Raw genomic sequence first — 70,873 nt, 5'->3', positions numbered from 1 at the left:
CTGTGGCACTGTGGTATGCTGGGACTTGGAATGTGGACATTGGGGTGAAACTACTTGAATTCAAATCCCAGTACAACTAACTATTTGGTATGTGACTTTGCCCACATCCACTTAGCAATAGCGAATAGTGACAACAATAATAGTCCCTGCCACAAAATGTTACCACAATGCCGAGTATATAGGAAGCATTCAATAAATGTTGGTTATTAGAAATATTTCCACCATCAAGATGTAGCTATGTAGCTTTTAAAAATTGTGACATGAAGATATATAGCAATTAATCACTTATGTTTCTATTGTTGGTGAACCATCAATTTGATTTTGTCATCAGCTACGTGGTCCAATCCATAATTTCAAAGATATATTTCTTTGACACAGCCAGAAAATTTTTTCAGAAGGGAAAAACATGTATAAGAAACACAAGGAAGAATTGTGCCAAGAAAAATTATGAATGCTGTAGAAAATTTGATCTTATTCAGGCCAAAAAACAATTGTAAATTCTGAAATATGCTCACCATGTCAGATGGCTGAGGTTTCAAAAAACAAAATTAAACAGACCAAACATTCTGATTTCTGAAGAAAATAGACACACACACACAAAGTATGGATGTCACAGGGAGTTACTCCTGCTCAACATCTGGTTTGGATTTAGATAAAACAAACCATAAAGAGAGTGGTGATGAGATTAAACAAATGCTTTCTTACTGTTAATGGCCTTGATATTTGTTACGTAATGACTAGACTATGAAAATCTTCCCACATTATTTCTATTTAAGAGAATTTCAAAGCTAATAGGAAAGGGCAGAAAAATTGACGTCTAGACTGAAACTTAACAAGTATGTAGATTGTCTAAGCCTTGAAAAATAAATATATAAAAATATAAAAAGTTAATGTGATTTTAAAATATTAAAAGAAACAAAATTTAGCATTATAGTTAGGAGCTCAAGACACACCAGCCATTTATCTTATAAAGACACCGTGGAGACAGATGAGAGAACAACTTTGAAATGTGTAAAGTATATTTACTACATATAAAGTTGAAAAAGTTGGCTCTAGACTTACATGTCTAAATATTTGCCAAGTGTATCTAAACCTTTAGAAAGAAACATTATTAAAACATTTTTAAACACATGAAGGAGAAAAATTGCACAATCTGCTTTTAAAATGAATCCCACATCTAAAAGCTCTTTTAAAAAATCTCTATTAACTAAAGAGATTAAGCATATTATGTACTCTGCACAAAAATAGCCACACTAATGATTAAAGGATCGAAAACATAAACAGTGAAGATATTATAAGAGGAAATTGGATTGCTGTGAGTTAATAAAGAAGGGTAATAGGAGATGACTTATAGGATTCCTACAGATTCCTTTCTCTGGGTCTTAGTAAAGTGTATCATGAATTTGAGTGGCATGTGTTTACTATTTTAGACTTCTGACCTTTCAGAAGTTGTCAACCTTTATGGTAGCAATAGTGATGCATGTTTCTTTATGTGGAAATACACAATAGGAAAACTAGATGACAGAGATATTTAAACAGCTATTTAAATGAACTAATCTCATATCTCATTAATCCAAAGCAAATATGTTTCACTTTCAGGTATATAAATTTACAAATATTGTATCTTTATTTTTCTACATATAATGTCAAGGTACAAGTGTCTGAGTAAATTTCTCATTGAATTATTTTTCATTGATGTAAAAATCAGATTACTAACTCTGTCTGCAAGAAAATCATAAATCAGAGCTTAAAATGTCAATTTCGTTGAATTTCAAAGCTATGACTTTGTTATTTAATAAATTATGTTTAGAAAATTGTGAAAGGATCTTAATTATTTAGATGTAAAAGAAATAAAAAACTAGGGTTGATGCTTTCATTTTAATACTAATGAAAAACACAAGTCAGGAAGTTATGTTTTCAATATTAACATTCCCATAGTTCTTTGAACCATTGAAACAAATTATTAAATATTAATAAAAGTTGTCATCCTTTATGGTAGCAATAATGCTCATTTTTGTGTTTGGTATTCAGTAGAACACTGTCTGAAATAGAAAAGAATTGAGTTTGTTCTCAAACTGCAATCACGTTACCTAGAATCTATTGCAAACAACCTATTATCTTTAATAAATGTATTCAACAAATATTGTTGGAGGAGCTATAATGTTCAAAACACTTAACTACATCTTATGCTGTACATAGATTGAATATAGAAGGTATCACAATTAGTATAGATTCTATGAAATGTCTAGGTCTTAATTATTACAGATCCTGCTATAAAACTTTTATAGTCTAGGGGTAAGCAGACATGAACAAAAAAATCACATGCATTGAGAGGTAAATAAATTTTGAAATTTTTCTATTAAAAAAATCTCAAATTGTATTTTAGAATCAGGGAATACACCTACAAGTTTGTTACATGGGTATATTTTGTAATGCTGAGGTTTGAGGTATGATTGGATCCCATTGCCCAAGTAGTGAGCATAGTACCCAACAGTTTTCAACCCTTGCCCTCCTTCCTCCCTTCTCCTTCTAGTAATCCCTAGTATCTATTGTTTCCATCTTTATGTCCATGAGTATCCAATGTTTAGGTCCCACTTATAAGTGAGAATATGCAATATTTGGTTTTCTGTTCTTGCCTTAATTTGCTTAGGATAATGTCTTCCAGCTGCAACCATGTTGCTGCAAAGGACATGATGTCATGCTTCTTTACGGCTGCATAGTATTCCATGGTGCATATATGCCACATTTTCTTTTTTCTTTTTCTTTTTTTTTTTTTTTTTTTACAAACTGAAGCTCTCATCTCTTTATTCAATAAGATGTGTCTTTACAAGTTTAAAAAGACTGGACACCATTATTCTTTATGAATAATGCACATAACCATTTTAAAAAACATTTTACTTGGCCGGGCACGGTGGCTTACACCTGTAATCCCAGCACTTTGGGAGGCCAAGGCGGGGGCGGATCACGAAGTCTGGAGTTCAAGACCAGCATGACGTGACCAATATGGTGAAACCCCGTCTCTACTAAAAATACAGAAATTAGCCAGGCGTGGTGGCACGTGCCTGTAATCCCAGCTACTTGGGAAGCTGAGGCAGAAGAATTGCTTGAACCCAGGAGGCAGAGGATGCAGTGAGCTGAGATTACACCACTGCACTCCAGCCTGGGTGACAGAGCAAGACTCCATCTCAAAGAAACAAACAAAACCACTTTACTTACTGTATTGTGACATGTTTATTAAGCATGAACCCCTATCAGTACTCCTAAACTGTAAACAGTAAGGAACTAAGGTGTCAAAAGAAACACATTAGGGATCATATTAATCGACAAAAACCTTTACATTTTCTTATTGCATTTATACAATCAACACACAATAAGCAAAACTGAATCCTTTCTAAGCAAACATTTTTGCATATACTGCCTTCTCTATATCTTTCTGTGCCTTTATCTTTTGTTTGACTTTCAGCAATTCTGCCTGGATAGCTTTATCTTCTGGTGCTATCTCCTGAGCTTTCTTAAGATCAGCCAATGCTTGATCATATTCTTTTAATCCTTGCCATCCTTGAGCTCTGCGGTACAATGCTTTGGTATTTGATGGGTCTATTTCAAGAGCCTCTAAACAACTGTCAATTGCTCCCTGCCAATTTGACATCTTCAGTTTACAAGCACCAATATTCAGTACACAGCTTAAAGCTATAGGTTGCAGCTTGGCTCTATCTGCTGTCTCAATAACAGCCTTTGACCTGTCCACGTATCTTAAAACTTTTGCATATTTTTTAATGGCCATCTCCCAGTTCTGGGATTTGAAAAAAGTATTTCCAATGTTTTTTAAGTCTTCTGTTATTAATAAAATTTTATCTACATCTTTTAAATCTATAGCCGCATCCTCAGGGAAATCTGGATGACTGTCGCCAGAGCCATCTTTTGGGAATATTCCCCAATCATCTCCTTCCTTCAATTCTCCACATTCTGCAATAACACACAATTTAGCAGGTTTTTCACCTTTCACTTCCGCATTTTCCAATATCCTTGCCACTCCTATTCCTTTACTTACTTGGCCAAACAGCACAAGTTTCCCATCCAAATGAGGAGTTGGAACTGTTGTGATAAAAAACTGAGAACCATTTGTGTTGCGGCCTGCGTTTCCCATGCTCAGTAAACCCTCCCGATCATGCTTAATACTTTCTCCACCTGTCCCATTCTGATTTGAGAAGTCTCCACCCTGAATCATAAATTTCTTAATAATTCGATGAAAAGGGCATCCTTTGAAATGGAGAGGTTTCCCAGTCGTGTGTCCAATGCCTTTTTCTCCTGTACACAGTGCACAAAAATTTTCTGCAGTTTTGGGTACGATATTTGCAAACAATTCTAAGAATTCGACCAACTCGCTCCCCTCCGATGTCCACGTCAAAGAAGACTCGAGGGTTACTGGGGTTGGAGGGCTTGGCTTGGGGGGACGGCTGCGACATCTCGACTTGCAGACATGTTTAGGACGGAAGATCAGAGTCCACATTTTCTTTATCCAGTCAACTGTTGATGAACACCCAGGTTGTTTCCATGTCTTTGCTATTGTGAATAGTATGGTGATGAACATATGAGTGTATGTGACACTTCTTAAAAGAAGACATTCGTTTGGCCAATAAACATATGAAAAAAAGTTCATCACTGATAGTTAGAGAAGTGCAAAACAAAACCACAATGAGATACCATCTAATGCCAGTCAGAATGGCGATTATTAAAAAAATCCAGAAACAACAGATGCTGGAGAGGTTGCAGAGAAAAAGGAACATTTTCACACTGTTGGTGGGAGTGTAAATTAGTTCAATCATTATGGAAGACAGTGTGGCAATTTCTAAAAGATCTAGAGGCAGAAATACCATCTGACCCAGCAATTTGGGTCAAATGGTATCTCTTTGGGTATATAATCATTGCTGGGTATGTACCTAAAGGAATATAAATCATTCTATTATAAAAATACATGCACATGTATGTTCACTGTAGCACTATTCATAATTGCAAAGACATGGAATCAACCTAAACGGCCATCAATGATAGACTAGATAAAGACAATGTGGTACATATACACCATGGAATACTATGCAGCCATAAAAAGAAACTAGATTATGGCCTTTGCAGGGACATGATGGAGCCGGAAGCTGCTATCCTCAGCAAACTAAATGGGGAACACAAAACCAAGCACCAAATGTTCTCACTTACAAGAAGGAGCTGAATGATGAGAACACATAGACACATAGTGGGGAACAACATACATTGGGGCCTGTTGGAGAGAGGCAGCAGAAGAAGAACTAATGGATGTTGGGCTTAATACCTAGATGATGGGTTGGTCTGTGCTGCAAACCACCAGGACACACCTATGTAACAAACCTGCACTTCCTGCACGTGTACCCCAGAACTTAAATTAAAAGTTGAAGAAAAATAATTTGGAAATTTTTAAATGAAATGCATGTGTAAAGTAAAATGTTAAGATGCTAAAACAACATCTTCTTTCCCTTCCTGAGCAAATTTGTTCATCATACTCTTCAGATTATCCTACACTTTTGGAACCACTCCTTTCACACAAATCCTACGTCACTTACTTAGAAAAGCAAGATAATCTCCCTAACCTGCACCTTCATATTTACTCAGCACCCAACAATGTGCACTTATTTATCCTTTTCCTTGAGCCCTAATATAAATATTTACAAAAACTGTAGCTATGTGTCAACCACGCTGTCAATCTGATGAATCTCACGGGTGCTCTTTTGATGTCAACATAACCAAATAACAAGACCACAGGGCCAGTGAAGGTATCACAAGCATCTCAGCTGTCGGCATGATGTCTGCTCTGCCTCACCATCACAGTTTTCCTTGTGTTTCGGGATGCTCATCTAGCAGAAAAAGCACTCCGTCTACATCAACTATGGCTGAAACTCATTCAAACCACTGACTCCGATCATAGAGGCAGATGTAGAGCTCTTAATTTCATCTTTCAAGAATCTGCTTTCAAATATCTAAATTGGATGTTAAATATGTTAAGTATCTTTTTACTAAATATCTTGGCCAAATCAATGTTATCTGCCTTAGTTAAGAAATTCCTAAAGATCAGGGATTTGTCAAAATAACCTTAGATGATTCATTTGGAAAATAAAAATTTAGAATTTTAATTTCATTTGTTTATTAATATAGACTATGAGGGAGGGAGGTATATTCTCTATATTAATTTTTTTATTTTTTTCTTTGAACTGCTAAAAATAAGTTTTTCAACATCAACAAAAATGCCACTACTTTTTGTAACAACGTCTGTAAACTTTAACACAGTATTTGCCACAACACTATAATTAAACTAGTACTCTCTAAATGATATAATATTAAAATGGAATTACACAGGAAGGGAGGTAATCTAAAAATGAGGATTCTGGAGGTCAGTAATATTTCTATACCTAAGCTGACTTTGGGGAGGGAAAGATTAGTATGAAGTTTTTCTTTAGGCAAATATCAAAATGACTTTTTTAAAAGTGAGATAATTTATGTGACTCTGTGGCATAAAATATTTTATAAAGGTAAGAAATTATGGTTATTGTTAAATAGTATAGCTCAACATATTAGATAAAGTTGAGTAATACTATAATATATGAGATGAAATTGAAACTTACCAAGCGCAGGTAACAAATACAAAGGAAAAATACTAATTTTAAAACTAGATACGCCCTTGCCAAAGAAATTAAGCCTTCTTATCCTTGGAAGAAGACAAAATATCAAGTCAAACTCTACCATTCAAATAAAGCAGAAAAAAGGATAAAACCTAAAGCAAACCAATAAATATTGAATAAAAGCCAAAAGAAACAAAAGAAGCTCTGGTTTAATTTAGTCAAAGGAAGACATTTACTTCCTCTTCCTCTCATACTTTATTATTATGGAAGTAAAGAAATAATTATGTTTTAAACTCACAAATACAGAAATAAGGAATGCACTAACAGCAAAGAGAAAATTGTAACAGGTTTCATAAAGACAGCATGCGGAACAGTGGTGCCCAGTCAAGCAGGTAGAGAAAGCCCAGAATGCTCATGGAATGGGTTGCAGCCAAGGAGGGGTGAGTGTTCAACACGCAGGATGCAGGGGCAGGGGAGGGAAGGGCAGGGTTAGCACCTCATTCACCAAGTATACTCGCAAGCTATGACCCATAGTAGGCAAGCCAGAAAATAAAGGTGTAAGTAAGCATTTTATTGAAAGCAACTGAAGCAACTCATATACCCTAGAAGAAGTCAACATATGATAATCAAACATGCAAAGGTAAGAAGGGGATCTAAGAAGGTAAGTGTTTTTCTTTGCATCCATCCAAAAGCAATCAACAAATCATGGCTAAAATAGATATACCAAGGAATAGCAATAAAAACATCTATTTAATAATACGAAGATATAACAAAATGATCCCGAAACAGAAAGCTACAGTTTGTTGCCTATTGGGTTAGGATAAGGTAAGTCAGGGGAATTGTTGCTTTCCATGACAAGCCCTTTAATGCTATTCCATTTTTTGAAGTGCATGGCTTATATGAAATTAATAAAAATAAAAAATAAAAATTATGGACCCATATACACTTTTTTAAAGAAATAAAATTTGTTCCCTAAATTTCAAGATGTATCAACAGTTAATGCCTGAGCCAAACTTCCACTCAATAAGTATTCATTGTTTTGTGATAATAAAAACACTATATATATAAGAAGTACCCATACAGTGGCAGAACTATTATAAATTTATTCTTATTTTAATTTAATCTTAGCAGACATCTGTGGTTCATCCATAAAGACAGTGACTTTTGATCTTGTCAAGTTTCTTCAGTAAATAAAATTAACTCTCCTTCTTTCCTTCCCTGCTAGGCTGAGATGTGAGCATAGAGAAGAGAAATATACTTTGAATGAGCCATCAATAAATGATACTATTTCACTCATAGCCAAAATACATGGGTCTAGGAATAAAAGGGTGAAAGTCAGAGTGGTCACTCTATTATAATTAGTGCCCCATCAGCAGAATTTGTGCATTGTAATCCCATAATCAGGGGCTCTGCTGGTTTAGGAGTTCTTAATCCCTATGGGAGAAATGCCACCACCAGAAGACACAGAGCTTTTAATTAATTGCAAGTTGAGACTATCATTTTGCTATTTTGTCTTCCTCCTGTGTTACTAAACCAATAGTCACAGTTAACATGTGTTATTATACTAGATGGGTTGGTTGATCCTGGTTATCAAGAAATAACTGAGTTGCTGCTACACAGTGAAGTCAGGAAAGACTATTTCTGTAACCAGGAGTTTCACAGGAACACCTCTGCTTACATCCATGTTCAAAAGTAAAAGGTAACGAAAGACTAAAACAATTCAATAAAGCCAGGAACACTGAGAAATCTTCAAGAATAAAAGTTGAGTTATCCAACCAAGCAAAAATTCTTATTCTCTGAGACACTGAAAGCATGAAATCGGTTATGAAAGAAGAAAGTGATAGTTATCAATATGACTTTTAACCAATTATAAAAACCAAGGCACTATTAAAAACAAGGCTCATATTAGAGTTATGAATATACATACATATTTTAACCAATTATTTATTTTTCCCTTTGACGTTCTTCTATTTTATATCACTCTATTTTAAGATTTAGTTTATAAGTCACTAATCCTGAGTAACCACATTCAGATCTGCTAAACCATCTAGAGAGAGAGACGCTGAACTTCGAGATGTATGTGGTGACTGATAGGGTGCTGGACCTCTCCTGTTTTGTAGTGGAAGAAAGAGAGTATTTTCAATTGTACAATTGACAGTTGCCTCTTACAATTGTTGATGTAATTAAACATCAACATGTAATTGTTGATATAATTAAACATCAACATGTAATTGTTGATATAAAGCAATTAAATATGGACAGAAATATGAGAATGGAAGCTTAGTTACAATACGGTTGGGTCACACTAGTCCTTTACTGCCCTGATCTCAGATCTCATACTTGCATTTCCACCCTGCAAGCAACATTTCCTAGGCTTCCTTACAAGCTGGCTTCTAGGTAGGTGTAGCCAATGAGAGACTCTGAGAGGGTTTTGGAGTGCTACAGCATGTGAGAAGCCAGCATGTATATAAAGGTATATAGTTCTATTTTTCTCATTTTCTAGGGGGCATCTAGGTAGTGGCTGCCTTCTCCATGGTTCCAGTTCCTATAACATTGGCTTTATCTTGGCATTCCTTCCTGATTTCCACCTGGCAGCACGCAATATGAGCCCAGGTTCCTCAGAAGGGCCCTTGGCTCCGCCATTGCTATCTCTTCTCTTTGTTCTGCCAGTTCTAGTGTTAGAGAGAAATGAAAGTATTAGGAATATAGAGATCCTCGTCTCTGCGAACCACTTTTGTTCTGGGTCTCACGGCTTTTAATTTTAAAATCAGCCAACAAGTGAGTACCTTGTGTTTGACACTGTGAGGATAGAAAACAATAATCCAGTCTCTGTTAAAAGTCTGGCTAAAGGAGTGTCACCCCTTTCTAAAATTTATCAAAGACACTTTCATTTACATAAAGTTTTTTGAGGTCATGTAAGCACCAAAAAATGAGGAGAAACACGGGTATGGAGGATACCAGCATTTCAGACAAAGTTAGCTCAGATTATGTTGTTAGCACAGCCATTCATCACAGGAAATGTGTAAAAAAGAAATGAATAGCTACTTAGAATACATTAACATATATTTGTATTTCAAGAATGCAAAAACTAGCTTGCTACCACAAAGAGGCTATTCTACTACATTTCCAATATACATTAAATATTTAGGTTGAGGAGAAGTAATTACAAGTTCTCAGTTTATCAGACTGTATTGATGCTTTTCATTTGATTATCAAAGAAATAATAAATGTTCTGAACATATCATAGAAAATGTAAAGTCCTGATTTATGCCATAGAAATCATTACTAACATTATACCACTAACATAAGCTAGAATACAGCTCATGAGGGTAGGAGCATTGTTTGTTTTGTTCAAAGCCGTATCTTCAGCAACTAGAAGAAGGTGTAGCCTGTAGTAGAAACATAAACATGCCTGCATGAATAAATGTCTGAATGCAAGAGCTAATGATAAGTAAATGAATGAAAAAGTTGAATATGCAAGAAAAGCATCACTAACTTACATCTAAAACACTATTCTGAGACAAAGTTTTAAGAGTTTATGCCTTAGGCAAATGACCTGAATAGCCATTTCTCAAGAGAAGACATTCAAATAGCCAACAGGCACATAAAGAAATCTTCAACATAACTAATAATCTGAGAAATCAAAGTTAAACCACAATGAACTATCACCCCACACCTGTTAAAATGGCTGCTATAAAAAAATATAAAAGATGAATGTTGGCTGTCATAAAGGATGTGGAGAAAGGAAAGCATTGTGGATTGCTAGTGGGAATGTAAATTAGTATGGTCATTATGTAAAACTGTATGGAAGTTCCTCAGAAAATCAAATATAGAACTACCATATGACCCAGCAATCTCACTCCTGGTATATATCCCAAAAATATGAAATTGGTATGTCAAGGAGATATCTACACTCTTATGTTCTTTGCAGCACTGTTTATAATAGCCAAGATATGGAATCAACACAAATATCCAGTAATGGATTCATGAATAAAGGCAAATATTGTATATATACACAATGGAATACTACTTAGCCTTTAAAAATAAGGAAATCCTGTCATTTGCAACAACATGAATGAACCCAGAGGACATTATGTTAAGTGAAATAAGCCAGGCACAATAACACAAACACTGCATAATCCATGTGGAGTATGAAAAAGACAGCCTCATAGAAACAAGGAGTAAATTGGTAGTTACCAGAAGCTAGAGGTTGAGGATTGAAGAAATATTTGGTCAGAGGACACAAAATTTCAGTTAGATAAGAAGAATAAGTTCAAGATATCTATTGTAATCATGATGACTATAGTTAATAACAATATCTGGCCAGGCGCAGAGGTGGCTCACAGCTGTAATCCTGGCACTTTGGGAGGCCAAGACGGATGGATTACTTGATGTCAGAAGTTCAAGACCAGCCTGGCCAACATGGTGAAACTCCATCTCTATTAAAAATACAAAAATTAGCCAGGTGTGGTGGCATGCATCTGTAGTCCCAGCTACTCAGGAAGCTGAGGCAGGAGAATCGCTTAACCTGGGAAGCGGAGGTTGCAATGAGCCCAGATCGCGCCACCACACTCCATCATTGGGGACTGAGTGAAACTCTGTCACAAAAAAAATAAAATAAAATCACAATATCTTGCATGCTTGACAATTGCTAACAGAGTAGACTTTAAGTGTTCTTACTATGAAAAAAAATAAGTATTTTAGGTAATGTATATTTTAAATATCTTTAAATATCAAAACATCATGATGTGCACCATAAATTTATACAATTTTTACTTCTCAGTTAAAAAAGATGAGTAAATAAATCATTTTAAATGTCCATCACAGGAAACACCTTTAGAGTAACTCTGTGCTTTTGCTTTATTCACAGAGCTTTTTGTTAGAACTATGGAAAGGAATTACAACATAGAGTGCTAGAAGCACAAGTGGCCTAATAATAATTTTTATTTTTACCGTAAGTATTGGCATATCTGACACATCTGTCCTATTGTTGAGTATGACACCTTAGGAATAAATGTGACTGGAAGTCATTCATTTTGAGGTGACTCTTAAGAGTCTTAGGGTCCTGAAATCAAGAACCAGGCTTATCTATCTACTCTGACACTAAAAAACAGATCCTAAAATAAATTTCATGAAAAAAATTAGATACCAAAGATTTCTAGTTGGGGAAGTTTTGAGGTTGTCATCAATATGTCCATATTCAAATGGAGATCAATGAAGACCAAATAAAAGAATTGTGGGCTATCTTGAAGATAAATCATGACTCGAGCTTTTGAGGAACTAAGGTGACCTTCACAGTCAGTGGAAAGGATCACAATATGAAAAGTTATTTCAATAGAAGTATACTGACTTTGGGCTGGGCACAGTGGCTGACACCTGTAATCCCAACACTTTGGGAGGCCGAGGTGGGCGGATCACCTGAGTTTGAGACCAGCCTGGCCAACATGGCGAAACCCCATCTCTACTAAAAAAATAAAAATAAAAATTAGCCGGGCGTGGTGATGCCTGGCTGAGGCACGAGAATCGCTTGAACCTGGGAGGTGGGGATTGCAGTGACCCGAGGTTGCACCACTGTATTCCAGCCTTGGCAAGAAGGTAAGACTCTGTCTCAAAACAAACAAACAACAACAACAACAATATATACACATATATATACGTGTATATATATGTGTATATATATACTCATATATATGTGTATATATATACGTATATATGTGTATATATATACGTATATATGTGTATATATACGTATATATGTGTATATATATACGTATATATGTGTATATATATACGTATATATGTGTGTATATATACGTATATATGTGTATATATACGTATATATGTGTTTATATATATGTGTGTGTATATATATACACGTATATATATACACATATATACACATATACACATATACACATATATATATATATACTGATTGAATAACCTTGTCTAATGTTACTGCTATGGTTTGAATATGGTTTGTCCTCACAACTCACATTGAGGCTTGGCCCCCAATGTGGCAAATGTTGGGAGGTGGTGCCTTTAAGAAGTGATTAAGTCTTTAAGAGGAATTAATACCTTTTTCTGGAGACTGGCTTAATTTAGCAGGAATAGATTAGTTCCCCAAAAATAGGTTGTTATGAAGTGAGGTTGCATCTTGTGTGTTTTGCCCTTTTGTGAAAGTGCCTAGCTCCCCTTCTGTTACTCCGCTGTGTTTTGTTTGACTCAGCATGAGGCCCTTACTAGAAGCTACCAGATGCAGCTGCCCAAGCTTAAACTTCCCAGCCTATAGTAGGAACTCACTATAAGATCTCACTATAAGATAGTGGGCCAAATACACCTCTTTTGTTTATAAATTATCCAGTCTCAAGTCTTCTGTTATAGCAACACAAATGAACTAAAACAGGTACACATAATTTTTATTAAAAATTTAAAGCCCTTTACATTGTTTGTATAGTGGAAAGTCAGCATGTATTTTTACCTCAATGTTTTGCTAGTGTTTTCTGTATTTCTTAGGGAATAAAGCTAAGTTTAGCAGTGGGAAAAAAAAGATTTTATTCCTTTCCTAAATTCTCACAATGGAAAAAATTAATGCTAAATAACTGTGTGTTTTTAGTTCCAATTATCTGGAAAAATGGTTTTCATTTTCTGCCTCACCTTGATACATTATAAATACTATTTAAGATCAGATCTATTGAGCAGCCAGACCAATATTATTTTTTATGATGTTATCAAAGGGCTTTTTGAGTAAATGTACAGTTCTAATTTGATAAATTAGAAAGCATTAAAGTACTCTTAAACATATTAACTTTTCTTATTAACCTTTATAAATTAATTATCCATAAATTTCCTTAAAAGTAAGATTTCTCTTTTTTTTAATTTCTTTTTTCTTTTTGATACGTACTCTAACTCTGTCACCCAGGTTGGAGTGCAGTGGCGCGATCTCGGCTCGCTGCAACCTCCACCTCCCAGGTTTAAGCAATTCTCCTGCCTCAGCCTCTGGAGTAGCTGGGACTACAGGCCCTGCCACCACGCCCGGCTAATTTTTCTATTTTTAGTAGAGACAGGGTTTTGCCATGTTGGCCGGGCTGGTCACCAACTCCTGACCTCAGGTGAGCCAGCAGCCTCGGCCTCCCAAAGTGCTGGAATTACAGACCTGAGCCACCATGCCTGGCCTAAAAGTAAGATTTCAATATGTGCTGTATCATAGAATAAAAGCTATTAATATTTAAAAGTTAACAACACATTATGTAACACAAAGTTTCCTTTTATTCCCCCCAAATGCATTGTTTTGAAGATTTAAGTGTTACCACTGGTGCAATATTCTGAAACCTAATAAACAAGGCCCAGCCACTTCTACCTACACACTTCACAATTTCTTGATCTTCAATAACATTTTCTCAGAAATTTTCCTCTCCCAGTTATGACGAATTTTAAAAATCCAGAAAGACCTCAAAAATGATATCTTTTGAATAATAGTGTATGTATATCACTGTTTAGCAAGTAGCAAAACAATGTAAAGTAAAGTTATAGGATAATTGTGGATTCCCCATCAAGGATTATGCAGCAAAACAGTTACCAAAATGGGAGATGAATTGATCCAAATTAGCTACATTGAAAAACTATTTTTTCCGTTTCTTATTTTTTTCCCAATGCAAAAAAAAATGCATTGCTGCAGATTGAATGTTTATGTCTCCCCAATATTCATTTGTTGAAGCCCTAATCCCCAAACTGATGGACTTAAAGGAGGACTTAGGGAAATAATTAGGGTTAGATTAGGTCATGAGAGTGGGTCCCTCATGATGGGATTAATGTCCTTATAAAAAGAGGAAGAAATAAGACATCAATCTATCGTCCCCATGTTAGGATACAGCAAGAAGGCAGCCTTCTGCAAACCAGGAAGAAGGCCCTCACTACAGACTAAACATGTCAGCACCTTGTTCTTGGACTGCCCTGCTTCCAAAACTGTGAGAAATAAACATTTGTTGTTTTAAGTCACCCAGTCAATGATACTTTGTTATAGCAGGCCAAATAGTCTAAGGCATGCATTTTTATTGGAAAGAATTGAAACGTACAAATACAGATTAGAAATTATAGCTTTAAAAAAAAGCTCTCACCCTCAGGAGATAAAAATGGTTAAAATTAGCTGGTAAATTCTTCAGTGTCCCTTTTATGCATAAATATGTGCATGCTTATTATATAAAGGGGATCATATTATACATGTGATTTTAAATGTAAGTACTGTCATTTAATTTACATTTAATTTATCATTACAAAATGATAGAATGTTAATAACATTTCTCTGTCACTTATTTAAGCCCTCTTCGGTTATTGAAAAATTACATCTTTGTTTTTCATAATTTTACATAAATATACGTGTTTATAAATATTTATTCACAGTTGATTTTTCCCCTTACAATTTCTTGAAACAGAATTGCTGGATGAGATGATGCCAATATGTGTAAGCCATTTGATACATAGGCAAAACTGTCTTACAAAAATGTCTTGCGTCTTTACATCCTAATCAGCAGTGTTGGAGAACTTATTTCTCCCTCTACTTTCTTTAGCGCTGAGTATATTATTTAAATGTTGACATCAAAATCAAGTGGCATTTATCCTAGGAATGCAAAGTTGGTTCATTCATAAACCAATCAATGTAATTCATCATATTAACAAATTTTAAAAACATATGATCACCTCAGATACAGAGAAAGCATTTGAAAAAATCCCAAATCTATTCATAATAAAAACTCTAAGCAAACTAAGAATCTCATAAAAGGCTCATATGAGACCATATATATGACATTGCAGCTAGAGATTAAAAACTAAATGATTTCCCCTTAAAATCAAAAGTCAGACAAAAATGTCAACTCTAAACACTTCTATTCAACATTTAGTTGATGTTCTAAATAGTTCAAAATAACAAGAAAAATTAATAAATGCCATTCAGAGTAGACAGCAAATGCAAAACTGTATTTACATACAATATGATTGTCTACATAGAAAATCCTATAGAGTCTAAAAAGGAGACATTAAAACTAATTAGAAACTTTAGCAATTTTGTAGGATCAACATAAACCCATTAGTCATATTTCTATACACTAGTAATGAACACTGGAAATTGAAATAAAAGTAATTGTACCATTTGCAATAGCCTAAAAAAAAAAAAAAAAAAAAGAGAAACACTTGTGGATAAACGTAACAAAAGATGTGCCAGACCTGCGGACTGAAAACTTCAAAACATTGCTAAGAAAGAATGATGAAAACCCTAATAAATGGAGAAGCATTTATAGATTGAAAGACCCAATATTGGCCGGGCACGGTGGCTCACGCCTGTAATCCCAGCACTTTGGGAGGCCGAGGTGGGCGGATCACGAGATCAGGAGATCGAGACCATCCTGGCTAACACGGTGAAGCCCTGTCTCTACTAAAAATACAAAAAATTAGCCGGGCGTGGCAGCGGGTGCCTGTAGTCCCAGCTACTCGGGAGGCTGAGGCAGGAGAATGGCGCGAACCCGGGAGGCGGAGTTTGCAGTGAGCCGAGATCGCGCCACTGCACTCCAGCCTGGGCGATAGAGTGAGACTCCGTCTCAAAAAAAAGAAAAAATAAAACAAAAGACCCAATATTATTAAGAGATCAATTCTCCCCCAAGCAATGAAATAATCAAATGTAAAAGCAAATGAACTTCAATCCTTAATTCACATTGTATATAACACATAATTTGAAAGGGATTCTTGACATAAATATTATAGTTTAAAGAAGAAAAGTTTCCCGAATAAGATATAGGAGAAATAACCAACAAGGAGAAACCCTGTCTCTACTAAAAATACGAAATTAGCTGGGCGTGGTGGCACATGCCTGTAATCCCAGCTACTCAGGAAGGCTGAGGCAGAAAAATCGCTTGAACCCGGGAGGCGGAGATTGCGGTGAGCCGAGATCGCGCCACTGCACTTCAGCCTGGGCAACAAGAGAGAAACTCGGTCTCAAAAAAAAGATTTTAAAAAAAAAAAGATATAGGAGAAATATTTATGACCATTGGTATGGTAAAAATTCTTAATCAAGATATGAAGAACACAACACATACACAAAGTGAAAAGGCAAGTCACAAACCTAGAGAAATGGTTTTTTAAACATATATTTAATGTATATAAAAACCTTTCAATAATCAATAAAAACCTCATTAAAAAAATCAAATAGGCACTCTCAAAAAGACGTACAGGTAGCAAAAAAGCAAAGTGAGTAAGGAAGGGAGAGCAGGAGGGAAGCTGATCAGAGAGGTCACTGGGAACCAAGTACCACAGGACTTATTATGCCATCCTAAGGCTTTCAAGTTTATTCTGAGAAATAGAAAAACTTTGGGGCCAGGCTTGGGGTGGTTCATGCCTGTAATCCCAGCACTTTGGGAGGCCAAGGTGGGTGCATCACAAGGTCAGGAGTTCGAGACCAGCCTGACCAACATGGTGAAACCCTGTCTCTACTAAAAATACAAAAACTAGCCAGGCATGGTGGCAGGCACCTGTAATCCCAGCTACTCAGGAGGCTGAGGCAGGAAAATCGCTTGAACCCAGGAGGCAGAGGTTGTGGTGGGCCGAGATCATACCACTGCACTCCAGCCTGGATGACAAAGTGAGATTCTGTCAAAAAAAAAAAAGAAAAGAAAAGAAGAAAAGAAAGAAAAGAAGGAAGGAAGGAACGAATTGACTTTGAATTATTGTAGTAGAGGGTGATGGACCTGACACAGATTTCCGCTTTGTTAGGAAAGGAAGAAAGGAAGGAAGGAAGGAAGGAAGGAAGGAAATGACTTTGAATCATTGTAGCAGAGGGTGACGGACCTGAAACAGATTTCCGCTTTGTTAGGAACAGATTATGCAGGGCAGGGGGAGGAGCAGAGAAGCAAGGGTGGAAGTAGGGAGAGCAGTTGGAATTAATGATGGAATCTCAGCAAAAAATTCAGAAATCCCAGAAGGAGATGATAGTGTACCACACCGGGGTGAAAGATGGCTGCATTTTGAATGTATTTAGATCTGTGCAGATGGGCTGAATGCACATTAATGTGGAATGTGGATAAGGTGAAAAGTCAAGACTGAAGACAAGATTTTGAGTCTGGGGAACAGAAAGCTGGAATTAGCATAAAAATGTGTTAATGACTGAGATCAAGGGTTTAGGAGAGAAGATCAGTTTTGTTTTGAACATCTGAAGTTTCAGATATTTATAGACATTGAGCTGAATATGCCAAGTAAGCAGTTGGATATACAAGCCTGAAATTTGTGAAAGACTGAGTTCATAAAATAAATATGTTAATCAATATCATATTGATGTATTTAAAGGCGTAAGTCTGAATGATATCCCCAAGATTGCAAAGAGTACGTCAGTGGTTTTCAGCTGAAGGCAATTGTTTTTCCCCAGGGGACAGATGGCAATGTCTGAAGACATTTTTGGGTGTCACAGCTGGGGAATGAATTACTAGTGGCATCTAATAGGTAGAGGCTATTAGAGACCAGGGATACTGCTGAACATCCTACAATGCACAGGATAGCCCCACATATAAAGAATTGTCTGATGTCAATTCTTTATATGTCAGCAGAGCCATGGTTTAGAAAGCCTGCTTCAAAGGGTTTCTAAGAGAAGAGAACAGAACCAGAGCCTGGGCCCTCAGGTGCACCAATATTAAAGATGGCGGAGAGAAGGGAAGAAATTAACAATGGAGGTTAGGAAAGATGACCAGTGAGAAAGAATCACAACCAAGAGAATGTGGAATCCGTGCAGCCATGAGAAGAAATGTACCAAACAACAGGGAGAAATAAAAAGTGTCAAATGCTGCTGCTAGGCCAAATAAAAAGATACTCAAGTAACCACCACTGGGCTTAGCAATGCAGAGGTCACTGGTGACATGAAACAAAGAAGTTTCGGTAGAGCAGTGTGATGTGAAAGCAACTTCTGAATGTTCGGCAACATATGATACATTTTCTGATCTGGTTATTGCCAACCTTTGAATTCAAAATTAAACTAAAAATCATATATGGCTATAACCGTAGCATAGTGAATCAACTACTCTCTGACATCCTAATCAAATAGGTAATTTTAAGTGGGATGACTTTTTCCTGCTTTATTCCTCCCACTCCCCAGTTTACAACTTGTTAAACCAACTGGAATAAAATTAATATCTACCCAGAGACACAGGACCTTTTACTCAGATGAAGAATATTTTTCAAATAATTCTTTTGATACCAATTTTTTTAATCTTCAAACTTAAAAAAAGACAATCTCAAACAAAATTATACTATATTTTGAATAGATGAACACTAAACTATTTTTTATATATACTTTAAGTTCTAGGGTACATGTGCACAACGTGCAGGTTTGTTACATATGTATACATGTGCCATGTTGGTTAGCCGCACCCATTAACTCGTCGTTTACATTAGTTATTTCTCCTAATGCTATCCCTCCCCCATCCCCTCACACCACGACAGGCTCCGGTGGATGAACACTAAACTTTTTAACTATCAGGATTGTCCATTTTATATCCTTACTTTTAGTGGCTTAAATAAACCTCATTTTCTTTTATGGCAGTACATGTTTCTCACCTCTGTTCACAGAGTTTCTAATCTGTCTCTGATTTAATATGTCTCATAGTTTCTAATATGTCTCTGCTTTAAAGTACTTTCTAAAAATTTTATCCACACTACAGACTACAACTTGTCCATCTGGGAAGACATTATCTAAATACATTTATGATTATAAATACTCTTTTAGGACCTTTATACTAACCCCACACCCCGTCATTGGTAAGAAATCATATTTGAGAAAAATGTGGGAAAGCTAGCATTTGATTTGATGGCATTAATCACTGATATACAGATGTGCTAATTATTGACTTCAGCAGAACTTTTAACACAAATACTTTAATGATTTTTTTAAGGGGAAAATGTTGGTTATATACTTTCTGACAAAAAATAGTCAAGCACGGTAGCTCACACCTATAATCCCAGCACTTTGTGAGGCCGTGGCAGGTGGATCACTTGAGGTCAGGAGTTCGAGACCAATCTCGCCAATATGCTGAAACCCCATCTCTACTAAAAGAAAAAAAATACAAAAATTAGCCGGCTGTGGTGGCATGTGCCTATGACTCAGGAGGCTGAGGCATGAGAATCACTTGAACCCAGGAGAAGGAAGTTGCAGTGAGCCAAGATCGCACCACTGCACTTCGGCCTGAGCCACAGAGTGAGACTCCATCTCAAAATGAATAAATAAAGAAATAAAATAAAAATAAAAACTTTTTTTTTAAATTTAGGCAGAATTGTCTTTTGTCAGTATATAGATATATGTGTATCTTCATTGGACTCAGTGGGGACAAAAGTTTTACTTCAAGTGCATATAATTTCATATTATCTTTAAATTTTGTCTTCAAATTGTATTATGTTTATAATTCAAGTTTATTTTTTTCAAAATCAATGTCACAAACAGAATAAATGTTAGGAAAAAAGCTTTCATTTTTCTTGATGAAAGAAACATAAAACATATTACCTTTTATTTATTTTATCTGTGTGATGCTTTCCTTAAGAAAGGCATCTGTTAATTAATTTTAACCCATAACCCTGAAACTTAATAATTATAGAAACTAGAGTAGATTCTTTTACTTATCTGTGCTGCAGTTTTCTCACATAAAATGAGGAAAACACACTTATTTCATAGGGTTGGCAAAAGGGAAAATACTGAACTAATTTTAGGCTAAAAGTTTCATAAATTAGGTACACAAAATTAATACCTACTGATTTGGTTTGGCTCTGTGTCCCTGTCCAAATCTCATCTCTAATTGTAATCCCCACGTGTCACAGGAGGGACCTGATGGGAGGTGATTGGATCATGGGGGCTCTCCTGATAGTGTTCCCTCATGCTGTTCTCGCGATAGTGGGTGAGTTCTCATGGGATCTGATTGTTTTATAAGTGGCAGTCTCCCCTGCTCTTCCCGCTCATTCCTGATGCCATGCAAAGAAGGTCCTTGCTTCCCTTTTCCCTTCTCCCATGATTGTAAGTTTCTTAAAGGCTCCCTAGCCATGCAGAACTGTGAGTCAATTAAACCTCTTTCCTTTATAAATGGCCCAGTCTCAGGTATTTCTTTATAGCAGTGTGAAGATGGACTAATACACGTATTGTTCACTTTTGAATGAGAAAACACAGTCAGCTTGGAAAGTAGAGGGTTTCTCTTTTGTTACTCAACTGTAGTATATGGCTGCTGCCACTGGATGGCAACCAAAGACACAGAAAGACCAGGAATGCCTGAGAAACAGCCTACAGAGCTTCAGTATTTCCAAAGAAATTCTAACACATCAGACTAAAAACGAAATGCATTCAGTAGGTAAAAAAATATATACTTACAGTCTGTGAATTAAGTGGCAATTGTTTAACTAAAATATATTATCCTTCAACAAGTCATATTTTAATATATTTTGAGAAAAAATATCTAAAGTAGTGATGGTCTCGTTCTTATTCATCAGGACTAGCTCAGGGTATAATAAATTTTTAAATGTTCAGCTTCCAAGGTGTTTCTTTGATGGAAACTTCACTTAAAGAAAGAAGAGGTGAAGAACAGTGGAAGCTTATTGTTTATAGTAGATTATTGAGGTGAGGCTGCCGAGATTAAAAGTCACAAGTTTTGGAAACAGGTAGAATTAATTTTAACCTACAGACTTTAAACTTAAGAATGCACTCATGCCGGGTGCCGTGGCTCACGCCTGTAATCCCAGCACTTTGGGAGGCTGAGGCAGGTGGATCACGCGGTCAGGAGATCGAGACCATCCTGGCTAACACAGTGAAACCCTGTCTCTATTAAAAATACAAAAAATCAGCCGGGCGTGGTGGCGGGCGCCTGTAGTCCCAGTTACTCAAGAGGCAGGAGAATGGCGTGAACCCAGGAGGCGGAGCTTGCAGTGAGCCGAGATCACACCACTGCACTCCAGCCTGGGCGACAGAGCGAGATTCCATCTCAAAAAGAAAATTAAAATTAAAAAAAAAAGAATGCACTCAGGTAGATTCTTCTACTTGTCAGTGCTGCAGTTTTCTCATACATAAAATGAGGAAGATATGCCTATTTCACGGGGTTGGTAAAAGGGAGAAAATGAACTAATTTAGGCAAAGGTGCCCATTGTTAGGCTTGGCATATAGAAGACACAAAGCAAATGGTAGCTATTACTTATTCTGTGATAAAAATGGTTAAGTTTGGTTTATATTCGACTGGATCAAAAGTGAAATGATCCATATATGATCTTTTACTTATTACATCTGTTGATGCTGTCCTGAAGAATATCTTATAAATAAAAGGTTAGATTTGTTAGTCAGTATTGAACTAAATCAGTACATCTTTTCTGTAAAATGTGACAGCACCTAACCATTCTCAGTACAGCATATGCACTGTCATAAGTATGGCATTTGTTTTGTTAACTTTTTAGGTACAGTTCTTTTAAACTGAAAGCCAGTGTTGGACAAGCAAATGCAGCTTCAAAATGGCAACAGGATAAGGATACATTCTTTTTTTTTTTTATCCTTTAAGTTCTAGGGTACATGTGTACAACATTCAGGTTTGTTACATATGTACACATGTGCCATGTTGGTGTGCTGTACCCATTACCTTGCAGGGTTGTTACATATGTATACATGTGCCATGTTGGTGTGCTGCACCCATTAACCCGTCATTTACATTAGGTATATCTCCTAATGTTATCCCTCCCCCCTCCCCCCACCCCATGACAGGCCCCGGTGTGTGATGTTCCCCACCCTATGTCCAAGCGTTCTCATTGTTCAATTCCTATCTATGAGTGAGAACATGCGGTGTTTGGTTTTCCGTCCTTGTGATAGTTTGCTCAGAATGATGGTTTCCAGCTTCATCCATGTCCCTACAAAGGACATGAACTTATCCTTTTTTATTGCTGCCTAGTATTCCATGGTATATATGTGCCACATTTTCTTAATCCAGTCTATCAATGATGGACATTTGGGTTGGTTCCAAGTCTTTGCTATTGTGAATAGTGCCGCAATAAACATACGTGTGCATGTGTCTTTATAGCAGCATGATTTATAATGCTTTGGGTATATACTCAGTAATGAGATCGCTGGGTCAAATGGTATTTCTAGTTCTAGATCCCTGAGGAATCACCACACTGTCTTCCACAATGGTTGAACTAGTTTACAGTCCCAGCAACAGTGTACAAGCGTTCCTATTTCTCCACATCCTCTCCAGCACCTGTTGTTTCCTGACTTTTTAATGATCGCCGTTCTAACTGGTGTGAGACGGTATGTCATTTGTGGTTTTGAGTTGCATTTCTCTGATGACCAGTGATGATGAGCATTTTTTCATGTGTCTGTTGGCTGCATAAATATCTTCTTTTGAGAAGTGTCTGTTCATATCCTTCGCCCGCTTTTTGTTGGGGTTTTTTTCTTGTAAATTTATTTAAGTTATTTGTAGATTCTGGATATTAGCCTTTTGTCAGATGGGTAGATTGCAAAAATTTTCTCCCATTCTGTAGGTTACCTGTTCACTCTGACGGTAGTTTCTTTTGCTGTGCAGAAGCTCTTTAGTTTAATTAGATCCCATTTGCTTATTTTGGCTTTTGTTGCCATTGCTTTTGGTGTTTTAGTCATGAAGTCCTTGCCCATGTCTATGTCCTGAATGGTATTGTCTAGGTTTTCTTCTAGGCTTTTTATGGTTTTAGGTCTAACATTTAAGTCTTTAATCCATCCTGAATTAATTTTTATACAAGGTATAAGGAAGGGATCCAGTTTCAGCTTTGTACATATGGCTAGCTAGTTTTCCCAGCACCATTTATTAAATAGGCGTCCTCTCCTTTCGTATCTAAAGGAGTTTTATGGACAGGCTGATGGCAGTTATGTGTATGTGGGGAGAGCTTAGAGTGGGAGCCAGTCATTACACTGGTGGACCTTTAAATGCCACAGTAGGGAGGCTTCCTCCAAAGGACCGACAACTACACTAGCAGCACCCACTCTCACCAGGCAGTGTACACAACTCTCTTTGGAGAGAATCTCTGATTTTTTTCTTTGGGGTAAGTGACTGGCTGCATCCATGATTTGGGGGAAGGGGCATTAATTGTCCATACTGGATCTTCATTTATTCTACCTGTTCCAGTCCCATTTCCACTTTGCCCTCTGTGATGCCTGCACTGCACTGGAGCCTGGCGGCTCCCTGAGGTTCTCATAGGCGGACGGGTCAGCCACCCCCACCCCCCAGACCCTCTTCGTATTTTCTGGGCTTGTGCCCTCGAATCTATCCCACAGATCTCTAAATCCTCTTCATCTTCCAGATGAAATCATTCATCTGCTGACGACTTCCTTCTGCCCTCTTTGTTATGTGGCTTAGACTTTTAAAAACACTGATCCATTTGTTGAATGGAAGAAGAGGATATAAATGTGATTTATCAGACCCCATCTTGAATCCCATTCATTTCACAGCTGCTGTCCTAACTCAGGCTCAGGGTGTGCAGAGGCCAAGTCTACACTGTATCTAACCCTAGTGCAGCTCAGGATTTGGTTTTCCCCAGCCCGTTCTCCTCAGGGTCTCAGCTCAGGCCCTCGGGGCAGCAGGAAGATGGGCTCTCCTCACCCTCCAGGCCCATTGTCCTTCTGTGACCCCCGCCCCCCCACCGTCTTCAGAACTTCCCATGCCACAGCTTCGCCTAGTCCAGCCACAAGGAGAAAAGAAAACGAGGGCAAATCACCAGGATTTGGGGGAGGGAGGCAGCTGAGGTCCCGCTCTGCACAGACGAGGCACCCTGTGCCTCTCCCACGGCTTACCACATCTGCCTGGGACTCAATGAAAGGGCTAGAGGGCCGAAGGTGACAGCGGAGTCTCCAGCACGACCTTCGCCGAGGGCCTCCAGGGGATTTCGATTTCTCGCGCTGTGGGGGCGGAAGACTGGCTCCCCTGGGGATGTGTGTGAGTGTCTGGGAGTGTGTGCTCCCCAGGGCCCCTCGGAGGTCAGGGTCCTCTCCATTCAGGACAGCCAGGAGAGAAAGGCTTGGAGTGAGGCCCTGGGGCTGGGGGCTAAAGTAGCAGAGTATCAGAAATGGGGTGCTAGGGTGGTTACTGGGGACCGGCAGGGAAGACTTGGAGTCCAGCATGGGCCTAGGGGTGCTGCGGTGGGGAGGCAGCAGGGGGCCTCCTCTGCCCGATGGGGCTTTCGGAGGCCGCCATCCCCAAGGGTTCCTCGCTCTAAGGTCCCCGCTTACAGCTGCGCGGGGCCGAGCGAGCAGGGCGCAGCGCCGCGGCCGGGGCAGGGTGCGGAGCCTCGCGTTCACCGGCTTTACCCGCGAGACCAGACCCCTGCAACTCCCCAGCCAGCAAGGCCGGGACGTGCCTCGGGCATCTGTGTGCTCCCCAGGGCCCAGGACGTTCGGGGCGCTGAGCCGTCCAGCGTCTGGGTTTCAGCCCCGGTCCCGGAGATCCTCCCGGCTGGACCCGGTTCCTGGGTGCACCCGCCCGCCCTGCCGATGTCCCAGTGCCGGGGCCAGGGGGCGCAGGGCCTCGCGAACGCCCGGCACGGACACATCTTTTTCTTCCCTCTCTTCCCCGCGCGCGATGTCGCCGGGAAGCGTTTCCCGGCCCCAGTGATCCAAGAGCGGGTGAGGCAAAGCGGCAGGGACCTGGGCCCGGGCTCGGCAGCCGCAGCTCAGTGCGCGTGCGCCAGGTAGCGGCGGCCCTGCTTGCTTTCCATACTCCGTTTGCGGTACGTACCCGCCGCTATTCAGCTTCCGGGCTAATTAGCAGTCGTGGTGTGTCGCTAGGTGCGGGTTCTCAAGGAGCTCAGCCTCCCGGACGGAGCCGGCGGCGGCAGGGCGAGGACGGCGGCGCGGCGAGGACGGCGGCGGACCGGGGAAGCCCCGCGTCCTGGCCAGGTAAGCTGGGGAACCTTGGCTGCCTGACTCGCTGGCGGCGGCAACCTGGGGCCGCCCGCGGCGCCGCGGGGACCCGGACGCGTGGGGGGCGGCGCGGAAGCTGCAGGCCAAGAGCTCCCGAGCCCTGCCCCCCGGACTCGGCGGGGCTGCGGGGAGGCCGCCGCTGGGATCTAGGGGTGCAGCCCGGCGGCCCTACGCCTCTCGGACCGGCCCATTCTCCTCCCACGACGGGCGGGCGGGTGCGGCAGGGACCAGGCGATGCTTTCGCATCCCGGGAGGGGCTCACCGCGGCGAGGGGCCACTCTCGGCGTGGGCAAGTGGCGGTGTCTGACGGGGCCGCCCGCTCGGATCTCGCCGGGCTGGCGGGGCCGCTGGTGCGTTCCGCTGCCCCGCTTGGCGCCGGCATCAAGTCCCCGTGCCGGGCAGCCAACTACTGAGTTTGGGGTCGCCTCTGGGTTCGCTTCCCGGGGAGAACCCGAGCCCGGATCTTCTCCCCTTCCCTCTCCCTGTATAATAAGGCCCAGAGGGAAAAAATTCTCAATTAAAAACCCCACACTTTGTTGCCCCTGGGCTGCAGGCGCCGGGTTGGAGGCACGGCGCGGACCTGCCCCTCGGCAGGGCCCCTTCTCCACGCCAGGCACTCCCTGGCAAGGCTGCTGGAGGGAGATCTGGCCGCAGATGGTGGAGAACATTGAGGCCCCCAGTCCCCAAGCAGGGCTCCATGGGTCGGGCGGCGGGCCTTGGTAGTCCCAGGCGAGGGGCGAACTTCCTTTCCCCGGGGCCGACGCGGAGGGAGGGTGCGGGGAACGCCCGCTGAGGGGCCTGTCCGGCCATACCCCAGTGGAGACCAGAGCCTTAGAGGGGCCTGCTAGTCTTAGTATTTACTGGCAGAAGGAAGGCTTATTTTTTCAGATCTCTTCAGATACGACGTGGCAGGCACCAGAGGTAAATCTGTGGTTGAGTGCAGTCAGCTCCTAAACGGGCATGCGGTGGATGAAGCGCCCCAAACTTGGCATCTTGCGTCTGGCACTTTGTTTTTGGGCTAAACTGCCTCTGGCGTCTTCAACCTCCTGTGCCTCTTTCTGTTTTTGTTTTTGCTTTTTCTCTATTTTCTTCCTCTTTGAGAAAGGACAGTGGTTTTAGAAATAATGACCTGAGAGCTTTGCAGGTTGAAGTGGGACAAGTTTTCCTCAGGTGCAGGTTGGCAGTTGCCAGGAGCCTACAGGTGGCTTTTTCTCAGGCCTCTGGGTCAGGGTCCCTCCAGTGAGGTGAGGCAGGGGTTTCTCCCCTCCCAGAGGTGTGGCCACTACGCAGGGGGACAGGAACTGGGTTTCCCAGTCCGGGGAGTCCAGGATGCCCTGCCCTCTGTGCTGATTCCTGGGTGACCGTGGGGGCTGCCTTCCCCGGCAGCCTGGGCTGGAGAGGGTCTCCTGAGCTTAGGATCTGCGGGGCAGGAGGGCTGGGGTGATAAGGACACGTGGAACCTGCTGGGGCTCCGTGCAATGTCCAGGGCATGAGTAGATAAAGCTGGAGCTTGCAGCTGTGTGCCGGCAGCCCTCGGTGGGCTCTAGCAGTACTGGCAGGGGGGCCCTTGGAGTGGGCTCCCTGGCTGGGCTGGGACTGGGTGATGGCAGTAGCAATGGGGCACCAAGTCTTCCCTCTCATTTGTTAGGAAGTGCGGTCTGTGCCCGTCCCCACTGTGTGGCTCTTGGGCTGGGAGAAGCTGCAGGCTGAGTCCCACGGGGTGTGAGTGTGTGTGAGCAGGAGTGTGTGCTGGAAGGAGGTAAAGCTGGTGACCATCAGCTCCTCATTCTCTTCCACCTTGCATGTTTTCTCTGATACCCCAGACCCAAGGTGTGGCCTGCTAGTTGTTTACATAACCTTCTTAAGTAGCTCTAACCTTTAAAAAAAAAAAATCAAAATGTTAGTTTCACAGGAATAATTGGTGGGGATGGATTGTGAAATGGAGCTGCGTAAATATCCAGTTTGCCAACGGAGCTAACAAATGCTGGATAAAAGTAAAAGGTAATTGTAAAAGACACTGATCACACCCCTGGAAGCTTAGAGATGGGATAAGACACCTTGATTTTTCCCAGACAAAACTGAGGAAGTCAGAGGAAAAACAGTTGATGGTAAGGTTGGCATCAGGCTGGGCTTTGTTTGGATTGGGCCGTGGTGGCTAAGGTGAGGGCTGTTGGAGTGGGGAGAGTGGAGATTGAGCCTGGCTGAAGAGGCCCCCCTCCAGGCCTCAGCTCCTCGCCGGCACTGCTTGCTGTCCTCTGCCACGCATACCTGCCCCGGTGACTTAACAGGTGTGGGCCTCAGTTGACACCATGGTCTGAAGTCTTGGAGAAACCTTTACTGTCCAGGGGAGGAGAGGACTGGCGGTCAGTGGGGATCGAGACCCTGCACACATCACTGGGTGGCTTGAATGTCTTTGGCAGAGATCACATGCCCTGCCTTGCAGCCTGGTCCTTAGAGAAATGGAGAGAGCTCTGGGCCTGGGCGGCGGCCCTGGCTGTACCACTCACAGGCTGTGTGCCCTCCGTGCAGTCTCAGTTCCTCACCCTTGCCAGGTGGCCGTGAGGACTGGGAATGTGGAGGCACAGGTAGGGTGTAAGGTAGTCACGGATGACCAGACAGGCCTCTGCAGTGTAGGTCAAGTTTGAGATGGTTGCTCACCAGGAGGCAGCCTGTGTGCTCAGCAGGGGCTGGAGGTGCTCATTGTTCCCTTGGATGGTGGTTGGCCTGAGTGCCTACTGGGAGGTTTCTCTGGCTCCTTCCTTTCCCAGAGTTCCTCCCCACCCCCCTGCCGCCCACCGCCTGGGTTGGGTCCAGCTCGTGTCTCAGAGCAGCCTGCTGGCACAGGCTGAGTCAGCTGTCGTGGGCACTGTCTTTTCTCGCCTCTTCTGAAGCCAATCCTCTCCTCTCTCCCTGTCCAGACACACAAGGGAGGCCCGGGAGTTAGGTGACCTCAAGGTCATGCAGCCAGGCTCTCTCTGTGGAATCCTACGTACTGGTAGGGTGCCATTGCTGTGTGCATTATGATTTCTGTGCCGGCTGTGAGGTTTCCCAGGTTGGGCTGTGGGGTACCCCTGAGTCTGCAAGTTGGCCCAGGCCAGGTGTGTCACCACTGCCCAGGCCTTCAGTGGCTTTCCATTGCTCCCTCCACATCCATATTTCTCGGCCTGATTTTTCTCAAGTTCCGCCGCTCGCTCCCAAGAATGGCCCTTCCAGGCTGTCCTGGCTCCAGGCAGACAGGCTCATTGCCCAGATCTGCCCTGGGTTGTCCCCACCCCATCCCCACCTGTCATCTTGGCCCATGTCCATCCCGGAGATCCTAACTGAATGTGGGCTCTTTCCCTCTTATCCCTTGGTCCTCAGATTTGCCAGGCCACTCTTGCCTCCAGGCCTTTGCACATGCTATTCCCACCCCCTTGGCATCAGCCACCCCCAGATGCCCACCTGGCCGGCCCCTCACTTATTGCCGGCTCCCTGACAGCCCTACATAAATTAGCGTTACTTCCCCTTCTCTTGTTAACCTTGCTTTGTGTTTCTCCTCAGTACTCAACATTCGGTGTGTTATTTCTATACTTGTTTGTTTATTGTCAGTCTCTTACCACTCAAATGTAAAAGACTTTGTTCACCTCTGGATCCCCAGTAGCTAGAAAAGTGCCTGGCACACGGTAGAGCCTTAGCGCTGTTGTTGGATGAGCGAGTGAATGAAGCACGGGAGCATTAGTGTCCTTGCAGCACATGTCCTGCTCCCTGTGCCTCCTTTTCCCGAGTCCCAGAGCTGGAACCAGCTGTGTTCACCTTTGGATCCTCCTAGAATGTAGCACAGACCGTCACTCAGTGGGCAGTCAGGAAAGAGCTGCGGAGTTGTACAGTGCAATGTCAGTTTCACATAGGCTAGAGGAGAATGTGTTTGGGAAGGTAACCAGCCCAAAGAACGAGCTTTCTTATTCTGCACTGAGATTCCTTTTTGGATTTTCAGTTATTTGGGTTCTCTGTATCCAGGTGGTCCCTGTTGCCAAAGTCAGCGCTGCGTCTCCCTGCAGTCACCTCGGATGTGGATGCACTTTGGAAGGAGGCACCCCCACACCCAGATTCCCTTCTCGCTCCATCTGGATCTTTCCAAACTTGTCTTGTACCTAATGTCAGACTCTGTCCCAGGGCTCTCAGCCACTCTGCTTTCCCTTCCAGAAGCCTCCTCCTGCCTGACTGTCTCCTGCCTGTGTCCTGGTTGGAGAAGATGCTTTGGTTTTGTGAGAAAGGGACTGGGAGGTCGGAAAAGAGGATGGGATTTGGAGTAACAAGAGCTCAGTTCCAGCCTGGCCCTGCCACTAATCCCTGGGGCCCAGGACCGGTCATCTGGCTCGAGAGTCTTTCTCAGCATCTGCAATACGCGCATGAGGCCTCTTGCCTGTGGTTGTTTTGGGGCACAGATGAGATGTGATATTGAACTGATGGGAGATATTTTATGACAGCAAGGGCTCCATGGTGCGGCTTCTCTTATTGTCCTGGGAGTTTTAAGGATCAGGTTTGTGAGTTACAGCTACGGCCTAGCGAGAGAATGCAGAGGAGGCATGTCATAAAGTCTAAAGGGCTGTTTTAATGTAAGGTGATGCATCTGTTGTTTTGTGTTTCAAGGATCAAAATTAAGAGAAAAAATACGTGGTTGAGATACCTGCGTTGAGTGACTGTGAAAATATTTTCATCTCTAGTTTTCTGGAAACGGAAACATTCCAACATTTAAAGATGGTTTTGATGGCGAAACCACTGGAATGAAACACACATCATTGGGCAGTTCTGTGTTGAGTTCCATCCCTCCTTGTTTGTCATTTTAAATAATTTCCCGACAAATCCAGAAGGCAGGTCTTGTCTTAACTTCGCAACGAGGAGGCTGGGGACAGGTAGCTGAGCTGTGGGTTGCCTAGGAGCACTCTGCTGTGACAGGGCAGTGCTGGCCTTTGAGCCTGAGCTGGAGAGAGTGTGAGGCTCGTGTTTTCTCCCTGTCTCCTGCTGGGGCCCATTTTGTATCAGATTTGTTTTTAACGGGGTGGGCATGACTAGGACTTATGACTGCTGGTGGGCATGTACAGGGGCTAATTTTCAACACGTGCTGAGAGACTGATGGCTAGCATCGGAGAGTCATGGAAATGCCACAGATGACGTGAGCCCTTGACAGCGATGGGGAAAGGGTGTGGGAGCTTGCCCTCCAGGAAGATGGCTGACATGGTTGGTGGGACACTAAGGTGTTTTCCATTTTGCACTTGAAGCCAACATGGATTCTTAGCACTTCTTGTCCCTAGAATCAACTGTGCAGAGAGACGCTTGGTTCTGAAACTCTCAGGCAAAGACAGTTCTGAGGAAACTCTTATTAGTAAATAGTGAGTCGGAGAACACTATTGACATTTAGGATTTTCAGTTGAGATATATATGTACTGTCATGCGTCACATGACATTGTTTTGGTTAATGATAGCGTATATGACAGAGGTCCCATAAAAATATCATGGGGCTCAAAAATTCCTATTGCCTAGTGACATTGTTGTAAAGTTGTAGTGCAGTTACTTTATTTAAAAAAAAAATGTAGCCTAAGTGTACAATGTTTATGAAGTCTGCACTAGTGTACAGACTGACTCACCCGAGCAACTTCCATTCATGGAAGGTCCATTCATGGAAAGTGCCCTAGACAGGGGCACCATGTTTTATCTTTTATAGCATATTTTTACTTTGTGCCTTTTCTATGTTTAGATACACACATTCAGCACAGTAACATGCTACCTAGGTTTGCAGCCTAGGAGCAATAGGCTATACCCTATAACCTAGGTGTGTTGTAGTAGGTTTGTATAATGTATGCTCTATGATGTTCTCACAATGATGAAATTGCCTAATGATAAATTTATCAGAATACATCCCTGTCGTTAAGTGACGCATGAGTGTGTATGTGTGAGATATATAATTTTTTTCATTTGGTTGGTTTGGCATTCCTGGAATTGATTCTCCAGCAAGGCAGCTCTAAATATGAATTCCTCTGAACTGTTGTATGCATTGTTAATTTAATAAACAAGTATCGCTTATGGTTTCCCGCAGTTGGTTTGATTATCAACTGTCTTGGAAAAATCCATTGTTTCAAAGATAGTAAAGCCACTAGTTGAGTAACCGCATGCATTTAGGGATGATGGATTTCTCAGATCTCTCTGGAAGCAAGTGTGTGCATTGTGCAAATAAAACACAGTTTCTGTTTCTCAGTCTTTTGGTGTAATAAGTGAGCCACGTGCTCTAGCATCTGTCTGGATTATCCAGAGCTGGTGGCAGCTGTCACTGGTGTGGTGCAGTGGGGCCAGGCATGTGTTAGGAACTGGAAGCTCTGGGAAGCCAGGCTCTGCCTCCATGCGTGAGCCAGCTGTATAGCATCACTGCTCAGAGTTTGTCTTGACTCATCCCAAGAAGGGCATGTGGAGATCTGTGTCCCATTCCTCACCAGCCACTGAGTTACTGTGGATGGAGGAGATGAGATGTGTGCAACTGTTCTGCTACAGTAAAGCACTCAGTCAGTGCAGTCACCAGGGTTAGGGTGTGTGAGTGTTTTACCAACTTGCCTGCTGGGTTTCAGACACCTGGCACTACCTCCAGCCTCTAACTGATTCTGGCTAGTACGCGTGAAAGCTGTCAGCTGAGTGATGAATAGGCCGATTTTGGCCACAGGTCCCTGCATTTCTCACCTGGCCTGACTGCTAGATTCTGAGCCCCTGAGGCAGGACTGAGTGGGTCACATTGATGGCTGATTGTCTTGGGAATGGCATTGGGTGAAGTCAAGGTTTTCCTGACCCACAGCTCCTACTAGAAGTGCCTTTCTTTTGTGCATGTATTGTGAAGATTCTGCCTGTGAACTTTCTCTACCCTTTGAGTCCTAAGGTTCAGGCACCTGGAGAGGAGCGTGTCATCGTTTTGCAGGTTGGATATGCGGTTGTTGGGGAAGACGTCTTTGTGCTGTCTTGGGTTGGAAGCTTTGAGAGCAGAAGCCCCTCCAGACCAAGAACTCCTGATTGTGTCTTTCCCTTGGGCTTTCGCAGTTTTCAGCTTCTAAATTAATTGCATTTTATTAAGTAATGGTTTTCTTCTTGATCACAGGCGTGCCTGTGCTTAATCAGCACTGAGGACTGGTGCTACTTCAGATGATTTGATACACCCAGAGGCAGCCTCACCTCCAACTTGTCTTGACTTCGTTTGGGGAGCTGCCGTGGGGGACCCGTGGACTCACTTTGGCAACCCCGGCCTAACTCCTTGTATGTGTTGCTCCTTTTATCCGTCACATAGGGTGGCTTAATCTAATAGTGGAAACAAAGGAGTGCGGGACATAACATGGTAGGTCTCACCTTGCCCGTCATTCACCTCTCAGTCCTTTGACACTCAGGGACTCTGCAATGGTAGAACCGGGAGCAGGTACCCTTCACTTTTCTTACCCCTGAGTCCCTTTGCCTGGAGCTGTGTCCATCTATCCCCCCGTGTACTCAGTAGGTATTTTCTGAGCAGCTACTATATTCCAGCTTTCTTATTCCCAGTTTAGAGCTGGGTGGGATCAGGAGGGAGGGCATGGAGGGGGTTGCTGGAGAATGTGCAATGGCATCAGAGCCCCATTCTGGCTCTGGGTGCAAGGCCATCCTAGAGAGGCACAGTCTGGAAGATGTGAGAGCCCCACGGTAGGTTGGGGTGGATCATGGACCCCATCCTAGAAGAGTGGGTGGGTTTGCCCCTTCAGAGCCCAGGCCAAAAGAGTACTCTAGGCAGAAGGGCCAGCCTGGAGTGGGGCACCCTGGGCATAGGGAGGGCCAAGTTTTTGGCAGCAGGATTATGTAGTTTGTGTAGGTCAGAGCTGGAGATGGGGGTTGGGGGGCAGTTTCTGACCATTAGGGGCTTGGTAGCCCTGGAGAGCCCTTGCTGTGGGTTGGGAGCAAAGTAGGTGGGCCAATAACAACACATATTTTACCAACTGAATTCTAGGAGAGTGATTTCTGCAGCTGGCTTCCCTAGTGGACAGTTCAGAGCATGGGAGGAAGACGCGGTCAGGGGCGTGTTGAGGGGTGCATCCAGAGGCGAGGGGAGGGCGTGGGGAGGTATGAGCAGAAGATGTGACATGGGGTGGGGAGGGGTGCAGTGAGGATGCAGGAGGGTGGCGGGGGCAGGTGTCCGGCCGACGCACCGCCAGCGTCATGGGGAGGCTCTGGAGCCCACTCCCCACTGGATTCTATAGGAGGTGGCAGCTGATGCCAAGTCCCAGCCTTGCTAGTGCGGACATTTTATTTTACCCTTTTTATTTTTTACAAGGATTTGTAGGATTTCTAGATTAAATTGCCCCTGTTCTCCAAGAAGGAGCGGAAACAGCAGCGATGCAGGGTGATGGGCTGCAGAGGCCTCTGCAGCAGGGTGGGGTCTGGGGAGACATTCGGGTGCCTCCTGTCCATGGCCTCGATAGGCCAGGGCGCCTGCAGCTTGAGCCGTCCTCCCCTTTCAGGTGGAGGGAGCTGTTCATCCTCTGGGGGCTGCTGGGCAAGAAACATTTCTTACCTGATAATGTGAAGCATCAGAGGTCCCTGTTTCATGGGTAAGTTGCTGTATGTTTTGGAGCTGCAGTCAATCTGTTTTTCTCACTAGCATGGTGTGGAGGTCGGGGACAGTATTCCCTCCCGTGAGGCCCATGTCCGCTTCATTATCTCTGTCTGCTGGGACTGTGCTGGATGCTGGCTGAGGCTGCCTTTGTTACTTCCATGTGCCGTAACTGGAAAGGCCTGCTGCTTGTTAGGCTCCTTAGAAATCTGATTTGAAGGCTGGGCACGGTGGTTCATGCTGTAATCCCAGCACTTTGTGAGGCTGAGGACGGAGGATTGCTTAAGCCCAGGAGTTTGAGATCAGCCTGGGCAACACAGGGAGACCTCACCTCTACAAAAAAAAATAGAAAAATTAGCCAGATATTGTGGCTTACGGGTGTGGTCCTAGCTACTTAGGAGGCTGAGGTGGGAGGATCGCTTAAGCCCGGGAGGTTGAGGCTGCAGTGAGTTGTGAGGGTGCCACTGCCCTCCCCTGGGTGACAGAGCGAGAACTTCTCAAAAAAAAAAAGTCTGATTTGAAGGAGAGAAAGCTCTATTTGATGTGGGGGTTGGGGATGGAGAGCACCTCTGCGATTAGACCTTTGTATCATCTTGATGATTTTAATCAGACATCCAATATTATGCTGTAGTTCATGTCAACTGATTTCCCAAACCTGAATTTCAGAGACTTCCCATGACACACCAGGCAGTGGGAGTGGGGATGGTGAGAGACTGTTAGTTATTCCAGGAAGAGAGGCCTTTTCTGATTGTCCTGCTCACCAGCACACTAAGGGGCTGGGCCGCTGACCTGATGGGCTGGGGAGTAGAGCCCTGGCTTATTTATGTGCAGTTGTTTCTTTTGAACATGTCTTGTTTTGCTGGTGATTTGGCAAATAGGTTGAAACCAAGCCCTCCCCGAGTTCCTCAACCACCTAGGACTCCACAGGTGCCTGGGAGTCCGATGGCTGGCAGGCTGCCTTTTGAAGCTTGGCCTAGTGTCCTGCAGCTGTTGGTTGTCCTAGGAATCCAAGGAAAAGCTGCTGAATTCTGCAGCCCCAGGAGGATCTTTGTCCTCCTTTTGCAGAGCAGTAGGTGGATTTGCTCTGTTGAGCCGGAAGGAAGAATTTTTAGATTTCCTCTGGCTGAAGAAGTTAAAATGGAACCATCTACATCAGTTCCCCACAATTGGACTTTAAAGCAAGTTTTCAGAAAAACGGACTCGATTATTTTCTATGTGTGGAAGCAAATTCCTCGGGAACTTCTGGTGAATTTTTTTTTTTTTTTTTTTTTTGAGACGGAGTCTCACTCTGTCACCCAGGCTGGATTGCACTGGCACAATCTCGGCTTACTGTAAGCTCCACCTCCTGGGTTCACGCCATTCTCCTTCCTCAGCCTCCCGAGTAGCTGGGACTACAGGCGCCCACCACCACTCCTGGCTAACTTTTGTATTTTTAGTAGAGACGGGGTTTCACCGTGTTAGCCCGGATGGTCTTGATCTAATGATCTCATGATCCACCTGCTTCAGCCTCCCAAAGTGCTGCGATTACAGGCGTGAGCCACCGTGCCCGGCCTAACTTCTGGTGAATTTCAAAGTGCTTGTCTATTTTGTTTTATTCTCCAATACTGAGAAGTCTTTAACAACTAGAGGCTGCCTGGGTAGGTCAAGGTCTGAGGGGCAGCACTCCCCACCAGAGCTAATCATTAAATAGATCTGCCATCTGTAGTTTTTGTTTTGCGTTTTGAGCTGGAGGTGTTGCTATGTTGTCTGTAGGCTGGACTTGAACTCCTGGGCTCAGGCAATCCTCCCGCCTCAGTCTCCTGAGTAGCTGGGACTACAGGTATATGCCACTGCACTTGGCTTGATATCTCTGTTTTAAAAAATTTTGCCTTCTCGCAATTATCTCGTATCTCTGGAGAAGAAAGGTGCCATTTTTCTGGCAGTGGAATTTGGAGTTGAGAAGGACCCTGGCTCCATCAACGGGGCTGGCGCCTAACATATGATAGATCTTGAGATCCTTTAAATATTTTTTTCTGATTATGAAATTCAAATGTACTAATTATAAAGATTAGAACTTTACAGAAATGCATCATGTAGAATAGAAAATGAAAGCTCCCCCCTAACTTCACCACTGCCCTATTCAGTGCCCACAAAGATAATCATTGTTCACAGTTTGGTGGCAATTCCTCCCATTTTCTTTTCTGTTTGTGGACATATTTTACTTGTCTTTTAAATACATACATATTTAGAAAGTATTTTTCAACAAAGTGGGATCCTATTGTAAATAAGATTTGCAGTTCGATCCCCTCACCAGCTGTGTGTCTTAGAGATGGTCCCTTGTCCTTTGCGCAAGCAGTGTTATTCTGACGCTTGCATAATATGTGACTGTTTACTTACTGAACTTTTGGGTTGTTCCGTTTTTCGCACTCATGGAGAATGCTGACATGTGGAGTCTCGTACATTAAACCCTTGCATCTGCGTGGGGTTGTTTTCGTAGCATAGATTCCTAGAAGTGGACTTGCGGGGCTGAATGGTTTGGGCATTCAGAGTGTCAACAGATATTGCCAAATTGCTCTCTTGACAGGTGGTGACCATTTTAAATGATGCTAGTGTGTGGGGCAGCGGTGTCCCCACTGACACTCTCTGGACATCGACACTCTCTGGACATCGACACTCTCTGGATATGATCAGTCTTTATGTTTCATTCAGTCATGTGGGTGTAAAGTGATAGCTTATTTCATTTTGTATTTGTAAAAATTGTGAATGACAACAAGCTGCTTCTCCTGTGCTTAATACTAATTTGAATTTCTCTTTCTAATTCTCTTTTTCATCCTTGCCTGTTTTTCTCTTGATTTGTGAAGCTTTTCCTTGTTGATTTATACGTGTTCTTGGTACACAGGTTTATTCCTCATTTTCTATATATATTGCAGATATTTTCTCTCAGATGCCACTTGTCCTTTGAATTTGTTTAAAGACATCTCTGGCAATGTAAAAATTTGGAATTTTTACATTGTTGAAACTATCAAGCTTGCTTTAATTACTCCTGAATTTTGTATCTTACTTAGAGAATGGGTTTATGTACCCTAATGTATATAACCACCCTCCTGCATATTCTGCTAATACTTGGTAGTCTCGAGTTTTTTACATTTACATCTCTTCTTTGATCTAAAATGTATTTTAGATATGGTGTGATTTGGGGATGTAGTTGTTTTTTTTTTTATAGGATTCCAACCTAATTTCCTAGTCAGCCACTTTGACCTCTCTGTTTTGGCAGGTTTGTCATGGGTTAAGTTGCTGCTGTGTTCTGAGTGTTTCTCCTGTGTTTCTGGATTCTCCATTCTAATTTACTGCTTTATTCTTGTGCCACTATCTACCGTGTAAATTACTGTGGCTTTTGGTAAGACTTAGTTATCTTAAAGGGCCATTACCTCTTCATTCCTCTTCTTTTTTCATTTTCCGCCAACCTTTCTCCTATATTCCTTTGAATAGATAAGCTTTATTTAATTTAATTTATTTATTTTTTGAGACTGTCTTACTTTGTCACCCAGGCTGGATTGCAGCAGTGCAAACACGGCTCATTGCAGCCTTGACTTCCTGGTCTCAAGTGATCCTCCCACCTCAGCCTCCCAAGTAGCGGGGTCCACCACGCCTGGCTAATTTTTGTGTTTTTTTGTAGAGGTGGGGTTTTTCCAAGTTTCCCAGGCTGGTCTTGAACTCCTGAGCTTAAATGATCCTCTTGCCTTGGCCTCCCAAAGTTCTGGGATTACAGGCATGAGCCACCCTACCCAGCCGCTAGATAAACTTTAGAATAAACTAAATTCATCCCATATTCTGATTGGGATTTTGATTAAGGTTGCTCTGTGGGTTTTATGGTGGGGGTTGGGGGTGGGGAGAGGAGACAGCTTTTGTATTTTCTTCTCATCCCGATTTTGGTTTATTTAAAAAGTCCTTTGCCTCCATCACTGGAGCTTCATTGCTTTATTCATGCATGTTTGTGGGTCTCTCACTTCTGCTGCTGTTGTCACTGGGATCATCCCCTCCTCTTGCCTTGTTTTCTAGCTGATCATGGCTGGTCTGTAGAAAAGTTGTTGCCTTTTTAATTTGTGGACTGCCTGCCCAGCTTGCTTTAGTCTCTCTGTTGATGTAAATGGTTTGTTATTCTTCCTCTTGTATTTTTTTATTGGAGAATCATTTGCCATTGTGAACCTTTCTTTTTTGTTATTTATGCCTTTTGTTATGGGGTCCATTGGGGGGGGGTGTTTGATATTAGTCCACTCTGCGATCCCTGGGACCCTCCTCAGGAGGGCCTTTCTGCTTCATGGTCAGTAGGTTGGCTCTTTGACTGGTGGTCCCTGTAGCTCAGCAGTCCCCAGGGCAGCCGCTGTGTCACAGAGTGGAAGCAGGCCAGTGGACAGTTTAAGTGAGTTTTTTTCCCTGTGTGGCTGGGCAAGCTGGAGGAGAGGGGTCTTGGGGAGTGGTTTCTCCAGGCAAGGGCAGTGGTCTGGCGGGGGCTGTCACATGGGTGCTCACCCATGGGGGCCTTAGAGGATGTGGCTTTCTCTGCTGCTTGGCCTCAGGCAGGAGGCTCAGAGGGTCTCCTCAGGTGCTATCGGTGGCTGTGGTGGTGGCAATGTCTGGGACCCATGGCAGCCACTGGTAGCCTCTGCTCCTTCCTCCAAACTGGTGAGGACCCCCAGGCAGTGGTGGTGGCCCCCTGGGTGCACAGGCAGATGAGGGGGTAGGGAGAAGAGAGTAGGGTACAGCCCTGGTTCTCAAAGCAGGTGGCGGGGCCAGCATGTGTGACTAAATGGCCAAAGGGTCCATGGAGGTGGACCAAACTGGTTGAGGGAAGCCCCCCCCCAACTGTGCCAGGAGATGCTGCCCGTGCCACCAAATTTCCACTGGGACCCATGGCCCCAGGGGAGGCCCTGGAATCTGTGAAGCTCAGGGTCATCCTCAATTGTTCCCTGTCATTTATGTTCTAGCCTTGACCTTGGAGTGTCCACCCTGCAGGAGCTGCCGGTTGCTGTGAGTTCCTTGTGCTTCCTTGTGACAAGTGGTAGGGAGTGGCTACTGCTAGGTTAGATTCTATTATTTTGCACATCATAGACTTTTTACACTATTTTCCATCATTTTCATCTAGAGGCTTTGTTTAGGGAGTTAACAGCTATCGATACCAGCTAACAATGTGTTTGTGGTGATGGGCATCATTTTCTCATCTTACGAGATAAACCAGCCAACCTAGTGCCTTTTGCATGAAGGTACTGATGCTTGGGGACTTGGGACTGATGGGTGGGTGTTGCCAGGAATTCAGCCTCTTCCAACAGGAGCTGTAGGGTGGCGTGATGTGGCCCCATGTTGCCCTGTGGTGGTAGGGCGGGGGGGTGGCGCCCAGAGGCATGGGGGGTGGTCAGCTTTCCAGGAAGGTGGTCCAGGCCCAGGAAGGTCCGAAGTGTGATGGAGGGGAGAGGGAGAGGAGAGGGAGCCTACCGGGAGGTGTGGGTTCAAGGCCTGGGTGTTTGTTAGTTTGTCGTCATCCCATCTGCTAGGCATCCATTCTCTGTTGCGGTCCCAAAATGCCCCATTTCTGGCTTCATTCAGGCACAGTTCCTCTGCTCAGTGGAAGTGGAAAAGGTGGAACAGTTGTCTGTGCTGTCTTCAGAGCCGGTGGAGGTGGAGCTCGGCCAGCATGTCACAGCCTAGTGGAAGAGCAACTAGCAAGAGAACCTGCTCTTCCCTGTGGCTCCTAGACACCTTGGTTGGAGGGTTGGCCAGGAGCAGGAGCAGGAAGAGCACTGGACAGAGCTGGCTCCTGGGACATGGGAAGCCTGTAGAATGCCTGCAGAATCAGCATGAGAGAGCGAGAGCGAGAGTGAGAGAGAGAGAGCGCGCGTGAGCGAGAGAGAGAGAGAGCGCGTGAGCGAGAGAGAGAGAGCGCGCGTGAGCGAGAGAGAGAGAGAGTGCGAGAGCGAGAGAGAGAGAGAGAGAGCGAGAGCGAGAGAGAGCGCGTGAGCGAGAGAGAGCGAGAGAGAGAGCGAGAGCGAGAGAGAGAGAGAGCGCGTGAGCGAGAGAGAGAGCGCATGAGCGAGAGAGAGCGTGAGCGAGAGACAGCGTGAGCGAGAGAGAGAGCGCGTGAGCGAGAGAGAGAGCGCGTGAGCGAGAGAGAGAGAGAGCGCGTGAGCGAGAGAGAGAGAGAGCGCGTGAGCGAGAGAGAGAGAGAGCGCGTGAGCGAGAGAGAGAGCGCGTGAGCGAGAGAGAGAGAGCGCGTGAGCGAGAGAGAGAGAGCGCGCGTGAGCGAGAGAGAGAGCGCGCGTGAGCGAGAGAGAGAGAGCGCGCGTGCGAGAGAGAGAGCGCGCGCGAGCGAGAGAGAGAGCGCGCGAGCGAGAGAGAGAGAGCGCGCGAGCGAGCGAGAGAGAGCGCGCGAGCGAGCGAGAGAGAGCGCGCGAGCGAGAGAGAGAGCGAGAGCGCGCGAGCGAGAGAGAGAGCGCGTGAGCGAGAGAGAGAGCGCGCGTGAGCGAGAGAGAGAGCGCGCGAGCGAGAGAGAGAGCGCGCGAGCGAGAGAGAGAGCGCGCGAGCGAGAGAGAGAGAGCGCGCGAGCGAGAGAGAGAGAGCGCGCGAGCGAGACAGAGAGAGAGAGCGCGCGAGCGAGACAGAGAGAGAGAGCGCGCGCGAGAGAGAGAGAGAGAGCGCGCGAGCGAGAGAGAGAGAGCGCGCGTGAGCGAGAGAGCGTACAGAAGGCCAAGTAGTAGGCGTGGCAGAGGGGAGATTCCAACGCCCTTCTGACTCCAGGGCCTATGAACTTAACCTTCCAGTGGCAGGGCCTCTCAGCTGGAAATCAGTCACATGCTTCCCAGAAGGTATTTTTATGAGTCAATATACTTGACTTTGGGAATTGGCTATAAAGAGAAAATTTACTACGGGATTCAAGAAGTGTGTACTGGATTAATTGGGCAACCTCTTTTCTTTTTGAGACAGGATCTCGCTATGTTGCTCAGACTGGAGTGCGGTGGTGTGATCTTGGCTCACTGCAGCCTTGAACACTTGAGCTCAAGTGATCCTCCCACCTCAGCCTCCAGAGTAGCTGGGATCACAGGCACGTGCCTCCATATCTAGCTGACTTATAAATTTTTCCTAGAGATGGGGTTTCACCATGTTGCCCAGGCTGATCTCGAACTCCTCTGCCTCCCGAAGTTGGCAACCTCTGAATGTGCTGCTCAGAGCTGCCTGTTTGCAAATGAACCATGAATATTTTTTATACCTGAGGTTAATTTCATGTAGATAGAACACCGCTACAGGAGGCGGGGTGGGGTGATGTCACAGAGCACTGGGCAGCTAATCAAGACGTCCCCTCGTCACAGTCAAGCTGACCTCTTTTGGGGCTGTCGCCAGCTCAGTGGTGTCCACCTGCTGTCTGCAGTCTGAGGATCGGGGTGTCCTAAGCTCTCTCCAGCTCTGAAATCTTTAACTGTCTACTGGGTGTATTTGTCTGGAACCTTGCCTCCTGTCCCTGTGGTTCTGCATGTTGCCGGGTGTTTCTCAGGGACACCTGACTTTCCTGAGGGTCCCCAGCCCTGGTGGGAGAAGAGGTTGTGTGACGTCTGATACCCAGGAATTGGTGGGTCTGTATTATCTGAGGAGGATATACTTTCCAGGTTAGCTGGGCATGAGTTCAGTTTCTGTTGTATCCTTCCTTCCAGTTTGGGATGGGTTCTGAAATTTGTATTGCAAGTGATGAAAAGGGGTAAGTGGCTTTTCATCTCAGTGGGGTTAGCTTTGTCATGGACCCCTGAGCTGAGTGATGGCATTGTTAGAAGTCCAGTGCCTCAACCCATGCAGCCTTATTGAGGACTTACTTGTATCATTGTGTATTGCTTGAAAACGAGCAATCTGTACGGTAACTTTTAGGATTCTTGGTGTGGGTGGGTTTAATATTTGCCCGTGTGCCTCATTTCCTGGGTATCACTGAGGAATGGCTCTTTGATTTTCAATTGTAAACCCTTATCTTGCCACAGTCAGTCTTTTATACAGAGCAGAGTGCTGGAGACGGGCTGCAATGACAATGTTCCTAATGGGATGGGTTTTATTTCGAATGAGTGGACTGTGACAACTTTTAGGTACCTTCATGTGACTCTTCTCACAATAGCCGATTTTCTTCTCGTTTAATGGAAAATTAGTAGCTGAAGCCTGCTTCACGTCTCTGCCCCCGTGGTGGCCTGGGCGGACCCTGGCTCATCTCCCAGGGCAAATGTCAGACAGGCCAGCCACAGCCCAAGGAAGTGGGGGCAAAGGGGGCACCCCAGTCCGATCTCGAGGGCCCATGTGGCTTTTGTATTGAGGGCAGAGTTGTTGTGCTGTTGGCTTTCAGCAGGAGCCAGGCAGAGCAGCTGTCCATGGGCTGCCCTGTTGGCCAGGGATGTTGACCAGGATGAGGAAGGAATCAGGCGGGAGCCCCCGGCGGGATGGTCATTGTGGTGTCTCTGCACCTAAGTGATTTGTTTTCACAGACATCAATGCTCAGGATTGATCAACCTCAGGATCATCAATGCTTGGAAAGGGTAGAGTTTGTGTCCCATCAGAGATATGACTCCGAATCTGTGGGTGCTCTCCCCAGGCTGACTTTTAAAATGAATGGGCACCTGAGCCACTCCGTGTGATGCTGCAAACCGGGAGCGCTCGGGTGACGCTTTCAGCCATAAAGTCTGCCTTTCCTCAGGGGAGTGGCCACCGATGGTGTGTTTTCTATTTGAAGCAACTCTAAAGGGGCCCACCCAAGTTTCAGAAAGAAACTCAGGTTCTTGACGTATGCAGGGGGAATCCTTTCATTTCTAAAATCTGTTAAAAATTTTACTATTGGTGAAAATATCCTCTTACACATTTGCAGTGACCCCTCCATCCTCACTGCAGTGCCCCGTGAGTGCAGGCCTGTGCCCGTGACCTGGCTGGACCCTGGGGTTTTCCTGCGCCGCTGGCCCTGAGCTGCTTGTGCTGTCAACAGGGCAGCCTTCCGGGTCTGGATAAGAGGTTCTGCATGCTCCTTACAGTTCAAAGCAGGCTTCCCTGCCATCTTCCCCAGGCCATCTTCCCTGCCTCCTGCCTTGTCCTCCAGTAGTAAGTCATGCCCCTATCACTCCCTGATGAAGCCACTCCACTGAGATTGTCGATGTTACACTGAGGCTTCTCTTTGGGATACCCCAGGCTCGTGGTTACCCGATGGAGGAAAAATTCTGGGAGAATCGGCTGGTGAGATGCCTGACACCGCTCTCCTGGCATCTGACATCAAGAATATCTTAATTTTCTTAGTTTTTAAAAATTGTGGTAAATACACATAAGATGAAATTTACCATCTGAAATACTTGTAAGTGTATGATTCTGTGGCATTAAATACACTCACAGTGTTGTGTATCAACACTGTGGTGATGGATGTACCATCACCACCATCCATCTCCAGAACTTTCTTCATCTTGCAATCTGAAACTCTGTGTCCACTAACTCCCCTTTCCGCCTCCCCCAGCCCCTGGCAGCCACCATTCTACTTTCTGTCTCTGAATTTGACGACTCCAGGTGCCACATGTGAGTGAAATCATACAATCATTTGTCTTTTTCCAACTGGCTTCTTTCACTTCGCGTGACGTCCTCAAGGCCTACCTGTGTTGTAGTGCGCATCAGAACTTCCTTCCTTCTTAGGGCTAACTACTGTCCCCATTGTATGGATAGGCCACACTTTGTTTGCCGTTCATCCCTCAGACATCGAGAATATCTCACATAGTAGAAAGGGTCAAAGAATCCGATGAGGGCTTCATCTTGGCCACTCATGCTCTCTGCAGCTCCACCCTCTGCAAGGGTTGGGTGGACAGGCTGAAGCTACCTGCTTATCCTGCATTGAGCAGACGGGCCTGGTGCTGGGCACAGAGGATGCAAACTGGAGCAGGAGCCAGTTCCTGCCCTCGAAGTGCAGCAGCAACATGCAGTGTTAGTACCAGCCTATCCGGGGCTTTATAAAGTTAAGAAAAGAGCCCGTATCCATGCTGAAGGCTGTGTGACCACAGGGCTTTTAAAGGATGCTTCTGTGTTCCCAGAGTTAGGTGGGAGCTCTTGGAAGGATCTCTTTTATCCCAGTGCTCCTGCTAAGAATGGAAAGCCCCACTGCATGACTGCAGTAGCTGGTGCGATCCTCTGTTCACTTGCATCAGAGCCTGGGAGGTTGTGGTCTGCAAAGCTCACCTCTCATAATGGGATGCTAATAAATAGTATCCAAAGTTGATATACCCAGAAAGAGAGTTCAAAAATTATTTAGAGAGGTGGAAAATAATCACCAGTAGAATTAAAATCAGAAACGACAAGGTTGGCCAGCGGAGTGGGGAAGTCCAGATTGGGGAATGTGATGTTTCATTATAAGGTCTTTCAGCATTTGCTTACTTCGGTCTGAGTGAAAGAATTGTCTCATTTTTTTGAGGGCCATGTACAGCAAAGGACTCACCGTCTGTCAGACACACTGGTCAGTTCTGGCAAGGCAGAGTTGGAGGTTTCTGTCCTCAGGTGGGTGGGCAGAGACGGCAGCTTGCCGTAAGGTATCCAACAGCACCAGGGGCAGGAAATGAAAAGTGCTCAGTGATTGGTGGGATAGTGGTGTATAGCACAATGATTCCTGCCAAAATCTTAGTGGTGGCTGGGCATAGTGGCTCATGCCTGTAATCCCAGCACTTTGGGAGGCTGAGGTGGGTGGGTCAGTTGAGGTCAGGAGTTCAAGACTAGCCTGGCCAACATGGTGAAACTCTGTCTCTACTAAAAAAATACAAAAAGTAGCCGGGTGTGGTGGCACGCGCCTGTAATCCCAGCTACTCGGGAGGCTGAGGCAGGAGAATTACTTGAACCTGGGAGGCAGAGGTTGCAGTGAGCAAAGATTGCGCCACTGCACTCCAGGCTGGCCGACAGAGCGAGACTCCATCTCAAAATAAATAAATAAATAAAACCACAAAAACAAAAAAAAGCTCAATGGTGTGCAATAAATGAAAATGCTGCCCCAGTCAGATGGGACTAGCATTTTTCAGCAACCTTCAAGGTTTTGTGTCACAGGAATGAAGATCCGAGTATTTCCCACCTGTGGAGGGGTTGGTGAAGGAGTTTTCAGTCCCGGGCACCCTGGCCTGTGCTGAAAGCCTCTGCGTCACACCGTGTGAGTTAGTTGGGAAAGAGAGCTCCCACTGTTCTCTTTTAACCCTTGTCCTTTTGTACCACAGCAATTGCTTTCCTGGAGATGAGAACCATGGCTGGGTTTAACATCATCTTTGGAAATCCTAAAAGGCAATGAAGCGATTTTTCTCTTTTCTTTTTTTTTTTTTTTGATACAGCTGTGTCAGTTTGAAATTTTATTTTCGTATCAGTTCTAATAGTGTGCCTGCTTGACATAGTTTCTATTAAATGGGCTTGATATGAAGTTACTTAAAAATTCAAGTATTTAGAGTTTCAGGGCCCATCATCTTGATTTTTGGGCAGTACCTCAATTTCATACGGTGTTATTCTTTTCCAGAGAGATGGGTCACTGAATAATTTACATTTTATGGTTGTTTTATGAGAAATTATTTCTGGTTATAAATGGTAAACATCTTCTAGGTTTTGCAGTAAGAAGTAATTGATTATGTTAGAAAAAAAGAACCATAAGAAGATGTGTTTTTAATTTTGACTTCCTGTAAGTACCTTCTAGAGCAGAAGGTTTTCTCTTTGTGGATTCTGCATCTTGGATTTGGGGACTCTGTTGCACTGAGCTGTGCTCTGTGGGGAGGAGCCCGTGGCAGAACAGTTTGGGTTCTGCTGGCCGCCTTTCACTCTATTCAGAGAGTCTGGGTCCCAGAGAAAGATGACAGCAGTTAGGTCTTATTGGGAAGAAAACACGGCTACCATCCCTGGACCATTTTGCTTCCCCTGAACAAATAAGATAGTCATTTGCCTACTTTTGGGGATGGTGCCTGTCCTTTGCACAGGACGAGGTGGCAGCTGGCTTGCCTGCTGGCCTGCTTCATGGAGATAGCATGCTCAGACCCACCGCTGCTCTTCAGGGGTCGTGGAAGGAATTAATGCACTTCCTTCTGTCCCCCAGTCTCTGTCCCTTTACGTGTCCCTGGAGCTGAGCATGTATTCTTTTTCTTTCTTCATCTCAGTAGAGCTTTTAAATTAAATAGATGTTGCTTAAGCCATTCAGAAATGTTTCACATTTTAAAAAACAAAAGGTAGCTGCTGCCATGATTCCTTTGCCCACTCCTACACCGTGTCGTTGTAGGACAGTCCCCACTTGGCTGTGCTGAGCCCGTCTGGAAGTGTTTCTGATTCTAATCAGAAGTGGAACAGTTTCAGTGCAGATTATAGGTTCATGTTAGTGATGAACTTGGGTGGAGATGGGGACACAGCTTGTTCTTTCCTCCTGGACTCTCATCTAGGGTCCTGAGCTGCCGGGGGCCTGGCCACTCCCGCCCTGAGCCCTGCCTTGGCTGAGCTGATCACCGCTGCATGTCCCAGGCTGCCGATCTGCCTGTCACCTGCAGTGCACGTGTGCATGTGTGTGCATACGTACGTGCACCACACACATACTATGCCCACCTCATACACACCACACACATACCCCATACACACCACACACCAACCACACACATTACACACACTGCATACATACCACACACCACAAACACTACACCATGCACACAAAACACACGTATACACTCAACCCTTCCACACTACATTACACTCCACACACACCACACATCACACTCCACACCCGCCACATGCACGTATCACATTCACGTCACACCACACCACATACCACACACCATACACAGTACACTCCACACACCACACCCTCCAGGACGCCCTGCCACCATACACACACAAACACCACACACCCACACCATACTACACATTTACCACATACACACCACACACACTGTATCTCATGAACACACCACACACCCCCGCCGCACACATTTGCATGCAAACTACTCATTGAATGAAACTGAATGATTTAGTTTTCCCCAAATTGATACTGCCCGCCTGTGCACCCCTGGCTGTCCTGGCCGGCACATCTCCTGGTCCTGCCCTCCCTTGGGTCAGCACTGCCTCCTGTGTTTCAGGTGTCTCTGGCTGTGCCCTGGGGCGTGTTCATGTCCTGATCTTGTGGGAGGCTAGCTCCTCTGCTCCAGTGGCTGCCTTCCTGGAGGAGACCAGCTTGTTTGCCACCTCTCCTGATGCCCAGAGCAGCAGCCCACGCGGAAAGTCCTGCTTCCTCCCCTCGCTGTCTGCCTTTCCCCACAGGTGGTTTTGTCTCAGTGCTGACATCTCCCCAGCTAGAAGAGGAGACCCTCAAAGGTGCACAGGTGGGTTTGATTATAATGCTGGTTAATATTAAATGCGTTTTGGTGAAACACTCAACCAGTACATACATCTTTAATAAAGTAAAATGTCCAGGCCCCCTCTGCTCCCACCTCTCTCTCCCCTCCCACCTCTCTCCCCCCTCCCCTCCCCAGAGGACGTGGCTGACAAGCCTTTGGGGGGGTTTCCCCTTTCTGTGTGCCTTTGCGTGTGTGTGTGGGCTGGGCAGTATGTGTATTCTCTAGACATCTTGACGGACCTGTAACTGGGATCTATACACGGGCACTCGCTGTAGCTCACTTGCCATTTTCCCTCAAAAATAGGCCTGTAAGATCCCTCACTGTAGTGCGTGTTGCCCTGCCTCTTTAAAAACGCCGTCAACTCTTCCAGCACGTGAACTCTGCCGTCATTTTTTTAAACATTCTCTTATTTATGGGTACTTAGGTTGTTTCCAGTTTTTTAAAAGATTGCAGCAATGAAAATCTTGAGCTATCATTTTTCACATTGCTGTGGGAGAATGTGGTTGGAGGTGCTGTGGCGGTGGAGTGGCCCCACACATGGCCAGGCTTTGTGGGGTTCTGACTCTGTCCTTGCCAATGTTCCTCCCCACAGTGGCTGCCTCTGGGGAATGATGGCTGCGTGAGCGCCCGCCATGCCCCACCAGAAGAGTCTACCATGGCCCACCGGAAGCGTCTACCATGGCCCACCAGAAGCGTGAGAGCGCGGGGAGCAGCATGTTGGAACACAGGGCAAGGCCGGGTCCTGTCCCTCACCATCAGGAGCCTGAGAGCGAGGACGTGGAGCTGCCCTTGGAGGGCTATGTGCCCGAGGGCCTGGAGCTGGTCGCCCTGTGGCCAGGGAGCCCCATGCCCAAGGAGCAGGAGTGCCACAACCACAGCCCCGCTGGGGACTCCAGTTCCGACTACGTGAACAACACCTCTGAGGAGGAGGACTATGATGAGGGCCTCCCTGAGGAGGAGGAGGGCATCCCCTACTACATCCGCTACTGCCCTGAGGACGACAGCTACCTGGAGGGCATGGACTGCAACAGGGAGGTGTACCTGGCTCACGGCGCACACCCAGTGGACACTGACGGGTGCCGGGATGCAGTGGAGTGGACGGCCTGGGCGGGCCTGCACCCCCATGGTCATGGGGCTAAAGGCAGCCAGGACTACCCTGATGGCCAACTGCCCATCACAGAGGATGAGCCCTCTGTCCTGGAGGCCCACGACCAGGAAGAAGACGGTCACTGCTGTCCCAGCAAAGAGGGCTACCAGGACTACTACCCTGCGGAGGCTAACGGGAACACCAGCGCTTCTGCCTACCCCCTGAGGTGCGGGGACGGGGACCTGGAGGACCAGGAGGAGGACATCGACCAGATCGTGGCAGAGATCAAGATAAGCCTGAGTATGACCAGCATCACCAGCACCAGTGAGGCCAGCCCCGAGCATGGGCCTGAGCCAGGGCCTGCAGGCTCTGCAGAGGCCTGCCCACCCGTCAAGGCCAGCTGCAGGCACGAGGCGAGGCCCAAGTCGCTGAACCTCCTTCCCGAGGCCAAGCACCCCGGAGACCCCCAGAGAGGCTTCAAGCCCAAGACCAGGACCCCAGAAGAGAGGCTGAAGTGGCCCCACGAGCAGGTAGGACTCTGGCTGTCCCGGGGAAGGGAGCAGAGGGGCCCTAGAGCAAGGGACCTCAGGGTACAGGCCTCGCAGATGCTGAAGTGAGGCAGTAGGGGGTGCTGGGTGCCTCACAGTTCTAATGGTGGCTGAGCTCTTCATTGGTCCAGTTGGGAGATATGTTGTGTGGATGTTCCGGCCACTCTTAAGCTCACCGCTCAGACTCAGGAGTAAAGCCGGTTGAGGGCTGAGTGGCGACTCGTGTCTCGCAGAAGACACCCCTCCTCCCACCCTAGAAGGAGGGGTTCAATTTCTTGCCCACTGCCCTGGGTCTGCTCATGGTGGGGCAGTATGTGTGGGAGAGCCCCTCAGTCCTCAGGGGTGTACTCAGACCAGCAGGGCAGTGGCAAAGACGTGGGGGTGCTGGTGCTCACACACTGCTGCAGCCAGTGTTGGGTGGCCTGGTGGCTGGGGTCGGGGCCAGAGTGCATTTCACAATGGACGGGTCTCTGAAAGCCCGGGGGCCTTGACCTGATGGGCAGTCAGCTGTGAATACCTATTTGGAAAAGGATTTTTTGAAGGTTTGACAAAACCTCGGGGAAGAAACGCATGCTAATGAGGGCAGTGGATTTCAGCATAACTGTATTTTAATTATAGCAAAGTCAGCGTGCATTCTAATAAACACATTTGAAAGGCCGCCTTCCAAAAAAAAAGCCTCACTGTGGGTATGGAAAGAAGGTGTGATTATTGGACTTGGGTGAAGGAACTTCTATTTGGCCAATTATGTGGACTGCTTTCATATTTTTTAAGCCTTAACTACTATTTTTTCCTGAGAAGAATTCATGAATTTGAGTGTGTGTGTGTTTGTGTGTGTACTGAGAGCTTGGGTTTGGAATGGAAATCATACTGACTCCTGGATTTTCAGCACTTGTATTTTAATGTCTTGTCTTCTCTCTAAAGCACATTAAGTGTCAGTTGACTTCATTTTGGGGGTGTTCCTGTCATTCACAGGAATTCCGTGTTTACAGGGGGCTGTGGGATGCATAGGAGGTCCCATGGTGATGGCAGGCGTGGGAATTTTACCCCAAGGGTCTATGGTAATAGGGGGCTGACCAAGAATAACTCCTAATCCTATGTCAGATAATACCATGAGCAGCTCAGGAAAACTACGCACAACTCAGACATGTGCAGAAAGGAGATGTGGAATGAAATCGAGCCCCCTGGGCTGATAGAGGCCTCCAGGACCTGCCGCACCCACATCTGCCCCCAACTCCCCAGTCAGCCTTCACAGAAGAGAAGTCGATCTCTCTCCAGCTGAGACCAAGCCAAGGCCCAAACTGTTGGAGCTGAAGCATGTTTGGGCTAGGCTCATAGAAGCTGTTCCGCTCCTGCAGTGTCAACAGCTGCCTATGGTCCAGGCCTCTGTCTGGTCCTGGTCCTTTTTTTTTTTAGTTGGAGTCTTGCTCTGTTGCCCAGGCTGGAGTGCAATGGTGTGATCTCAGCTCACTGCAGTCTCTGCCTCCCGGGCTCAAGCGGTTCTCCTGTCTCAACCTCCCGAGTAGCTGGGATTACAGGCACCCGCAATCATGCCCGGCTAAATTTTGTATTTTTTTTAGAGACAGGGTCTCACCATGTTGGCCAGGCTGGTCTAGAACTCCTGACCTCAGGTGATCCGCCCATCTCAGCCTCCCAAAGTGCTGGGGTTAGAGGTGTTAGCCACTGCACTCAGCCTTGAAGAGACACTGAGCCTTTTAAGAAACACTGGGTGCTGACTCACTTCTGGGTCTGCCCCAAGGGTGGCCCTCCAGGTCTGCTCTGAGTGCAGCCAAGCTGTGCAGGTCAGGGAGCCTGAGCTGGACTTAAGGTGGGGAGACGTTGCTCCCCAAGAGCTGCTTGGGTGCGATGTCAGGGTGGAGGCTGTTGCTGTGTGTGGCGGCATCACTCATTTACCCTCTTGTCTCATCAGCCTCTGTCCTTCGGCTCATGTGCTTGCAGGTGGCCTCTGATTCTGCCTCTGGAGCCTGTCTGCCCCCTCTTGATTCATTCATTGGGTCCCAAGTATGTGAACAGTAGCATGTTAGCCACTTTTAGAAATATTTGTGTTCATCTTCAAGAGAGGGGGGTCATCCAGCCATTCCCCAGCCCTCAAAACCCACTCCACAGACAAAGCAGTGGCGGGTCAGGGCTCCTCTTGCTCTTCTGAGCCGCCGGCATAGTGAACACCGTACAAAAGAAAAGGATTTCACATGCAATAGAATTTCATTCACCCTGAAAAGGGAAGGAAGTTCTGACACAGGCTACAATATGGATGAACCTTGAGGACATCCTGCTAGAGCCAGTCACAAAAGGACAAGTCCTGTGTGATTCCACTTCTCTGAGGCACCCACAGTAGAGTCACAGAGACGGGAAGTAGAATGGGGGTGGCCGGGGCTGGAGAGAGCAGGGAGTGGGGAGCTGGTGTTTAATGGGTGCAGTTGTGAAGATGGAAAAGTTCTGGAGATGCATGGTGGTGAAGATGGCACAACAGTGTGAATGCACTTAATGCCACTGAACTCTACACCTAAAAATGGTTAAGATGGTAAATTTTACATTATGTATGCTTACCACAATAAAAGAAATAAGAAATAAAAGGTTTTTGGATGACGAACGGGCTCGAGCCATTTTGGACCCTCTAAAGCTAAGCTGAGCCAGGCTGAACCCATGTAGCCAGAATCACACTGTATTAGGCTGTTCTAGCACTTCACGTGGTGAGAATGGGAGAGAGAGAGAGAGATTGATCAGGGGGCTGTGCAGGGGGCGTGCTACACACTTTTAAACAACCAGATCTCTTGTGAACTCAGAGCAAGAGTTCACCTATCACCAAGAGGATGGCCCAAGTCATTCATGAGAGATGTGCCCCATGATCCAGACACCTACCTCCCACCAGGCCCCACCACCAGCATTGGGGATTGCATTTCAATATGAGATTGAGGTGGGGACAGATATCCAAACTGTATCACCCACAAACAAGCAAAACCATTTTGGGCCAAATCAAAACTATTTAGATGTAGCCACAGTAGGGATGAGCTGTGATTACACCCATTCAGGCCTGTGGACCTGGCGTGTGTGGTCGTGGGGCGGTGGGTCGGCATAGCCCTGGGAGGTGTCAGGAGGACATTCACGACCAAAATAAGCCATGAGTAAATAATACAACCACATCCTGAGTGGGAGTGGGGAGCCTCCCCTTCTCTCCTAGGTCTTGTATGGGTCATGAGCCCCTCTTGGCAGGAGTGGAAGGAACATAGATCCCACAGGCTGTGGCTTATAGTAAAGTGATTGTGGTCATGCCTTGTGAGTGTCATTAAAATAAACATATATCGTTAAATCCGCCGTCAAATAACAGCTATTTCTGCTATCCTGTCACCTTTTCCACAAGTTTAAATATCCCAGATATTCTACTGTGTATATTCCTAAAAGTAGACAGGTAGGTTTAGTGAAGTTAACTGGATCATTGGTACCTTCTTTATAGATCATCTGGTGAAACTTGTTTTTCAAATTATGAGTTGTAGGACTTTGTTTTAATGTCTGTAGCCTTAGACAGTTCCGTTGAGACTAAACTCAGTTTTTTTCTTATTAGGACTAATCTTATTGACTGGAACTGTGGACTCCCCATATTAGGAGAACAGAGATCTGGCCTGTGTAAATGAGTGGAAGTTAAATATTGTAGAAAATGCCCTCTGGAAACTGAAGTCTACTGCTGACTTACTACTGGTCATTTAATTTCCTTTTGGCTTGGGCACCATCGTTACATTCATGTTTCAAATGTCAAGCTAGTTTTCTCAGAATGTGTGCAGGGCTGGAGGCCGAGTGTGGAGGCCACTGGGTGAATGCAGGAGAGGTCACAGGTCAAGCCTCCTGAGAGAACTGCAGGCTTGAGCCTCCGATAGAGCCACGTGAATGATTTTTATCCCCAGTAGGTTGCTGTCATTAAACTATGCACACAGGGCTTCTTGCTTTTAAGTTAGCAGGATGGAAAAATTGCAGGTGTTTGCAGCAAGCATGAAGAAGCAGCCATGCTGGCCCCTAAGCAATGGTATTAGAAAGGGTTGGTGAAGATTTTCTCATTTGAGAATTGAACAGAAACCAAATGGAATTCTCCCTAGTTCTGTGGCATTGGGGGCTGTAAGCGGCGGAGCTCCCACCTTCCCCACAGATGGACCCAGAGTGGCACCTGGTATGTGAGGCGGGTGACCAGGAGAAGGGGGTGTCAGTGGTTGATGGGCAGCTGCCTCTGCTGCGTGGTTGACCCAGCCCCTTCCTGGGTCATCTCCCACTTTGCCTGGGTGTCAGTCACTGGAGGGTTAGCTCAGTACAAGCTGGCAGGTGACCTCTGTAGAGCTTAGGTGAAGGGGCTGTCACAGGGCAGTATGTTTGAGACCCTTAGAGGGCTCTCCTTACTCTTGCTTCTCCCATTATTTTTAAATTGTAGTAATACACTTGTAACATAAAGTTTACCATTTTGAAGTGTACAATTCAGTGGCATTTAGTACAATGTTGTGCAGCTACCTCTGATATTTAGTTCCAGAACGTTTTCACTGCCCCCAGAGGAGACCCTGTACTTATTAAGCAGTCACTCCCCATTCTTCCCTCTCCCCCTAGCCCCCACAATGAAAAATCTGTTTTCCCTCACTTTGGATTTGCCTATTCCGGATATTCCATAAAGACGGGATCAGACAATATGTACCCTTTAGTGTCTGGCTTATTTCACCAGCATAATGTTTTCAGGGTTCATCCCTGTTGTAGCATGTGTCAGTACTTCGTTCATTTTTGTGGCTGAATGATATTTCACTGAATGGCTATATTTTTATTTTTTGAGACGGAGTTTCACTCTTGTCGCCCAGGCGGGAGTGCAGTGGCGTGATCTCGGCTCACTGCAGCTGAAGGGCTATATTAAGTTTTATTTATCCATTCATCCACTGAGGGACATTTGAGTTGTTTCTACCTTTTGATTAATGTGAATTCTGCTGCTGTGACCATGTGTGTACAAGCTTTTGGGAAATTTTATTTGGCTAGTCATAACTTTAAGTTTTGTTTTGGTTATTTATTGTTGCTTAACCAATTATCACAAAACTTAATGGCATAAAACCACAAATTTGTCTATCTCTTACTATTGTATGGGTTAATGAGCTAGCTGGACAGTTTTTCTGCTGGTCTCATTCGACAGCTCTCACCGCATGGTTAGACAGTGTCAGGGACTGGTTGTCTGGATGCTCAGCTGCAGTGGAATGTCTGAGACGGCTTCTTCACCCACAGGTCTGCTGCCTTGGTGTTTCTTCATGTGGCCTTTCTACATAGCATCTCATACTCTTGGGCCTCTTCATGTAGCTTCTCTTTCTCCAAGAGGATAGTCAGTTCTTCTTTTTGGCTTCCAGAAGCACAAAAGTGCAAGCTATCAAGTGTTCTTAAAGCTTAGACCTAGAACAGGTGCAGTTTCATTTCTACCGCATTCTATAGGTTAAAGTAAGTCTCGGAGCCAACCTAGATTCACTGTGGAATGGGCCCTTCCGAGGACATGAATGACAGGAGTTGTGGCTCATTGGGGACCAACTCCAAAGATGAAGCCTGAGTTCTGAGAACTTTTTCTTCTCTGATTATTCCTTATTCATATTCTATTTTTTGTTTTATAGATGTAATATATTCACAAGTGTCTTTAAGGAGCTATTTTGATACTCTTTTGTCCTCTCCCTAGCATGTCTTTTTTCTTTAATAATTTTTTTCTTAGTTTATTTTGGTCTTATTTTTCTTTCAAAAGCCTTTCCCCAAATATGTATTCTATGTTGCTCATCATTTGTCATCTTTTTTAAAATTCCCCCTTTTGTTCATTCATATTTGAGAGAAGGACTAAAAGACTGATTGGGAGGCTGGGTGTGGTAGCTCACCTCTATAATCTCAGCGCTTAGGGAGGCCGAGGTGGGAGGATCACTTGAGCCCAGGAGCTCAAGACTAGCCTGGGCAACATAGTGAGACCCCCATCTCTACAAAAAATAAAAAATTAGCCAGATGTGGTGGTGCCCGCCTGTAGTCCCAGCTACTCAGGAGGCTGAGGTGGGAGGATTGCTTGAGCCCAGGAGGTTGAGGCTGCAGTGAGCTGTGATCATGCCACTGCATTCCAGCCTGGGCTAAAGAGTGAGACATTGTCTCAAAAAAAAAAAAAAAGATTGGGAGTTCTTTGTGGCCAAGACAACTGATAGCTTTTAGGGGAAAGGGTTTTTAGGGGGAATTTATGCTGATTCCCAATTGCTGTCCCCACCCCTCTATCGTATCTCTTTGTGCAGTCATAAATGAGGGCAGGAACTACTCCATTCCTCTGGAGGTGAAATCTATGTTCTCTTGCCTGAGGTAGATACGTGTTTGCTGGGGTTCTGCTTAAGGAGATGTGGGAGAACAATGTGTTTCAGGGCCTGGAAAATGAGTTCTGTATGTAGGCTTTTGGTTAATCTGTTTTCAGTCTTGCCTATCAGTCCCACTCTCCGGGGTACCTGGTGTCTGAGTCTAGTGCCTCTCCAGGGTACTGTGGGACAAATTAGCCTCCTTGTCATCGGTATCCCCCTAACCTCCACCTTTGTTTGCTTTGCTTCATTAATTAACCATTTCCCATTTACTGTCATTGTCTATTGGAGGTGAATTCTCTTCTGTTGGTAACCCCATTCCTTTTTTTTTGTAATTGTGTGTGTTTATACAATGTTTATTCTTCACTGTAATTCCCATGGAGCCTCAGGACAAAGAGCAGATGGGAGAAATACGTGTTCAGTGTTCAGTTTTCCTTCTGTAAGACATCTGCAACCTGTGTTTGTCACTGAATAGATCATGGACTTAATGCATATAGAGCTGCTTTGTTTTTCATGATTGTGCCTTCAGTTCTATGTAGAAATATAATTTGTGAATTACCTGATGAAATTTTCCTAATTTTGAATCATCCTTGTATTCCTATAATAAACACTGTTAGAATGGATATGGTAGTATTTTATTTTTGCATTTTTACTTTTATATTAAATAAGATTATAGTTTTGTTTGTTTCCTTCTAGGCTCTTATTTCCGTACCAATGGTATGCAGGGCTGACTTGGGAAGCTTACATCTTTTTCTAAGATCTAGGATGTAGCTCTAGTTTACACAGTAATTTTCAACTGAAGGAGATTTTTGCCTCCCATGAGATGTTTGGAAATAATCTGGAGACATTTTTGGTTGTCACAACTGGTCATGATGGGAGGTGCTATTGGCATTTCTTGGGTAGAGGGGATGTTACTAAACGTCCTACAACACACAGGAGAACCCTGCACAAATTGTCTGGCCCAGTATATACACATCGCTGAGGCTGAGAAACCCTGGTTTAAATAAATGTCCAATTTGGAGAGTGAGTCTTTGACTGCAGTTTTTCTTCTTCTATGTGTTGGTCTCCAGATTTCCCACTTTTTCAGTTAGTTTTAGTAACTGTAGATTCTTAAAAAAAAAAAAAAAAGGATTGCTTCATCTGTACTTCTAGGCTTCTGTAAAGGTGTATAAGTTTTCACTTTTTGCATCATATTCACATTAGAAACACCTGAATTTTGGAGGGAGCACATTCAAATGGTAGCAAATTTAGTAGAGCAGATTCCAAAGACATTGAGCCTAGGCCAGTTGTCAGTCCTGGGTATAATTTTAGATGTTTTCAGGCTCTGAAGCTTTGCATTTAAATGCAAATTTCGGAACAAAGATCTGTGTCTCTGCATTGACCAAATAGAAGGTATGCGAATGTTATGGTCTTGATTGTTTTACAAGATTTTTTCTGCGGGGACTTTTGCAAGCGTGTAGGGAGAGATGAGAAGTTCCAAGGAAAAGGGTGTGAGGTCTTTGGGGCCAGCTTTGAGCTGGCAAGGGTAAATTATAGGAAGAAGGCAGAGAGGTGGGCAGAGACCAGATGTGGGAGGACTTCCTGTGTCATGCCACAGAGTCTGGACTCCACCCTGTAGGTGACGGGAGCCAGACAGGGCTTGGTGCAAACACATGGCACATTTGTGGTTAAGAAACGTCTTCCTTGCTTCCTTGTGGCCTTGAGGGATGAATTAAGGGGCTGGAAAAGTGGGAGCAGGACGGCCTGTGCCCGTGGTTCAGGTGAGAGCTGGGTGGGTGGCAGGGGCTACGGAGAAGGTGGCTGAGTTTAGCTCCAGTCCCCAAAAGGCGCTGTGGGGAGGAAGAATTTCCAGCTGCCAAGTCAGCCTCTTAGATCAATTTTTTTTTTCTTTTTTTCTTTCTTTCTTTTTTTTTTTTTTTGAGACAGAGTCTCACTCTTGTCGCCCAGGTTGCAGTGCAATGGTGTGATCTTGGCTCACTGCAACCTCCGCCTCCCAGGTTCAAGCAATTCTGTTGCCTCAGCCTCCCTAGTAGCTGGGATTACAGGCATCCACCACCACGCCCGGCTAATTTTTGTATTTTTGTAGAGACAGGGTTTCCCCATGTTGGCCAGGCTGGTCTCGAACTCCTGACCTCAGGTGATCCACCCGCCTTGGCCTCCCAAAGTGCTGGGAATACAGGCGTGAGCCACCGCGCCCGGCCCTTGGATCAATTTCTTCATGCTTAAAATGAAGGAAACGTGAATCATTGATAAGGTGTCCCCTCTTTAAGAAAGCAGGAGGTGGTTTATCAGGGCCTCTCTTCGCAGGCAGTGGGGCCTCATCCACAACCCTGGAAAAGAACTGGAAAGCGTTACTCAGCCAGGTGCTGAGGGCAGGGCCACGTGGGACTCCCGTCTCCAGGCCCCCTCTCCAGCTCCCCTTTCTTTCTTTCTTTCTTTCTTTTTTTTTTGAGACGGAGTTTCTCTCTTGTTGCCCAGGCTGGAGTGCAATGGCGCAATGGAGTTTCTCTCTTGTTGCCCAGGCTGGAGTGCAATGGCGCAATCTCGGCTCACCGCAACCTCCGCTTCCTAGGTTCAAGCGATTCTCCTGCCTCAGCCTCCCTAGTGGCTGGGATTACAGGCATGTGCCACCACACCCAACTAATCTTGTATTTTTAGTAGAGACGGGGTTTCTCCCTGTTGGTCAGGCTCATCTCGAACTCCCGACCTCACCTCAGGTGATCCGCCTGCCTCTGCCTCCCAAAGTGCTGGGATTACAGGCGTGAGCCACCGCGCGCGGCCCAGCTCCCGTTTCTTGTCCTCCCCAGGGGAAGGGTCTGAGGCCGCAAAGAGGAGATGGAGTGGGGGGGGTCCTCCTAGACACCCACGCGGACCCTCTGCCAGGCCGCGGCCCCTGCAGCCACGGTTGGACTCAGTCCCCGGGGGAGTCCAGCTTTGAGGTCCGGGGCGCCTCCAGCAGAGCCGCTTGGCGCTGTCATCCTTGAGTGTTTTTCCCTGGAAAAGCTTCAGGGAGAAGAGGGGAGAAGCTTACAGGGGCCAACAAAACCCCAAAGCGTTACCCCCAGATTTGGATTAAACTGCTCCGTGATCTTCATCAAGTTAGTTTAAGGCATGATCGTGCCACTGTGCTCCAGCCTGGGCGACAGAGCGAGACCTGGCCTCAAAAAAGGAAAATCAATCAATCAATCAATCAATCCCCGCGCCAGGCGACCCCGCGGGTCCGCAGTGACACCAGCCACGCCGCCTTCAGCCCCCATGTCTTTCCCCGGCCCGGCAGGAGGGTGTCCAGGGCCCCTGCGGTCGGGTGCAGGGAGCGGGGCGACAGGGGAGCGGGGCGGCAGTGCGCGGCGGGGAAGGCTTGAGTCGAGGCCCGGTAGCTCCCGCCCTCCCCCGGCAGCTCCGCGGCCCGAGCTGGCTGTGGGATGCCTGGGGCGGGTTCTCATCCCCCAGGCGCCCGCCCCCGCCGCGAGGAGCCGCTGACGTCAGGGAGGCGAAACCCACCAGGAGAAGAAGAAGAGGAAGAAGAAGGGGAAAAGGCGCCAGGGCGGAAGGGGAAACTTGATTTTTTCTCTAGTGTCTTCGGGGCCGCGGGGAAGGGTCGGCGCGGACGGAGCTCGGGGCATGTGGGACCCTCGCGCCTTCGAGCAGCGCTGGCGGGGCGAGTTCCCCCGGGCGGGGGCGCCGGACCCGAGGCTGGAGTCGGTGCGGGACGCGGAGCAGGAGCTGGAGCGCTGCAGACTCAACCTGGATCAGCTGCAACAGGTGCTGGCGGAGGAGCAGCTCAAAGCCTCCCTCCTGCAGTCCGCGCTGGCCGAGGGCGGCGGCGGAGACTCCGGGGACCCGGGGCGCCCCAACCCCGAGGCTGAGTCTCCCCGCAGGGACCCCGAGCGTCCCGACCCCGAGGCTGAGTCTCCCCGCGCGGACCTGCCCTTCGGCCCGGGGCGGCCGGAGAAGCGGGCGGGGGAAGGAGCTCGGCCGACGCCGTCCACCAGTAGCTCCTGCAGCCCCAGCTGCTGTTTCGGGCCAGGGAGGAAGAAGCGCCCCTCGGAGAACCCCATGCGGCTCCCGGCACGGACGAGGGGGGCGACGGCAGCGACCACGACTTCGAGATGGTGGATTTCAACGAGAAGTTCGTCCTTGGCCACTGGCTGGTGGCCCCTTGCAGGTTCGGGACTCGCGAGGAGGCGGAGAGGCCGGGGCGGACGTACAGCCCTCACCGCTGGACGCACCTGATACCCGGGGGGCAGCGGCCGCAGCGGGGGACCCGCGACCTGGAGCAGCCGGAGGCCGAGGCCAAGGACCGCCCGGGCTCGCTCCTCGCAGCAGAGGAGACCCCCAGGCGCGAGCACCTCCCCCCGTGGAGGCGCCAGAGGTTCCTGCGGGTGCCCGAGCGGGACTCGCCCGGCCACAGCTCGCCGGAGAGAGACAGCGACAGCAGCCGGCACAGCTCTGACCGCGAGGACGGCTTCTCCGCAGATAGGCGCCCCCCCTTAGACCCCCGCTCCCCGCCGCGATCCCCCAGACCCCGCTAGACCTCGCCGCGTGCCCCCCACCCCCGGCTGCTGGGATCCCTTCCTGGCCAACCCCGTGGCCCTGTTTAACCTCGAGCTCGGGGCTGGGGAGCGGGCGGGAAGGAGGGTGAGCTGCGCCTGTTTACCCCAAAGCCACTTATGGAACTTAGAAAAAACATGCAAAGCGACGTTAAGCTCGGGCGACTCTCTGAAAATGAACTTGTGGCGGCGGCAGGGCCGACGGAATGGGGCCTGTGGCCCGCCTGTGGGAGGAGCCTGAGCCCAGGCCTCAGCGTTTCAGCTCTGGCCATGACATCCCTCACCCCCTTCCCTCCAGCCCGACCCCCGCCAGATTCCTTCGCACCACCGGATACTGTCACCCTTCTGTCTGTCACCCTTCTCTGCACACACTCCAGGGGCTTCCCATTCCCATTTCCCGGAAATTCCCAATCATTCTGAGCTCCGCTTTCCTAATCGTGGAAGGCCAAACCTTCCACTCAATTTTCTGAACTTAGTCTCGTCTTCTCCAGGCTGCTCTGTGTGTTGGGGCCACATGCAAACTTCAGGGAAGGTCCATGGCCCTCACCATCCCTCTTTGCGGACTCGTTTTCTTCTTAGAAGGCGGCGCCCCGCCTCTTGGCTTTCTAGGAGTCTGGGAGCGAGAGAGGAAGGGGAAGGCTTAGGCCCATCTGGTTTTCCAGCTGGCCTGGTGTCCAGAGATCATGTCCAGTCCAGCCTCTTCATTTGATAAAAGACGAAACTGAAGCTCAGAAGATTAAGTGCTCATTGGGGTGAGCTGAGACCTTCACCGGGTCTCCTGTCATCTCTCTCCCCTCACATCTGCTCTCTTTTCTGAGGACAGGACCTGGTCTTAGTAATCTTTGAACCCCCTTCTGGTAGTATGCACGGTGCCTTGTAGCAGTCAAAGCTCAATGAATAATGGCTGAATAAATGATTGCCTGGAAAAAAAAAAGATTTTTTCTGTTTGGGGTCTTATAATTAATTTAGGCTTTCATTTTCTTGGTTTGGAAATTATTAATCTAAAATATACTTTTGAGTGCTTCAGAACTAAAGAAGTGTCGTAGGCTTGTTTTTGTTTGTTTGTTTGAGACAGGGTCTCACTGTCACCCAGGCTGGAGTGCAGTAGCATGGTCACAGCTCACTGCAACCTTGAACTCCCAGGTTCAAGCAATCCTCCTGAGTAGCTGGGACTACAGGCGGTTGCACCATGTCCAGCTAATGCTTTTTTTAAATTTTTTGTAGACTTTGAGTCTCGCTCTGTTGCCCAGGCTGGTCTTGAACCCCTGGCCTCAAGTGATCCACCACCTCGGGCTCCCAAAGTGCTGGGATTACAGGCGTGCGCCACCGTGCCTGGCTGTAGGCTTGTTTTATGAGTCTGGGAGTAAAATACTTAGAATTGTCCAATTAGAATGAGAGTTTGTTTTAATGTTTTTATGCGGTTTAACTGAGGTGGAATAAACTGCATGAAAACATTAAACGTTTTCCGTGGGTCAGGCAGCCATTGTACTAAAGATCATGAACCCTTTCATTTTCCCCTCTAAGATAATAAACAAGGGACCACAACGTTGAGGGAAGTCTAGAAAGGTAAGAGATTGGACTTTGGAGATGTCAGATTAGGACAGGTGAAAAGCAGATTTCTAGGCTCCTAAAATAAATTGGGAACAGGCCCAGAGCAACCTTGGACACGGTGTGTTGGGGTGCATTGGATGCTTTTGTTTTGAGAAGGAAAGTTGATGTGTTGAAGTCATGGAAAGCAAGATTGGCCAGAAAAGGCAGATGGTTAGAAGTCTTGAATTCAAGACAGGTGTGTGTTTCTATTTGGTGTGATTATTGATAGGAAGGCCTTAAGCAGGGAATAGTGTGCTCAGGATATTGCTTTAGAAAGTTATGTTGAATTCTGTTTGTGATGTGCTGATTAATACTTAGGTGGAGAAGTTTTGTGGATGGGAACATGACTGAGGTTGAACATATAGGAGGAAATACAGGCCAAAGGCATTTGTAAGCATTGTGAGGAAAACAAGCGTAGGATGGAATATCAGGGCTGAAAGGTGCACACAGGGAGAAGGGAGCTCCATGAAGTATGGAGTCATGGGCAGAGTTTGAGTGAAGGTAGTTAGTAACCAGGTCTAGAAATCACTGAATTAGCCGGCTAGGAAAAAAAAATCGAGATGAATATAAACTACTCCTTTAGAGATTTTGGCATTTAAAGTAGAAAAACAAGGTAATTGAAAAAAGTTAGGATTTTTAAAAATCTGCTTATATTTGTATGTGTGTAAGAACAAGATAGTATGGGAAGGGAGGGAGCAGAATGATGTGAATAAAGATGTTGTTCTGGGGGATATTATTCAAATTCTTTTTAAATTATTATTATTTTTTGAGTTAGGGTCTCTCTCACCCAGGCTGGAGTGCAGTGGCATGATCATAGCTTACTGCAGCCTCAAATTCCTGGGCCCAAACGAGCCTTCTATTTCCGCCTCCCGAGCACCTGAAATCAAATTCTTTTTCTAACTCATTTTTTAGTTATTAACGTCAATAGATGCTTACTACATAAAACCATAAACTGAAATTAGGGAAAAGCACCACCAAATGTCTCCAGAGATAACAACTAAAATTAATTGAAATTAACATTTCAATATAAGTTCTTCTGGTCTTTTCCTATGCATATTTCAGCATAATTGAAATTCTTTCTATTCCTTTGTGTATTCCATTTTTCATTTCAAAGTTTTTTGATACAGGAGAAATTATGCTGTGTTGGTATTTCAGTGGCCTGTTAATATTTCGTGGAATTGAGTTAACTGTTTTGCTATTTTTGCACATGCAGATTTTGTGTTTGTTTTTTTGGTTGCAAGGTTGAGATAGGTATCCTTATGCCTAAATTTGTGTTTACATCTTAGACTAGTTTCTTGGAATACAATTCTAGAAGTTGAGTTTCTGGAACAAACTATGAACAGTTAAGGTTCTTGACACCCGCTGCTAAACTGTCTCAAAGGTTCCTCTTAAGAGGAGATTTAAAAGATGGCTTGGCCGGGCGTGGAGGCTCATGCCAGTAATCCCAGCACTTCGGGAGACGGAGGTGGGTGGATCACTTGAGATCAGAAGTTTGAGACCAGCCTGGCCAACATGGTGAAACCCTCTCTCTACTAAAAATATAAACAGATTAGCTGGGCGTGGTGATGTATGTCTGAAATCCCAGCTACTCAGGAGACTGAGGCACGAGAATCACTTGAACCTGGGAGGCAGAGTTTGTAGTGAGCAGAGATCACCCCTGTATACGCCCACCTGGGTGACAGAGTGAGACTCTGTTTTAAAAAACGAAATAAAAATTAAAGAAGTAAATAAATAAATGATGGCTTATTTCATAATAGTTATGACTTTGTAAAGCTTTTAAATCTGCTTTACCCAGAGTCTAGCTTTTAAATAAAATCTAGGATATAAAAGGTGGGAGCCTCTTGAATGGAATGTGGGGGCTTTTTCTCTCTCCCCGTAGGATAGATATATTCTGTTTCTTGTCCCCCATTGAGTCAAGAATAATTTAACTTTTCGCATAAGAAACTGCTGAAGAAAAATAGGTTGAATAAGCTAACATTTTTCTTCTTTTTGCAGGATATAGAAGACTTAGATCACTACGAGATGAAAGCGGAGCCCATTAGTGGGAAAAAGTTGGAGGATGAAGGAATTGAAAAAGAAAATTTGGCAATATTAGAGAAATTAGGAAGACTGAAAGGCAAGACCATTTAAATGTGTTAGTGTGTATAAATAGCTAGAGCCTGGATTTTTGTTTAAGTAATTATAGTTAATACCAGGCAATTCATGAACATGCCAATCTCAGCTGCTCTCCTCCTCCATTCCTGCCTTAGTGGTAGATTCAGTCACATGTTTATTGGTTTTGCTACAGGGTCTTGCTCTGTCGCCTGGGCTAGAGTGTGGTGGCACAATCATAGTTCACTGGAGCCTTGATCTCCCAGGCTCCAGCGATCCTCCTGCCTCAGCCTCCCAAGTGTCTTGGACTATGGGCATGAACCACCACAACAGGCTAATTTTTTAGATTTTTAGTAGAGATGGGGTCTCACTATGTTGACCATGCTGATCTGGAACACCTGAGTTCATGCGATCCTCCTACCTCAGCCTGCCAAAGTGCTGGGATTACAGGCATGAGCCACCGTCCCTAGCCACGGTCATATGTTCTCTTGCCCAAGGTTATCTTTCTCATCTATGAATAGCCACTTTTTACCCTGTTCATCTGCTCTTCACATCCTGGAACCACCTGTTGATCCCTGTATATGCCCCTTTCCAGCCTGTTTATGCTGTTTTCTCTGCTTACCTTCCTTCTGTGGCATCTGTATATTCACATTCATTCTCTCCTACAAAACACAACTCAAATTATTTCTCCTTCATGAAGCTGACTTTGTTCCATGTTGCTCTGACCAAATCAAAACTAATTCTTCTCTTTTGACTTAACATCTCTTTTATGTGAAGCGGCAGGATGTGAAAGAACACTGAGTTTGGTGACAAACACACCTTTTTTGGTTTCACTTTGCTCAACTCTCAAATATGGGTAGACAGTACATACCTTTTGGATGACTGCTGTGAAACATCAATGAGAATGATGTGTGTATATACATGAAATGCTCAGACAGAGTAGGGAAACATCAGATGATTGTCTGAACACTTACTACTTCGTGCCTTGTATTAGAGCTATTTACCAACTCCACGAAAGCCGAGGACCAGTTACTTTGTCTTGGGCAGAGGTTCTCCAAAACAGGGAATGAATTGTTAGGCAAGTAGATGCCAAGTGTTGAAACCAGATAGATTACTCTCCCTCCTTCAGTCTTAGTTATATATTAATTTAATTAGTAATTTTTCCTAGAGGAAAGAAATTTAGTCAATTTCTCATATCTTGATTATTTAAAAAACTGAATTGGTAGCATTTGAAGTAATGTTACTGTACTTTCCGTGTCTTGTGATCAATTCCAGTTTGAGTTATCTTCAAAACAAGTATAAATTATTGAACACTTTTGCATGACCAATACTATGCTAAGTACTTTATACTTTATATATCCTCTCATTTAGTCTTCATAGCCGCTGTGTGAAATAGGTGCTCTTCATATTTTAGAGATAGGAGAAACTTCTCATATTTTATAGATAGGAAATGAGGTCATGGTTACATATCTAGGAAGTAAGATCTTCGTAAACTTGATTTTTTTCTTTTTCAAAGTATAGTGCAGTCTTTAAAACCTTTAGTTTCACATGACTAAAAAGTAGTTCCATTTCTACTTAGTGTTAGGATAAGATATCGATGTGTTTTCATCTTTAGAGTAGTCCCCACACTAAAAACTGAAACCAGTTGCATGTAGGTACACGTGTTTCTCAGTGTGTCAATGTGTGAACTAGACCATCTGCGTAATATTCTTGCTTGTAGTCTTATGAATGGAAGTCTCTTTTAGTTAGTAATGTGTCACCTTGAGTGTCTTCTAGTATTTTCAAAAATTGCTGGGGTTTGGAATAGACTCATACTGAATTCTGTGCTATCATGGAGTCTATGGTGGTCTGAACATGTTGGCTAGAGTTTTTCAGATGATAAGAAATAGGAAATGAACCAGACTTGTGTCTAGTTTTATATTCTGTTGAAACTTCATAATGCTTCATTTAATTGGACTTTTTTTTTTTTTTTTACTTCTTGAAATGTTGAGTGTTGAAAATGTTTTTATAGGTCCATCGAAATTTTTTTGTCATTTTCTTGATAGAGTGAACTCTTGCATGATTTTTATCTTCTAGGAAAAAGCTCAAGCTTGAATAATATTGGTTGGAAAGTAAATGAGAGTAATATATTTCATTATACAGAGAATGATTGCCAAGTTGATTTTTATGACTTTTCCCCCAGTTTTGAAAGCAATAGAATTAACACTTATTGTAGCTGTAGTTATGTTATTACTTTTAAAATATGTCGGTGTAGTACACCTGTAGTATGAGCTACTATAGATGGTGGGAGGCTGAGGCAGGAAGATCTTTTGAGCTTGGAGAGGTCAAGGCTGCACATGAGCTGTGATTGCACCATTATATTCCACCCTGGGTGAGAGAGCGAGACACCCTGTCTCTTAAACAAAAAACAAAAAAGGGGGAGTGGGGGGTGGGAGTCATATTAGAAATCTATATATAGGACAATTGTGGAAAAATACCGATTTTTTAGTGATTTAACTTTTCATAGTTCCGTCCATGGCAGATTGTTCTCCTTGAACCACTTGACTAATAATACAAGTTTAGGAAAGCGTATTAAACTTCTTTTGAATTCTTGAGAAAATTATATATACATGTGACTGTTTTCCTTTAGAATGACTGCAAACTCTGAACCCCCTTATTAGATTAGATTTAGGCTATTATGATCTCTCTTGGACATTCATTCTAAAGGAGCTGGAAGCCATAGTGACCTCTATTTTTCCTGAGGATATAGAGCAGCTTCAGATCTTCTCTTTCTTGAACTTACCGTAGGTGCTCTATTTTAGCTTTCAGATTGGTTCATTTTTGAGTTAGTTGAAAAAAAAAATTATCTTTTTGTTTGAACTCTTTTTTGTTTTGTGATTCTTAGAGTTGACCCTGATAGTCCTTTGCACAGTGATCTTCAGATCTTAAAAGAAAAAGAAGGCATGGAGATATTTTGCTTAACTTATCTTTTAAGGTAAGAAAATTGTTACGGGACTCTCTGTCTTTCTAATGGGGGTGTATATTTGTACAAGTGTTTTGGAAAACAGTTTGGTAAAGTGGAAGATACTCATACACTATGGTTCAGGAATCTTGTGGATATATACTCCACAAGAAATGAGTACATAGGCACCAGGAGATACCGGAATGTTCAGAGCAGCATCATTTATCATAGCCCCAAACAGAAAATAACCGAAGTGTTCATTCCAAGAAAATGAAAATTGTGGTATTCATAAAATGGCTTACAGCTATGTGGGAAAGACGGGCGAACCTTGAACACTATGTTAAGCAAAAGAGACCAGACCCCCAAAACCTATTTTGTACAATTTTCTCTGTATAGAGTTCAACAACAGGGAAAACTAATGTTGGTTAGGGCATACATTCTTAGTGGAGGCAATATCACGTGCAGTGGAGTGAAAATTGGTCCTTAGAGTGAAAGAAAATCTTACCTATTATAATGGTCTGCTGCCCTCCAAAGGGCCGTATAACATAAACCGACATACAATGTATCTGTGGTGTTAAAATTCCATGGGGAATGGGGGTAGAATTAGGAAGAAAACTTCTAAAAAGGCTTCTTAGGGGGACAAAAATGAAAAGAAAATGGAGAAACACTTATTTCTGGATTCATACTTGGGCAGTAGAACTATTAAGAACAAAGAGGTGATCACATAGAGGTTAGGGTAAGGAGTCCATCCAGGTGGGAGGTAGGGATGTGTGACCTGAAAGGGACATCTGTGGGGCTTCTTGGATACTGGCTGGAATATATTTCAGGAACAGGTTGGTGGTTACATGGGCAAATAATTTACAATAACTTGTTAAGGTATACCTTAAGGTATATTTTATGTAACTTTCTGAATGTATGTGTTATATTTAATAAAGTATTTTTAAGATACTAACAATAAAGGTTACAAAAGAATAACGATGGAATCTAGAAGAAATGTTAATGATCTAGAAGAAATGTTAATGGAATCTAGATAAGATGTAATGGTTTAAAATCTATGGCTATATGCGGTATTTTGATGAAAAAAACAGACATAAAAGAATACTTTTTTGTGCTTACTCTAAGGATGGTAGTAGTTTTCTGAAAGCTTCGTACTTAGCTTTTTGTATGTATGTTTTTGCTTGTGGATATATCTTATGATTGAACTTTCTTGATATGACCCTAATGTCAGTATTTTCTCTCGCTTTTGTTATAATAGAAACTGTGGTTGTCAACTGGGTTGTCTTCCTGAAGTATGAATCCGGTATGTATTGCCTGAATTTGCTAATGGCTACTTCTTTATGGATTCGTATGGGTTAACGAATAAAGCACGCAGGCCTAAAACAAAAAAACAAAACACAAACTAGGAAGGTATCTTTCTTTTTTAAAACATTAAATCATACATCCGTATGCCCAACACCAAACTTAAGAAATAGAACCTTTGGCTGGGCGTGGTGGCTCACGCCTGTAATCCTAGCACTTTGGGAGGCCAAGGCAGGCAGATCACCTGAGGTCAGGAGTTTGAGAGCAGCCTGGCCAACATGGTGAAACCCCGTCTCTACTAAAAATACAAAAATATTAGCTGGGCATGGTGGCAGGTGCCTGTAATGTAACCCCCGCTTCATGGGAGGCTGAGGTGGGAGAATCACTTGAACCCAGGAGGCAGGGGTTGCGGTGGGCCGAGATTGTGCCATTGCACTCCAGCCTTGGTGACGAGAGAAACTCCGTCTCAAAAAATATATATACATAAAAGAAATAAAACCTTATCAGTACCTGTAGCACCCTGTGTGCCCCTCCCTTGTCACGTCCTCTTTGAGAGGTATCTTGAAGGGAATATGAAATCTTGGCCAGGCAACTGGAGGATTCGTGACTGCAGGTGGTGTTTTCATGATTTTTTCCTGCTTTAGCTAGAACGTTAGGGAAGGGATGATGTGGGAGGTAAATGGCTGAAATTCTGTCGGATTTGTGTTTGTGGCCCACGGCTCCTGATACCAGAAAGAAGGGCCTTTTTCTGGGGTTGGAGTATTTCTTAAGAGTCCTGAGAAAAATGTGATTGCCTTGAGCTAACTGACCTTCTGCAGAGGACCTTAAACTGAATTTCCAAGTTATTAATATCGGGATTCACAGACTTTGGAGAATAGCAGGTATGACTTGGAAAGATGTACAGGAAGGAGCCGCAACAATATATATTTATAGGCTCTGATGTCCACAGTGACAACTTGAGCACCATGAGTACTAAGCAAAATGGAACTGGAGATAAAGTATAACACAAAGATGGAATTGAGGGCAGGAGGGAATGCGACCTGGTCAGCAACTTGGTAAATCCAACTTGCTATGCTTTTAAGGAAGTTGTTTTCTGATGTTACAGGCAACATCGGAATTACTGAATTGAATTCTGAGGTAGTACTTTAAGGAAATGCGTTCTTCTGCCCCTATTCTTTGGAATACTTGGCTAAGTTCTTAGTTTTTGATATCATAAAAATTCAAAGTATTCTGTTCTAAGAGCCATTTCAAACAATTGACTAGAATTTCAGAGCAATTACATGAGAGTAATACCAATAGAGTTTTTAAGTTACCCATAGTCCTATATCCCTAACAAGTACGTTCATGCTTGCATGTTCTCTTCTCATGTTTACTGTGTGCTTACTTTCTTAGTAATGGCATGTAGAAATTGTTTAAGCAGGAATAATTCTCGAGATAATTTTGTGTGTTTCCTTTTTTCTTTTTAAGGTATGTATTGGGTGGAGGAGCATTATGTATTGAACTTCTCACAAAACAGGTGATTATTTTCTTATAATACTCAATTTTCACCCTCAATAGAGTGTTTCGATTACGTAAGTTAGGTTGTAAGTAGAAGGTTCTCTTAAAGAAATTTTAGTGTTTTTTTTTCATAGCTCCTACTTTCAAGAATGAAAAAGGTAAACCAGTAAAATGAGATTGTACTTGGTGCTGAATCTATGCTAGGATAGGCATTAAGAGTGACCTTTATTTAAGGTTCTAATTTGCTCATGTAGGCCACTTGGAATGTCAGTTTGTTGTTTTTGGTGAGATTCTGGAAATGGTCCAATTTTACTTTTTCCCCTTGACTCCAGACTTTTTAACACTGATGTGCTGCTGTTGAGGCATATGCCATTTTGTTAGGCCTTCCCAAGTGGGAATCAGGAATGCTGCTGTTTTCTAGAGATGTTTTCTTCTTTCTGTAGGGCTGAAGCAGTGCCTACTCGACAGAACCAGTCATCATACAAAGAAATGCCACGTGACTCAAAGGCAAAGCCAGAGTGCAGCTTGGAGCAAAGAAGGTATTTTATTAAGAATTTTACATAAACCATAAGATATATTTTATATTACTTTGTGAGCCTTCTGCCTGTCTTGACTTAATTCTTTTTGAGAGAATTTGTTTCATTTTCATTTCGTTTGTTTTCTTCTTGTTACACAGATGATCTATAGAAAATATAGAAGTATCATTTCTTTATTATTGCTTTTTTCTCCCCTCTGTGCCTGTGCTTACCAAGTCTTTTTATTTTTTGCTTTTTATTAACTCTTTCAATCTTCTTAATAACTTAAAAAGAGGGTATTACTAATATCTGCATCTTGTGGATGAGGTAACTGAAGGTAGGTAACTTGTCCAGGGTTACAGGTGGCAGAGCAAGGATTAAAACCAGACCGTCTGGCTGCCCAAGGCCCGACCAAGAGGAGCTGAGAGCAAGCCACAGGGGAGAAAGATGTTGGTCGGGCTGGTTTCCTGTTCAGTTACCATGAAACGCAGGCTTAACCTTAATTCTAGGACATTACCAAGAGAGCCTTCCAAAGCCATAGGTTTTTTACCATGACCGTGACTTTTAGCAAGAATTTGTGGTTTAAAGGCAACATGGTGCTCTAAGAAGCTTCCGTTCACTCTTAGGGAGGGACTGGTAGTTGAGCTAAATAGTGAAATCCTGGAGCACACAGCCTTTAGGGCAGCTTCTGACCTATTTCTATGGTCAGGAAGGACACCTGTCTTTCCCTGCTGCCTACAGCCTCCAGTTATTCACCTTCAGAATTCCCTAGTCTGTGATCACATTCAGATGAGAGATCTGTTTTTTTTTTCCAGGATAGGAGGAAGTGAGTCACCACCTATACTAAGCAGTCTAGTCTTCCGTGTATAAATGAGCAAGGTTGGGGAGCCAAATTTGAGAACCTTG

General features: G+C 44.8%; 3 protein-coding genes and 1 pseudogene across 3 annotated transcripts; 2 read left to right on the top strand and 2 right to left on the bottom strand.

Annotated features, from left to right (window-relative positions):
- Window positions 1-2,790: 2,790 nt before the first annotated feature.
- Window positions 2,791-4,494, bottom strand: LOC100935814 (peptidyl-prolyl cis-trans isomerase D-like; annotated as a pseudogene).
- A 24,648-nt stretch (window positions 4,495-29,142) lies between these two features.
- Window positions 29,143-43,208, bottom strand: LOC129050042 (uncharacterized). Its single transcript, XM_054531319.1, has 4 exons — window positions 43,044-43,208; window positions 39,635-40,923; window positions 34,127-34,498; window positions 29,143-29,382 (listed from the first exon to the last, which is right to left on the bottom strand). Exons 1-2 carry the CDS (start codon window positions 43,206-43,208, stop codon window positions 39,859-39,861), a joined length of 1,230 nt encoding a protein of 409 aa, XP_054387294.1. The 3' UTR covers window positions 29,143-29,382; window positions 34,127-34,498; window positions 39,635-39,858.
- Window positions 43,209-45,519: 2,311 nt separating this feature from the next.
- On the top strand, window positions 45,520-69,994 carry LOC129050463 (amyloid-beta A4 precursor protein-binding family A member 2-like). Its single transcript, XM_054532580.2, has 7 exons — window positions 45,520-47,505; window positions 48,113-49,137; window positions 63,620-63,740; window positions 66,600-66,689; window positions 67,912-67,956; window positions 69,423-69,471; window positions 69,896-69,994. The coding sequence occupies exons 2-4, from the start codon at window positions 48,199-48,201 to the stop codon at window positions 66,641-66,643; spliced, it is 1,104 nt and encodes a 367-aa protein (XP_054388555.1). The 5' UTR covers window positions 45,520-47,505; window positions 48,113-48,198; the 3' UTR covers window positions 66,644-66,689; window positions 67,912-67,956; window positions 69,423-69,471; window positions 69,896-69,994.
- On the top strand, window positions 57,418-59,944 carry LOC129050464 (breakpoint cluster region protein-like). The gene has a single exon (XM_054532581.2). The coding sequence runs from the start codon at window positions 59,106-59,108 to the stop codon at window positions 59,715-59,717; it is 612 nt and encodes a 203-aa protein (XP_054388556.1). The 5' UTR covers window positions 57,418-59,105; the 3' UTR covers window positions 59,718-59,944.
- Window positions 69,995-70,873: the final 879 nt, after the last annotated feature.

The sequence above is a fragment of the Pongo abelii genome, chromosome 16 (genome assembly GCF_028885655.2).
Source record: "Pongo abelii isolate AG06213 chromosome 16, NHGRI_mPonAbe1-v2.0_pri, whole genome shotgun sequence".
NCBI lineage: Eukaryota > Metazoa > Chordata > Mammalia > Primates > Hominidae > Pongo > Pongo abelii.
The sequence above is the reverse complement of the archived record's forward strand: the minus strand, read 5'-3'. Positions and strand labels throughout refer to the sequence as shown.

Bases quoted from the DNA above. Each gene is read 5' to 3' on its own strand.
- LOC129050463 (XM_054532580.2), top strand. From the start codon at position 48,199: ATGGCCCACCAGAAGCGTGAGAGCGCGGGGAGCAGCATGTTGGAACAC. The intron at 49,138-63,619 runs GTAGGACTCTGG...TTCTTTTTGCAG, and splicing joins TGAAGTGGCCCCACGAGCAG to GATATAGAAGACTTAGATCA. The intron at 63,741-66,599 runs GCAAGACCATTT...TGTGATTCTTAG, and splicing joins GAAATTAGGAAGACTGAAAG to AGTTGACCCTGATAGTCCTT.
- LOC129050464 (XM_054532581.2), top strand. From the start codon at position 59,106: ATGTGGGACCCTCGCGCCTTCGAGCAGCGCTGGCGGGGCGAGTTCCCC.
- LOC129050042 (XM_054531319.1), bottom strand. From the start codon at position 43,208: ATGGCAGGGAAGCCTGCTTTGAACTGTAAGGAGCATGCAGAACCTCTT. The intron at 40,924-43,043 runs GTGAGGATGGAG...CCCTGGAGTCAG, and splicing joins TGCACTCACGGGGCACTGCA to AAGGGCGTTGGAATCTCCCC.